Source organism: Anolis sagrei, chromosome 3, assembly GCF_037176765.1.
Source record: "Anolis sagrei isolate rAnoSag1 chromosome 3, rAnoSag1.mat, whole genome shotgun sequence".
Taxonomy (NCBI): domain Eukaryota; kingdom Metazoa; phylum Chordata; class Lepidosauria; order Squamata; family Dactyloidae; genus Anolis; species Anolis sagrei.
The window spans coordinates 199,182,396-199,243,783 of NC_090023.1; the positions used below are offsets into that span (position 1 = coordinate 199,182,396).

The window sequence follows — 61,388 nt, forward strand, 5'->3', positions numbered from 1 at the left end:
TATAGCATTGATTGTTGATTGGTTCAAGTGATTCTGTAAGCAGTGCCTGGTCAACCTTAAAGACCACCTGCTATGAATTGAATCACAAACTGCTTCAAAATGCTATAGGGCTATAGAGAGGAATATATATAAATGTGAGTAAATCAATAGGTACCGCTCCGGTGGGAAGGAAATGGCACTCCATGCAGTCATGCTGGCCACATGACCTTGGAGGTGTCTATGGACAACGCTGGCTCTTAGAAATGGAGATGAGCACCACACCCCAGAGTCAAACATGACTGGACTTAATGTCAGGGGAAAACCTTTACATGTGTGTGTGTATGTGTGTTTTAAGACCTCAAAATGGCATATTAGAAGTGAAATTATCGTATAGGAGATTTCTGTATAAAAGTATTCATAAACAATTTCCAGCATTATACATTCAAACCATCAGCAGGGACCTACTCATTCATTGGTGCTTAAAAAGATAGCCTTATTTTTTGGTCCAATACCCAAAGCATTTAAGTGGAGATAAAAGCATACACAAATAGAAGAATAAGGCAGAATCAATTACAATTACAAATCCATTAGCATATTATTTTCTTATTATCATTCTGTTTTAGTAAGAGGAAGCACTCTGCCAACTACTTTTGTATCAACACATCTAAATTATCCATCATATAGCCGGCCTTATTTCCTTGCCCTTATCATAATGCCTTTGTACCACAACCCTTATTTATGAAGACATTCTGCTTCTAGAAAGACATGCATAATCATAGAGGGATTTTGCCCCCTTAAATGACATGGTTTGGTACATTGGTTACCCTTAAAATTGAACGTAAACCCATTTCAATCAATGCATCATAAAAAATATTAAACATCTACACTACTAATGTACAGGTAGCCTAATTAAAGTGCCAACATTTGCCACACTTACATACCTTAATTTTCCCAACAAAATCCTTATTGAACGACTATTTAAAAAAATAATTGCATTTGCAATTAGAAACACTGAAGTTACATTATCGATTTTCTGCTAAAAACCCTTTTAAGTAAACAAGCACAAACTACATTCATTAAATGTAACTGCTTGGAGCTATGGTGTGAAATTCAATTCAGCCATTATCATGAATTACACTGATTATTGCTGTAATTATTTTCTCTTGGATACAACTGCATTTCTGTTCTTTACTAGGTCTGTTGGACATATAACTAGATAGTGCATTTTATAACTAATAATACTCGACTGTAGTTTTGGCAATTACAATCACTTACACAAATCATTAAGCTGAGATACACTGGGAGCCAGTGCACATTTTGAAGTAAAACATCTCCCTTTTTAACCCTTCAAATAACTAATCTCATTAACAAACAAGGGGAGCAGGGATAAATCTACGCTAGGAGATGTCACTGCTGCTTACAACCCCAGGTATTTTGACATTTATATAGCATTTTTAAAACAAAAAAAGGGAATTCCTCAAAATCAAATATACTTTCCTAAGGAAATTATACATTAAAGGAATACAAAGTTTAAAAATGGAACTTAAAATTGTAAAGAATACACAAAGCTAAAATGGTTTTCTTCAACATTAGCAGGATTTCTACCTTCCATGCAAGTAATAAATAGCTGGTGCTATTTAAGGTGAAGTAGTAGCCTGCTATTATCCCAATTGGATGTGTACATTCTCTCTTTCGGGAGCCCCCATTGGCACAGTGGGTTAAGCCACTGAGCTGCTGAGCTTGTTGACTGAAAGGTAGCAGGTTCGAATTCGGGGTACATCGTGAGCTTCCACTGTCAGCCCCAGCGTCTGCCAACCTAACAGTTTGAAAACATGCAAATGTGAGTAGATCAATAGGTGGGAAGGTAATGGCGCTCCATGTAGTCATGGCAGACACATGACCTTGGAGGTGTCTATGGACAACGCTGGCTCTTTGGCTTTGAAATGGAGATGAGCACCAACCCCCAGAGTCGGACACGACTGGACTTCATGTCAGGGGAAAACCTTTACCTTTACCCCCTATTCTCTCTTTCAGTCTCACCATTTCCACAGCAATATATTTTTCAAAGTGGGGGAACCTCATTTCCTTACATTACCAAAAAGTGGGCCTACACCAGTGGCAACTGTTGGCTCCCATATATGGTACAATATATCTGCTTCAAGTTTTAATCCAAAAAGAATTATCCAAAGTACTGAACTTCTTCCCTATAGGTTCAGCACCACAGAGAGTTCCTTTAAAGCTAGCTAAAACATGAAATGGATTTGTCACCTCACTGACATGGGACACAGTCTCAAATGGGGGTTTTCATCTCCACACATGCAGAATTGGAATATAGCCTAGTAGTCTCAATTTACTACTACTTCAGAAACATGCCTGATGGTGCAGTGGGTTAAACCACTGATCTGCTGAACTTGCTGACCGAAAGGCTGGTGGTTCGAATCCAGGAAGCGGGGTGAGCTCCTGCTCTTAGCCCCAGCTTCTGCCAACATAGCAGTTCAAAAACATGCACATGTGAGTAGATCAATAGGTACCACCTTGGCAGGAAGGTAACGGTGCTCCATGCAGTCATGCCAGCCAAATGACCTAGGAGGCATCTACGGACAATGCCAGCTCTTCAGCTTAGAAATGGAGATGAGCACCCCCCCCCCTCCCCCAGAGTCAGACATGACTAAACTTAATGTCAGGGGAACCCTGTACCTTTAGTTTACTTAAACATTTGCTTTCCTCGTTTTATGATATAAAGTGAGGATCAAACCCAAGGAACAATAGTGTGTCAGAGGAAATGTTTAGTTTTCAAAATATTATCCTTCTCTAATCTCCCTGACGGGGTCATCAAATATGAAATTGATTCCTTTTCCCTATCACCGCCAACTCAAGCTGGTACTAAATTAAGATGAAGAAAGATCTAACAAGCTTAACTGGGAGAATTCAACACACAATAAGGTAATAGATAGTCAAAAATACCTTCTTTACAAGAAAACATTTCCCTAGGCCATGCTAAAAAAAAGCAGGTAACATAACCTCCATTGGGGGAAAAACAAGTAAGGTTTGCCGCATTAGTTCTGCTTAGTGAACCAGAAATACTAATTGCAGGAAGAATGAACTCACCCCCATCCCAAATACTTGAGGGCAGGAAGACACAAAAGATTCATATGACTACTACAAATAATGAGGTATGGTACTGAAAAAACCTGTGTAAAACAATCTTATTGAAAGTTAATAGATTAAGACCATCAATGTGTCATGCCTTTTCAAGGATATCTTGAATAAGATTGATATGTTGATATATAAAATGTAGATGTTTTACAGAAAACGATTATTGGTTGTATTCTCCTTATATATTTGATTGAGTAAATGGGTCAGATTCTTTTCTCTTCTTGGGGTCATTATCACTGGGGTTTTTTTTATTCAAATGATAACTCTTCACTAGTTTCTATCATTCATAGATGTGAGAGTTAGTCTGAAGGGGAAAAAACCTACTGTAAGGAAAGGATGAAGATCTATGTAACTGGCTGGGGAGTTAAGTGTGAGGTTCAGTCTTTCCAATCTAAAGCTTCCTATTCCACCTACTAAGCCACAGGGCACAGAAAGGCTGGAATATACATTAAAAATGCATGGGGGTACAAATAATATCCTATCATCAAAAGTAGGAATGAGTTCATAAGACAGATAGAAACATTTATGTCAATGCTCAGTGCAGAATTCTTGGAGTTAAACTCCATAAGTTACCTGCGGAGAGAATAGGAGGAAAAATTTGTAGTAACTTAAAAGTGCTTTCCCAACGGAAGAGCAAGGAGGAACCGAGGGCCACTCAAATGGCATGGGCCACTTCTTCGACCCCACCCCCTGCCCTGAGATGTGTAGAGCCTAGGACAGCAGAGGAAAGACAAATTATTCACCATTTAAAAAGTGAAAAAATAAAACAAAAATGGAGGCTGTTTTTCAATACATGGATTCTACCAAGGTGCAGAAGATGGCATAGTAACGGATCCCATCTTCCACCACCAAACTGGAGCCCTCTTGTGCACCACAGCCAAATCAATATGACACTCCTTATTTGGGATTGAAGGAGCCGGTCAATGCTTGCCCCAGGAAAGCCATTCTCTCCTCATTCATAAGCCAGCAGGATGTTGTCACCATGCTTTCAGGACGCCTTCTCATATCTGCGGACGAAGGAGTTATGCTCCAAAAGCATAATATTCTAGTTTCGATCCAATAACATGGATCGAAACTAGTTTAGATCTCCTAAAGTGCTAGCTAAGCTATTCATATAAATGGGCTCTTTTTGTTGTGCAGTACATTGAACCAGGCAACATAGCACTCATATTATCTATATAAATAAAAATATAATGTTTGTTTGTGGGATTAACATAACTCAAAAATCACTGGACAAATTTACATGAAATTTGGACACTATAACCCTAACAGACCAACGAGTGACCATCGCTCATAAACCACGCCCCTCCCACCCCAAAAAAAAACCAGTGGAAAGGACTTAAAAACCCAAAAAAGCTAAATGATGAAAAGCTAAATGATGATACAGAAAAAAAGGGAAGGAAGAGGGAGGGAAGGAAGCAGAGAAAGAAAGAAAGAAAGAAAGAAAGAAAGAAAGAAAGAAAGAAAGAAAGAAAGAAGAAAGAAAGGGAGGGAGGGAGGGAGGGAGGGAGGGAGGAAGGAAGGAAGGAAGGAAGGAAGGAAGGAAGGAAGGAAGGAAGGAAGGAAGGAAGGAAGAAAGAAGCATGGAAGCAAAGAGCGAAGGAAGGAAGGAAAGAGATAGGGAAGGAAGAAAAGAGAGAAAAAAGGAACAAAAATAAAAAGGGGGAGGAGAGAAAGAGGTAGAGAAGGAAAGAAGAAAAGGAAGCAAGGAAGGAAGGAAAGAGAGAGCAAAGGAAGGAGGGAAAGAAGGAGAGAAAGAGGAAGGGAAGGTTGGCCACAGCAACATGTGGTGGGTACAGCTAGTTTAGTGATACTTTGAAGACACCTGAAATGATTATTGGATTATTCAGGACAGCATATTGGGAATTCTGTGAACTAAAAAAACTGTGGCTCCATCTATTGTTTCATTTATTCAGTCCTATATCACAGATTGAGGCCCCACTCTCCCTGTTTTGGTGTACCCCCCATATCTGAGGGATCAGTAACTGTGGTTACATTTATCCATGTTGGACAAAATATGTCCTTTCTAGGCATTTTCTCACTCCACCAACATAATCATATGATATTCTTGGGACAGAAGTGCTTCATTTCAATAGGGTCTGCTATTATCCATGGTTTTACCTATCCACACATATTTCTTATAGAGGACATGTGACAGCCCTGATGGCTTTCATTTTACCACACCAAAGACAGAGTTTCTTGCCGGCAACCGATAGCACATTACAAGACTCTAAGTAAAGGTGCTACACTTTTACAACCCTACTTCTTACTATCATGTAAGCAAAGTACCTTTGTACAACAGAGCATGGATAAATGACATTTTGGACTATAACTCCCTGAATCTTCAAAATCTCACTATAATCAGTGCCAAAGAATGGACACTTAAATACTTTCACGACTAAAACAAAAGATTCCCTGAGGGCATTCTTCCCACATCTTTCCAATCTTCTATTCTGGCATGGATGCATTCAGTTAACAGACATTCTATAATCTTGGAACACAGAGTCTTTGTCTCTGTCTCTCTTATTATCTCAGTTTCCTTTTTTTTTTTTTTTTTTTACTCAAAGCACCTAGAGATCTTCCCAAATTCGTTTGCCCCCAACAAGAAATGAAAAAATCTCCTACCATTTTAGAGCTGCTTAGCGTTTTAGAAACATGATGGCTATTAAAGTCTGCGGGAGTCACCCAGCCAAATCCCACAAAGGTCTATGAAACCTCGAAATGCTCCATCAAAACGGTGTTGTTTCGACATAAAATTTATATGATAATATGGGCAGCTGTGCCTTTGGCTGATGCACAGATGGTGAACAGAATGGAAAGTTGGAAAATTTTCAAGAGAGTCTTGGTTTCAGAATAAGTTCTCTTGCTTGCATCCTGAATTCCTCTTCATTCCATATTTACAGGCCCACATATCTACCATAAAGAGCCTTTGATTGTTAATTAATACATATTTTGCAGTATAGCCCAGGAGGTGATCTAGGGCTCTTACTGTGTGCTGGCAGCATCCAACAACATAATGAGAATTGGAAGCACAGATTTTGACACAAAATGCTAACCTTCTACTCCATGTGTTTGTTCTTATTACATGTCCTCACCTCACTGCATGTTTAACAATTTGAGATCGCCACCTTGGGTCTTCCCTTTTCTCACAGTATTGCAGGTGCTCATTTCAAAAGTCATTGCATGGACTATAGCAGTGGTTCCCAACCTGTGGTTTGTGGACCACCAGAACAAAAATATGGTCTACTGCCTCATCATTACTACATCGTTGCCTCGAAACCACACTCAACTAGAGTGACTGGCCTCACAAAACCCTTTTAAAGTGCTAAGGCAACAAAGATGTCGGGAGGGGAGAGGCTGACTACACACAAAAGATTACTACTACCACAGCAGCTCTAGATGATTAAATATAGTTTTCTGGGAGCAAGCAGATGGCAACTACTAGATGGCATATGTTCTGTATCTAGAGCTGATGTGGTCTCTCCAATGCAATTTTCTGAATCAGCACCCCAAATAACCAAACTGAATCTAAAGTTGACCAAAAACCGATTGATAGTAATGTTGAAGAATGATGCCTGTTCAAAGTGGTCCCTGTACAAGTGGTCCCTGGTCAAAAAACGTTTGGGAATCACTGGACTACAGGATGTTTTCCCCATACCAGGAATTTTGCTGTGAGCCCTCCAAAAGTTTGGGATTTCAGTTTCCAAGCCAATGGTGAGTAACTGTGGGAAAGGTAGTCCAAAACGTATGAAGAGTCAAAACGTCTTCAATCCTGTTCTGTACACTGTACACAATTATCAAACCCATATCCTGCTTATTAAATCCCATCTCCCTCTGTGTTTGATTATATGTGCCATTTTGAAATAACAGTATATTATTATTATTTCATCTATATCAAATATTTCCTCCAATTAATTTAAGATCTGGATAGTACTGTTGATAGGCCAGAATATTGAGACCAATAGGCTGAATGTAAAATCCGTCTGGCCCTATTGGAAGAATAAAATATTGAGATCAAACTTGTTCACTGTGGTCTAAATCCAATTGTTAGTGACAACTGGAATAGTCACACTAGAAGATTAGATTTTATTTAAATGTGGCCTAATCATTGAGCAATTGATTCAATGGATCTACTTCATTATGTTTTAATATAAATTATCTACATATATCAGTTAATTTGGATGGTATCATTGTCCTCCAATGAGTTCCAATTTTAGACTCTCAGATGATATTTGACTACAACTACCATCATTCCCTATCATTTCCATGCTGTCTGGAGGTTATGGAAGTTGTCATCACACATCATCTGAACCCAAGCTTAGACTCCACTTAAAGACATACATTTCTCTTCTTGTCCAAGTACTCTATAGCAGTGGTTCTCAACCTGGGGTCACCAGATGTTTTTGGCCTTCAACTCTCAGAACTCCTAACAGCTGGTAAACTGGCTGGGATTTCTGGGAGTTGTAGGCCAAAACACCTGGGGACCCACAGGCTGAGAACCACTGCTCTATAGCAATCTAAAAGGTATTTGAACTATAAGGTATAAATTTATTTTCTTGTCCAAATACTCTATAGTGATCTAAAGGGTCTTTGCTTGTATTAATTTGTTATTTCAGCATTTGCTCCATCCCATCTGTCAGTAAACGAATATATTTAAACACCCATTCCCAATTAATTTTTTCACAAGTTCTTTGCTTTATTCCTCAATTCAATGAAAACCTGACATTTCAAACCATCACAAAAAAGAAAAAAGGCATAAGTAAACCTTTATGAGAGGCTGTTTTATTGAGCATAATACTGAGCTGAAGAAGAAGAAGAGGCAAGAAAAGACAAATTTGATTTTGGAGGAGATAAAAAGAAGAATTGAGGAAGTCTCCATCAAAGAAAAGTAATATGAACCAAATTAAGATTCGACAGAGACAGCTATCAACATTAATGGCAAGACAGAGAGATATGAAGATCACAAGATCAACTAACCAAAACAAACATAAATTTGCAAATAAACCAGGAAAGTGGTTATTATACAAACTGAGAAAGGAAAGGAAAGTGATGTCAGAGTTGTAAGAAGGAAGCAAATTGATAAATAATGTAAATATATAGAAGGAGCTTTGTCGATAGTATGCTTCCTTATATAAATGTCAATAAAATGTTGGTAAGTTGATTACTTATCTCTTTTTTAAGTATAGTTTTTATTGTGCAGAAGTTTTCCATATATACATCAAGAAAGATGTGAGGGATATAAATATTACAAGAGTGAAAACAAGTGAGGAGTATTAGAACAACAGTACAACTCAAAAACACAGTAATACAACACAAAAGAGAAGAAAAAGAAAAAGAAAAGGAAGTTCACGGATCTTCCCAGAGTCCTCTAAAAAGCTATTGTTTATCTTTAACCATATTGAAAATGCAAATTCTTTGGGATCCGCTTTGAGTTCCCCTCGGGGTGAGAAAAGCGGTATATAAATGCTGTAAATAAATAAATAAAGTGTCTTCTTTCTCTTGCAAATAGTACTGCTTCTGCCATTGAACCTTGCTAACAAACATTATCTTTGACAATTCCCTTCTTGGTATTAATGGGGAAATGGGAGTTACCAACCTACAGTACAAAATCAATGACGGCAGATCCAATACCATGTAAGAACCAGTATATCTTATACTCTGACTACCTTTACTGTGGAAACTGATGCATAGAATCACCCATATCGTACTGGTTTGAGAAGGAGGGAGTTTGGAAATAATTTGGGGAAGGGGCCCCCTTACGAACTTCTGGTGTCCTAGTTAACTAGTCTGAAAGTTTTCAGTCCACTATTTTAGCCTGCCATTTCCATAATTCTAGAATAATCTTTTATAATGATTTTAATGGATCATATTTTAATGGGCATTAGCATTAGAAATTATTATACTGCTAATTGCACACTGGGATGTCAAACTCAAATGAGCTAGAGAGCCAAACCTCTACACCTAGGCCAGATTTATAATGTTTCACTAGGCTTGATGGAGAGAGGGGAGATTACTTTTTTTCTCCTCCCCACCCCATTGGAATGTGTTAATTCACTTCTGGAGAACAACTACAGCGCCTAATTTTTATTTTTGGCAGCCTTTGCTGAAAGTGGCTCTGAAAAGACTTTGCTATATGGGGGGGGAAATCCATAGCATTATGGATTGCCCAAGTCATGAGTGTATAGCAGTGTTGAAACACAATGGCCTGGCTCTCAAGTCACTTTGCATCTAAGGAAACTGAGTCCAGAATAAGGACTGGTCTCTTGGAACTGAGGCAGGCCTCACAAGCATAACAAAATCTGTGAGCTGCCTTTAAGGGTAAGCCATCTCAAATTTTAAATAAAACTTAAAAACAAACCATGATAAAAGTTGAGTGGTAGATTATAGGATAACATAGCTCCCAGAGTGAATATGATCAGAAATCACTGAAGACATTTTGTTGTACTTATCATACAGGAGTGAATTTGACAATCAAAGGTCTTTTCTAGCCTATATCGTCTCATCCTTAATATGCTACCCAGGCCTGGTGGGATCAGGCAGCGTGGTGTACTGGTTTGACAGTTAGGCTATGTCTCTGGAGACCAGGGTTCAATTCCCTGGTCAGCCATGGAAATCCACTGAGTGGCCTTGGGCAAGTATTCTCAGGTTTGCTTTATGGTCACCATAAATCAGGACATATCTGAAGGCACACAGCAAGAACTTCCAGCAACTAGAAGTAGAGTCCTCAGCCACCCACTTTAATTCAATAAAACATGAAGAGACTGAGAACTGAGATGGTGGATATGGGGACATTTCTGTGCATGCTCGAATGTCTCTTGGAAATTGATCCAGATCACAAGAGGTGAGGGTGATGAACAGACAGATCCAAATAACTTCCTCCTTTGTCTTTCAAAGCAATGTGACATGCAGATAACTGTTCTTTGCATTTACTTCCTCTTCCTTTACAAAGCTCTCTTGTTATTTATTGCTCTACTTTGTTCTAGAAAGAGGTAACAATATAGTTGTCCCTCTACATTTGCAGATTTGCCTTTTGCAAATTTGATTTAAAATGTTCTCTTTAGAAATCTCTAGATACTCCTTTGCAATTCATTGGGAGTTGACCATAACATCATGCTGGAGAAACTAGATATGTCTAGATAGGTGTTATTTTAAGTTAATGTTATTATTATCAGTTTTTCACTTTTGCAGAGGTCCTGTGCCCCTAACCCCAATGAATGTGGAGGGCTGACTATACTGGTTTCCATCTTCATAATGGTTTTGAGTACACTTGCATACATAGAAGCTACCTTACCTCGCAATCTTGGAAGAAAATAAGATGTAAATCAAATCAGTAAATCAAAGCAGAAGCTTCCATAACTAATGACCTCATCACACGGGCTGCCGGAATTGCATCATGACAAATCCAGCAACCATCATCGGAGTGTGTGGGGAACCATCACTTCATGCCCTGCATCACCAGCCCGACAGGGAGCTGATCCCATGGGGAGAAGCATCAATCACACAGCCTCCCCTCTTTGCTTCCTGCACTAGATGACCCACGGAGCCCTGCCAGAATTTCCTCTGCGTCGTCAGATGGGAGCCAGCAGGCTCCTTGAATCATCTAGGGCTCAACCACCGTATGCCACCAGAAAAAGCCACATCTGAGGAGGTCAGATCATGTTAGGATTATTCTAATGCTAAACCACTAAACTATTTTTTGTAAATACTAATGCCCAGAGTATTTCACAGTCACAAGCTCAATACTAAAGCCTTGCACTCTAGTATTCTAAACATCTACATCCTAAAACTGTGCTTGCACGGCTTATGCAGGCATCCTATTCAGCCTGAATAGGCTTATAGTTGGGGACAGGACACAAGACAGAGGCAAAATATCAAACATACCCCAAAAATGAATTTTATTACTTCAAGGAGTCCTTACTTTTGCAGAGCTGTTTTCTTTCCTTGAAACATTTTTAGATGCCTTCTTTATATTGAAATTAACTTGTACAGAGTGTCACTGAGACCTACATTGAGGTGCTAGACAACCTCCGGCTGCTCAGTACTTTCTGACATGATGTGATTCCACATAAATTGCACTTTAAATTTGGCTTACTTCACCTGCCTTCCACCTATTAGGATTTTAGCATATGTAGTTACCAATGCAAAAGCTAAAAACAGCCTTCATCTCAAAACATGACACCAAACTAATGGTTACAAATGTGTTTTCAAGGAGAGAGGGGGAAAATCTTTAACAAATGTTCCATTCTACTAAGTGTTCAGAGTCTTTGTGTTGGAAGCTGTTTTTGTTTAAATTACCCATAAAGATTTTCCTGTTAAATATGATTATATGTCCATGTTACAGTTAATAGGGCTTTTTAAGTCTCTGCCAAAATAGACCACAGGATTTTGTAATGGGCAGCCACCTCCGAAAATACATGCAAACTCTTTAAAAGGCAATTTAACACATAGTTGGTTTTAGTATTACAATTCTCAGAGATGGATTTTGGTCTGTCACTTTCTTAGCATGCTGTTTGCTTGGGATTTCTCCTTCTCCTGCCTCCTGTTTAATATTAATCCATGATGCTACATTAAATTTAGAAGTTCCACATGTTGAGCCATCCTATTTTCCAGTATCTTCAAACCAAAGCAAACTACACCAATATATAGCAAAACTGTTTATGAAGATTGTGTTGAAATTTCAGGCTGACGATTCTGTTTTCATTCTTTAAGATAGTTGCTTACAGTCGGTACTAAGGACCCTCTTAAGAGTAGAGAAAGTACTTAATTAAAGAACTTGCATATGGTGGAGAGAGGGAATTTACCAACTAAGGCAACATCATAATCAAGATAAATGAGTCAAGACAAGCAGAAGTGAAGTCAAAGTGAAAATATTGGTCCAGAGTTGTAGTTTTACAAAGTCTTAACCTTCTATGCCAAATAATGCTAGTGCTTCACCAAACTACAATGCCTGTTATTCCATAGCATTGAGCCGTGGCAGTTAAAGTGGTATGAAACTGCATTCATTTGTCATTGTAAATTTACCCCTAGTCACTGATATAAGTAGAGTTGTATTTTTCCACTACCAACAGGCATAAGAAAAAGACTATCCCAAGGCTAACATTTGTGAAATAGGAACAACTGTGGGAGGTTAATATTGCAAGAACTTTGCCTCTTTTTAAAAATATTTGAGAATATGGTGTTAACTTTTTTAAAAAATGGGAGCTAGCATGTTGTCATACATGGTCCAAAAACTCCACATATACATAACATTAATAGGGTCAAGCTTTAGCACAGCTGGTTAATCACCAGCAGCAATAGATCACACCAAACAAAAGGTTGGCAGTTCAAAGCCTGGGTCAGGGTGAGCATCCAACCTTCAGCACAGCTCACTATCTGCCTAAGTAGTTCAAAAACAGCTGTGAGCTGTGAGTAGCTCACTACTTAAGCAGGGAGGTATTTTACGGCACCATAGGAAAAAAAAATACCAGACAATGCTAGCAATCAAAGAAAAGAAGAAGTCTGTGATCAAGGAGTCTTTGTCATAAAGGATGGAGTGACTGCACCCCCCTGTGGCCAGAATCAAGCATAAGCTCCAGGATGCCAAAGTTGGGGAAAATGCCAACATATACCTCTATCTGTTGTCTATTCTGTCTGTTTAATGGCATTGAATGTTTGCCATGTATGTGTTCTGTGATCTGCCCTGAATCTCCTTCCGGGGGAGACGGGCAGAATATAAATGCTTTAAATAAATAAATAATAAGAAGTTGAATCTAAATTAGCTTTATTGTATCATCAGCCACATCCTGAATATACAAATCAAGCCACTATGCAAATGTTCAGGAGTGGAAGAACAAATATTCAGTTATCATTTGGCACATTTGCAGTTATATATTCGATATGCTTTTTTCAATTGTTATGTGTTTTAGTTCACTGGGTTAGTTCAGCCATACTTAGTCATAGAGAAGACCATTGAAGTCAGGTTGATTTGAATTATTCATGCCTAGTTTATCTCCAATTTAAATCGTCGTAAGGTACACAAAAGGAGCACAGCAGCACCTTCGAGACTAACTGAGAAAAAGAAATTTCCAGCCTAAGCTTTCAGCATTACATTCTACCCCATCAGATGTTGTATCTGATGAAATGGACTGTAGGTCATAGAATCTTATGATGAATTTTTTTAGTCAGTGCCCAAAATGTTACTGTATTTTCTTATATCAATCTCAAAAACAGACCAGCATGTCTAGGTCTTGAGTACACAGTCCTCTTCCACTGGCTACTACTACAACTGATTTCCAGGTACAATTCATAGTGCTATTTATAACCTATAAAGCCCTGTATGACCTATGTCCCACCAGGGCTTCATAGGTCATAAATAACACTGTGAATTGGGTATTGTTGAAAGAGTCTAAATTGATATATTTTTTATTGACATGTTTCTAACTCTATTTTGCTTACATTTGAATTTTCTGTTACCTGCCTCGGCAGCAAGGCAAAACTGAAAGTTAATAAATATTGGTATATCTTGCTAGTAACTATAAGGGCTTGAATCAATTTGATGTCTATTCAAATGTTTAACCAATCAAGTTGTAAATTTCATTTATAATGCTTGTTCATAGCATAGGTCAACATATTAGTGTGGTTAAATTTTAGGCTGCCAGATGGATATGGTTTGCATGTAAAAGTGGGACACATTTGGAAATAAATAAACTGGTTACCAGCAATTGGCATTTGCAGGACCAGTCCAAGACATTACACTATCTGAGGCAAAGGAAAACACAGTATTGGTGGGAACATCTTTTGAATCCATCACAAATGATACAGTAGGCTGGTTTAGGGAACCAGGAAAGGTAGGTGAACACCTAGAATGAACACGAGGAACAATTCATGAGATGGTTGACCTGCTGCTGAGGATATGGCTTCTTCCCAATTGGAGTGCTGAACTTCATTTCTACTTGTTTTAAATTGTGACTTTAATTTAATCCTCATGTTGTTCTGTGTTTTAATTGTATCCTTGCATTTCATATGAGCTTCCTGGAGTCCAATTTTGAGGAAAGGACAGACTAGAAATCTAATAAATAAAATTTAGAAAGTACACCACCCTGAGTCACTTTCGGGTAGAAAAGAGTAGGATAAAAAATGCTGTAAATAAATAAATAAATAGACAGCAGCATAGTGACTGCTATTGGGCAAATACAAATGTATTGTCATTGTACAGGGTACAATTAAATTATATCCACTAGTCGCTATGTGAAATGTAAACATGAGAGATGTAAATGTTCAAAACAAATCAAATCATTTATTTTGGTCATTGACCAGCACAGGAAATAGAAGTCACATTTTCATACAAACTTGGCATGTTTGGTACATTAAAATATAAATATAACTACTGAAGCACAATATGGGTGAGGGAGTGGAAGGGGAAACAGGGTAAAAACATATAATGTACAGATCCATCACCAAATTGTAGATTCAGGGAAGATGATTACTGGACACACAGTTAACTTTTGGGAGTAGTCATTCCCTGACGATTTTGTATGCTGCTGCACAGAACTTTGCAACATTGTAGGTTGTAGCTGAATTAGTATCTGCAAGTAGCAGAGAGGTATAAAATTGTCCTGAGTGGCCTGGGCGCTTGTCTATCAGAGGTAAGATAAGCCTGTAAGTGTTCTCATTCTCTCTGCAATGCTAGAAATTTCTAGTACCACAGAGATTCAAAGAGAGAAAATAGTTCACAACATGAACACTTATATTCACTGTGTTTGGAGACAGAATTTTTATTTCTGGGCAATGCCGCCATTTTGCTCTCCATCTTAGGTACATTACTTGGGGTAGACATCTCATGCTGAATAATGGTAAATCCAATACAGAATACCATACAAGTGCTCCTCAACTAGCTTTATCAGCTTCTATTTGGTGATTTCCGCATCAATACCAGATCAAAAGTTCAAACATGGTAGCATACTATGCATCACTGCTACATGCAAGCTGATACTTGCACTTCAGGATCACAACATCTAACCTGATTTTTTAAAAAGTATACCTCTTTTCCACACTCTCCATTTCTTAAATCAGCCAGATGGAAGAAGAGTTCTGGAGATCTCGTGGTGTTTTGTTTAGTCCTAATAAAACTATTGCCTAACCATGGGCTTTGTTTTTCTCCTAGGCCGACATAGTTTTGTTTCATATTTTGTTTTTCTACTTTGTTTTAAACAGCTAGATAAAGATTTGCTACTATTCATAGTATTTTTGAAAATATTTTGGCTTGATGTGAAGCACCATATATGTAACATTAAAGTTCTTATGTGCTTCTCCTTGGAGAAAAAAAGTAGTGTCTTGAAAAAGATTTCAAATAGAGGAGGTGTTTTTCTACCTCCATTTCCTACAAGATCAAAACACATAAAAGGAAGGAACTGTATCCTAAGCAACCTTAATCTTCTTGTGGCGTTTTTACAACAGGGCAGAAAGTTATCATTGTTTTGATTTAAAGCCACTGGCAAACCATCAGATTGATGTGAAATTTTAAGAAATTGTCCAGAAGGGATGGTAATATAATGTAAGAAGTAGATCCCATGGGCATTTAAAATATTTTCTCTAATCAGAAAGTTAAGGATGTTAAGGTTGCATAGCTAAGCACAGATTTGCATGAAGAACACACACCAAATATGGAGAGAAATGCTCAGATACCTAAGATGTGTGAGGCAATATCAGGTGTGCCATATTTGTTTGCTTAACTAGTTACATCTTGCTTTTTACCATTCTAATAGTCAACCCAGGTGATAAATAATAGCAACTGTGTAGCCAAAACCAGAGAGTAAGATACATGAAGAATCCATATGTTCTGGAAAGTACCACAGTTACAAAATACAAAAACAAATCCTGAAAGTATTAAAAGCAATACACTTCTTATCTTGATTTTTGATTACAAAACCCTATGGCATAGTTTTGAGAGCTCTCCAGATTATGCAATTGTAGCCTAGAAAGGACAAGCTAAAGCACAGAGAAACAACAAACTGAAGTAGGTTGTTGTAGGTTTTTTTGGCTATATGGCCATGGTCTAGAGGCATTTTCTCCTGACGTTTCACCTGCATCTATGGCAAGCATCCTCAGAGGTAGTGAGGTCTGTTGGAACTAGGAAAAAGGGTTTATATATCTGTGGAATGACCAGGGTGAGACAAAGGACTCTTGTCTGCTGGAGCTAGGTGTGAATGTTTCAACTGACCACCTTGATTAGCATTTGATGGCCTGGCAGTGCCTAGAGCAAACTTTTGTTGAGGTGATTAGATGTCCTTGTTTGTTTCCTCTCTGTTGTTGTGCTGTTGTAATTTTAGAGTTTTTTAATACTGGTAGCCAGATTTTGTTCATTTTCATGGTTTCCTCCTTTCTGTTGAAATTGTCCACATGCTTGTGGATTTCAATGGCTTCTCTGTATAGTCTGACGTGGTGGTTGTGTGAGTGGTCCAGCATTTCTGTGTTCTCAAATAAAATGCTGTGTCCATGTTGGTTCATCAGGTGCTCTGCAGACATCAGAAGAGCTGCAAGACCGAGAACAAGCCACAAGAATAAAGACAAAGATCCGCCCAGAGGAAAAGTGTTCTTGCTATACATCAAGGGAACCACTGACCACATAGGGAAGCTGATGAGGAAACACAACATACAAACTATCTACAGACCCACCAAGAAAATCGAACAAATGCTACGTTCAGCAAAGGACAAGAGGGATCCTCTCACTTCTGCAGGAGTCTACCGTGTACCATGCAGCTGTGGACAAGTCTACATAGGGATCACCAAACGCAGCTTTGCCCAAACACGAATCAAGGAACATGAAAGGCACTGTAGACTACTTCAGCCAGAGAAGTCAGCCATAGCAGAGCACCAACCAGATGCCAAAGGTTTTAAGAAATTGACCTACTTTGTAATTATTTCCTTCTTTTGTTCTTTAGAATTTCAAACATTTCTAGAAACATAGAACAAATAAACAAGGAAAGTTTCATTTAATACTGTGTACAAATTAAAGATTTAAATGCACTTAACATTTGCTCCGTTCTGTCTTTCATTTTAAAATTAAATAATAATAATAAATTTTATAATCTTGGGATTTCGAAAGGACATGTGAATACATATGTGCGCACACGTCTCGACATAGATTTTTTTTCATAATATCTGGTTGAATTCATTCAAATTAAAATATATTGTATACTTTATCAAAATATTTCTGCATTGCAAACATCATACAAATAAAATCAAGATTTCCCCACAAGCCACCCCTAAATCACACTAGTTTAATATTTTTTTAAGGAAGAAAGACATGCCTCTGTTTATTTTTAACTGCATCCTCATTATATTTCTCCTACTTTGTGCTGAACTTCTAATTCATCTCCATTTTGGAGTACAATTTTTCAAACTGAACAACATTCTTAGCCTGATAAGACAGACAGACTGTCTGCACTAAAGCTATTTAATTTGAGCTGGTTGCCCCTTTTGAAAAATGATGTCGACAGAAGATAAGGAGACAGGCACTTCAAATTTGTTCCTTCAGAACCAGTTGCTTGTTATGAAGCTTATTTAAGGCAATTCAAAGCTGTTCACTTTTAAAAGCCAATTGTCCATCTTGAAGATTGTTTGTAACTGAAATACAGACCAAAATGGTTTATAACAGCATCAGAGCTTCCACGGGGATGAATGTCATTTGGTAACTTTACTATATGTGCAAATTCTTGGGTTCCATTTGTTATCTGTTGACTTCTGACTTTTGACTTTTGTCAATAGCAGTGGGTGAGTGAAGTCCTTCAAATCCTGTTCCAAAACAACTTTCTTTTACTTCTCTAATCATAGCATCTTGATTTGTGATCACTGTGTATGTGTGTGTGTACACACACATACACTGTTATAGAACTCCAGTATGCTGATGACAATGTCATCTGTGTGCATACAGAAGAAGATCTACAAGCCACTCTCAATACCTTTGCAAAAGCATACACGAAGCTTGGCCTGTCACTGAAAATCGAGAAAACCAAAGTGCTATTCCAGCAGTCACCAGCTATTCCCTCTCCAATGCCAGAGATACAGCTTAATGGTGTAACATTAGGAAAATGTGGACCATTTCCGCTACCTTGGCAGCCACCTCTCCACCAAAGTCAACATCGACGCCGAAATACAACACCGCCTGAGCTCTGCAAGTGCAGCATTTTCCCGAATGAAGCAGAGAGTGTTTGAGGACCGGGACATCCGTAGGGATACTAAGGTGCTTGTCTATAAAGCTATTGTCCTCCCAACCCTGCTATATGCCTGTGAAACGTGGACTGTCTACAGACGTCACATGCAGCTCCTGGAACGATTCCATCAGCGCTGCCTCCGGAAAATCCTGCAAATCTCCTGGGAAGACAAGCGGACAAACGTCAGTGTGCTGGAAGAAGCAAAGACCACCAGCATTGAAGCGATGGTCCTCCAAAATCAATTCCGCTGGGCCGGCCACGTTGTCCAGATGCCTGACCACCGTCTCCCAAAGCAGTTGCTCTACTCTGAACTTAAGAACGGAAAACGGAACGTTGGTGGACAGGAAAAGAGATTTAAAGATGGGCTCAAAGCCAACCTTAAAAAATCTGGCATAGACACTGAGAACTGGGAAGCCCTGGCCCTTGAGCGCTCCAGCTGGAGGTCAGCTGTGACCAGCAGTGCTGCAGAATTCGAGGAGGCACGAGTGGAGGGTGAAAGAGAGAAATGTGCCAGGAGGAAGGCGCGTCAAGCCAACCCCAACCGGGACCGCCTTCCACCTGGAAACCAATGTCCTCACTGCGGAAGAAGATGCAGAGCAAGAATAGGGCTCCACAGCCACATACGGACCCACAAGGAAACCCATGATGGAAGACCATCTTACTCGTCTAACGAGGGATCGCCTAAGTAAGTAAGTGTGTGTACATTTTATACAAATGTGTTAAAATTCTTGTTTATGAGTCTCTCCAAAATTGAACAGTGTTGCTCCATTTCTTAAATCCCCTTACTTAGTAAAAGTGACAAAATGTTCAGTATAAGAATTTAGAGAAATCATTTATTGGATTTCTATATACTCCCAGATATTCCACATGTTTCTGATTTCCTGTGGACTTTTGCATTTTTATCTCCTGCATTTATATCTGCTGTACTAATGAAGTTTGGTTGAGGTTACTATAACCAGGTCCAGATTTCCAATCTTCTCCCGCTCGTTAATATCAAAGACCCATAAACATCAATTTGTATTGTAAATAGAATAGGAAAGTGTTTAGCTTAGATGTGCTTGGGAAATTATGGGTTTTTTTGAAACCTTGGATAAGTATGACTTAGGGCTCATCTACACTGATCATTTAATGCAGCTCCAAACTGATTCAAAACTGTATGCCACCAATTTATGCTGCAGCTCAGATTAAAAGGGATACAGTGCATTAAAGAAAGTCACAGGAAAGTCTGAGTTAAGCCCTTTAATGTGTGGCAGTAGATCCCAATATATCTCAGGATGAAATTGACTCTGCAAAATGCAAAGCACTATGTAGATACCCACTCATACTGAAGCATTTTGTTGGATTTGGAACAAGAGGGAGAGGTTGCCAAAAAATGCTCCAAGGGAATGACTGGCTAGTAGGAGGCTAATTGATCCCCTGGGAGAGATACATTATTACCTCCACTCCTGTCATTTCCCTTTTCCAATGCCTCTGGAGCACTGGTGCGCATCTCTCCTGAAATTGGAAAAAAACCTGCAAAGCAGTTTGAGGCTGGGTTCCATGGTTAATAGAATCACCTTCCTGGCCTCACACAAGTTCTAGACTGGTCAATCTATTAACCACTGCAGCAAAACCAGTTGCTCCCAAACTGATGGAAAAAGGCACTATATTGTCAGTGTCTGATGATGTTCCTTGATTAAAGGGTCCTCCATGGAAAATAAACTATTACTAATGCAATTTGCTTACTTGAAATAATTTTTTTTCTTTTAAGTTCTCTTCTCTCCACACTCTTTCACATGTTCATGTATAGACTAGGATTTTCACCTCCCAAAGCTTTGCAAGTCAGAAATGCAAAGTACAACTATACCCTCAGCAACATCCCACTGTGTCATAGAGATGTTAATATTTGGATAATGGGGCTAGTATAGATGATGCCAGTAAGGTAATGCTCAAGATTCTGCAAGGAAGACTCCAGCAATACATGGAGCGAGAGTTGCCAGATGTTCAAGCCGGGTTTAGAAAAGGCAGAGGAACGAGAGACCAGATTGCCAATATCCGCTGGATAATGGAGAAAGGCAGGGAGTTTCAGAAAAACATCTACTTCTGCTTCATTGACTATTCTAAAGCCTTTGACTGTGTGGATCATAATAAATTGTGGCAAGTTCTTGGTGGGATGGGCATACCAAGCCACCTTGTCTCTCTCCTGAGGAATCTGTACAAGGACCAAGAAGCAACAGTCAGAACTGACCATGGAACAACAGACTGGTTCAAGATTGGGAAAGGTGTACGGCAAGGCTGCATACTCTCACCCAACCTTTTTAACTTGTATGCAGAACACATCATGCGATGTGCGGGGCTTGATGAATGCAAGGCTGGAGTGAAAATTGCTGGAAGAAACATTAACAACCTCAGATATGCAGATGACACCACTCTGATGGCCGAAAGCGAGGAGGAGCTGAGGAGCCTTCTAATAAAGGTGAAAGAAGAAAGCGCAAAAGCCGGGTTGCAGCTAAACATCAAAAAAACCAAGATTATGGCAACAAGAATGATTGACAACTGGGAAATAGAGGGAGAAAATGTGGAGGCCGTGACAGACTTTGTATTTCTAGGCGCAAAGATTACTGCAGATGCAGACTGTAGCCAGGAAATCAGAAGACGCTTACTTCTTGGGAGGAGAGCAATGTCCAGTCTCGATAAAATAGTGAAGAGTAGAGACATCAGACTGGCAACAAAGATCCGCCTAGTCAAAGCCATGGTATTCCCTGTAGTCACCTACGGATGTGAGAGCTGGACCTTAGGGAAGGCTGAGCGAAGGAAGATCGATGCTTTTGAACTATGGTGCTGGAGGAAAGTTCTGAGAGTGCCTTGGACTGCGAGAAGATCCAACCAGTCCATCCTCCAGGAAATAAAGCCCGGCTGCTCACTGGAGGGAAGGATACTAGAGACAAAGTTGAAGTACTTTGGCCACATCATGAGGAGACAGGAAAGCCTAGAGAAGACAATTATGCTGGGGAAAGTGGAAGGCAAAAGGAAGAGGGGCCGACCAAGGGCAAGATGGATGGATGGCATCCTTGAAGTGACTGGACTGACCTTGAAGGAGCTGGGGGTGGTGACGGCCGACAGGGAGCTCTGGCGCGGGCTGGTCCATGAGGTCACGAAGAGTCAGAGATGACTGAACGAATGAACAACAACATAGATGATTTCTAGATACCCTTTGTTTAGGAGCAGATTACACTGTTCTACAAATTTTCAGTTTTTCTCAGTTGCGGAAATGAAATGTGCCATTTCTTAATAAATTTAACATGCTGAATTCAAATATAATAATTAAATGTGTTAATTGGCTCTGGTTTCAATTTTCAGCTATTTCAATTTTCTCCACAATAGGTAATTCATTAATATTATGATAATGCGCCTAACCTTACTGCATGTATATAAACCGTGAATATTTACTAAATTTTAGTCAAATTATATTGCCAATAGTTTATACATGAGAAATATTTATTTAATTAGTCTATTGTTTATGTTTGTGCAGCAAGAAACTATATTAGTAGGCCTAATGCAGTTGAAAAGTCTGAAAGTTTAAATGTCGCTTTAATCGTGACTTTAGTTTATATCCTGTTTGCTTCTCTTGACTTTTCTTTTGTATTCAAGGAAAGGATTGTCTCTTACAATGCTCCAGCAGTAGTCTGATAGCATTGACGGAGTCCATTTGCCTTGATATTTTTTTTCCATAGTGCTTTATTTACACACGTGTGAGGCATAACTACGGTAAAAAGAACAATGTAAAACAATGTTTAACGATACTGTCTCAGTCTTCAACTGACTGACCCTCACCGTTCAAAAGTCTGACCTTATATAGAGCTTTCTGGCTTTTGCACACGGCACTAATACTGCATCATCAAACTTTCTAGAATATTCTAGAATCTTCCATAGTGTAAGTCGCAACATGCATTTTTTCAACCATACATGATCACATGATTGCTTATATCATAAAAACTAGAGCCAATATACATTTTTAAATGTCATTTTCGTTTTCAGCACCCCAAAATCATAAAAGAACAGCTATTTTCAGGCCTGCAACTTTTTCTCCGTTGAACAGTGTTATTATAACATAGAAAGCCAGTGTGGTGTAATTGTTTGAATGTTGGACTATGACTCTGGTAAGCCGGTTTCGAATACCTGCTCAGTTTGCCTTAGGGTCGCCAAAAGTCCAAAACTTTGTGCAGGCACACAACAACAATAATCATATGTTTGTATCTTGACACATCTTTTCCTATGAGCTTTGATTAGACAGGTGTTTCAAGCCAAAATACTTGCAACTTTTGAAATAAATGTTTCCAGAAATGTCTCATTCCTCTCCTCTTTTCCATTGGCCACCCCAAGACTGTGGAATGACCTGCCAGAAGAGCTCTGACAATTAAATCAGCTGTTGGAATTCAAGACACAAATGAAGACCATCTCTTTCAGCAGGCCTACTCAATCAATTTTAACTTGTGAATTTAACCTGCATTTTATCAGTAATTGTAATCTGCATTTTACCTGTGTATATTTATTGTATGCATTTTAATAGTGTTCTGTTTTATCATATTGTATCCCATTTTGACCCGTAAGGACAGGTGAGTAATACATTGTTATTGCTATTATTTTGCTATCGTTTCCCTGAAATCAAATCCTTTTAGGCAGAGGTGTGTCATACGTCTTCTTTATAAGAAGCAATATGCAGAAATGATTATAGAAATAAAATTCAGATACTAACTGACTGCATTACATTATCTGACCCGCTAAATCTATATTAGGACAGAAAGAGTCTGTTTGTTTTTCTGTACAAACCTTTATGATTGATCATAGAATAAACAGACCCAAACCAAAAAACACAGTAAGTTTTGGACCTGATCCCTCAAGTACCTTTCAAACCAACAGTTTGAGTAAAAATTGTTTGGTTCTTAGCATATTTATGAAACGTTTTGATATTACCTAATACTTAGTGCCATGTACACATACCTGATATTGTTAATACTTTTGTACTCATCATAGGCTTTCACTTGTGGCTGAGTATGATTGCCTTCCACGTGTAAGTATTGGCGGTGGGTTCGTAGTTGATTGTAGACACCTATTCTTGATCCACATGTTCTTTCACAGTGTGGACATTGGTTTCCCAATGGGTTAGTTTGATGTGCCTTCCTTTTGATATGTTTCTCCCTTTCACCCTCCATTCATACCTCTTCAAAATCCACAGCACTATTGGTAACAGCTGACCTCCAATTATAACGCTTGGGGGCTAGGGCTTCCCAGTTCTCAGTGTCAATGCCACACTTTTTAAAACTAGCTTTAAACCTATCTTTAAATTTCTTTTGCTGTCCACCAACATTCAGTTTTCCATTCCTGAGCTGAGGCTATAGTAACTGCTTTGGGAGATAGTGATCAGGCATTCGGACAATGTGGCCAGTCCAGCAAAGTTGATGGCAAAAGGATCATCACTTCAATGCTGGTGGTCTTTTCTTCTTCCAGCACCCTGACATTTGCAGGATTTTTAAGAGGCAATACTGATGGAATCATTCCTGAAATTGAGAGTGACATTTGTAGACAGTCCACGTTTCACATGCATATAACAGGGTTGGAAGGACAATAGCTTTAAAAACAAGCATCTTGGTATGTCTACGAATGTCCCGATCCTCAAACACATTCTGCTTCATTCAAAAAAAATGCTGCACTCGCAGAGCTCAGACGGTGTTGTATTTTGGTGTTAATGTTGACTTCTGCCATGGTAGCAGAAATGGTTCACATTTTCTAATGTTACACAATTAAGCTGTATTTTTGGCATTGCAGAGGAATTGGTTGATGCCTGCTGAAAGAACACTTTGGTTTTCCTGATGTTCAGTGAGAGGCCAAGCTTCTCTATATTTATGCAAAGGTGTTTAGTGTGGCTTATAGGTCTTCTTCTGAATGAGCACATACTACATTATCATATTGGAGGTCAAATAGCTTGCCATCTTTCTGATAAATGATTTCTACACTGGTGGGAAGCTTCCCATCAACAAGCTGCACTTTTATGCTAGCTTGAATCGAAAGTCCAATTTTGTTTTTATTTTGGAAAACTACTAAATCAGATAAATTTAACATAGAATAATTGTAAGCCAAACTTTAGGGATACTAAAAATTAAGCATCTTCATCATTCATATCATAAGTGAAGTTGTTGTCATCAAACAATTTCCTTGTGCATTAATACGAGACTTTTTAAAAACAAATTATTCTCACCATATTCCTTGAACATTATTATTTGACATAGCACTAACCCTAGCAGTTCTCAGGCAAGTGTTCCAAGATACTGCTTGACTATAGCACTCATATGTCCCATCCATTATGAACAATTATGAGAATGGTAGAATTTTTTAAGGACTCAACTTTGGTAACTAATATGCATTCAGTCAGAAGATGTATTAGATGCCTATGAATGCAACTGTGTCATTGTTGATTGAGTCACAGAAAATTGCTGTGCAGTGCTGCCAAATCTGAGATATATGTGGTCATGGCATGAAAGCAGTTTCCACCAGGGTTCACAAGGAAATAATGGACAGCATATAATCTATACATAATATGGCCACAATCTCAGGACACAGATATGGAGATTGTTCCCAACTCCATCTGGGCAGTCTGTTGGTAGTGGACATTCCCAGTTCATAAACTTTCCTTGATGATGATGATGATGATGATGATGATGATGATGATGATGTTTTGGAACACAATACACCAGACATCACGATTGTGAAAAAGAAAAAAAGTTTGGATTATCAACGTTGCAATACCAGATGACAGCGCATTGAAGAAAAACAACAGGAATAACTCAGCCACTATCAGGATCTCAAAATCGAACTGCAAAGGCTCTGGCATAAACCAGTCCAGGTGGTCTCGGTGCTCATTGGCACACTGGGTGACATGCCAAAAGATCCCAGCCGGCATTTGGAAACAATAAACATTGACAAAATCATGATCTGTCAACTGCAAAAGGCCACCTTACTTGGATCTGCACGCATCATTTGAAAATACATCACACAGTCCTGGACGCTTGGGAAGTGTTCGACTTGTGATTTTGTTATACGAAATCCTGCATATAGATCTCGTTTGCTGTGACATACTGTGTTTTTGTGTCAGTAAAATAATAATAATAATAATAACAATAACAATAACAATAACAATAATAACTTTATTTATACCCCGCCACCATCTCCCCAAGGGGACTCAGGGCAGCTTACATGAGGCCAAGCCCAACAGTACAGCAAATATACAACATAAAATACAAACAGTAAAATATAATGAAAATAAAATAAATACAAAAACAACATAAATGAACATACCAAACAATATAAAATCACAGTCATTGGGCAGGACGAATTGCAAGGCTTAAAAGTTTAAAAGTTTATTCTGAGAAGCATCTTACCTTTGGAGTTCCTCCACCCATTTTGTGGGAGAAGAAGGTTTCAGATTCTCGTTTATGGATTTCCCACAATGTGCAAAGACCAGGTAGGTCAAAGGCTACCATTTTCTGCAACCAGGAGTATGCCCCCAATACAGAAGAGAAATCCTACAAAGTTAGTTGCCATAGCAACCACCAGACCATATTACAACCCCGAGCAGCACCCAGAATGGCCATTACAGACATCAGTAGGCCTTTATATGGCTAAGGTAAGGGTCTTCGTTGATTTGTCATATATCCTTGGCCTTCCTTATGACAAAGTCTATCTTTTTAAAAGCAGTATAATTGAAGCCCTGGATAAAAGCCAAATCGATCGACATAAAAGTCCAACCTTGTACTTGCTGATGTCAGTAAGAGGAAATTGAAGAGAGCAACTTTGGTCCATGATCTTTCCGGTTCAGATGCCTGCTATTAATTTGGACAGCCATTATTTGATTCAAAAGAAAGGCAACAGGAGCAAGTTAAACAGACAAAGATATATTAACTTATCCTTAAAGTGGGAGACATACCAGAAACTGATAACCTAAATTAGATTGAGGCAGCTCTATCTCTAAGTGGGATCTATCTTTCAGAGCAAGGAAGTGAATTTATGAGAAAGAAATGAATTAAGAAAGGAAACAGTCCAAGCATTCATTCCAACCAATAATCAGAATTTTTATCCATTTTTTTTCTTTAGAGATCTCCTCCTCCTCACTTTCGTTACCATGGTATTCAAGGAAAGCTAAAATTGTACAGAAGTTGTTTTAGAAGTATTTCCCTTGAAGTACTGAGGATACCTAACTAATTAGCCAAACGACCTTTGCATCATTTTCATCTAGCATCTTCCTACATAAATATTTCATGAATTACATGTAATCATTAGTAACATCAACTTGAGTGAATTAATTACTGCCAATTTCTATTAATAAAATGCATCTTGTAATAAATAATGTTGGTTTATTATGGAGTATTAGTCTCATGGGCATTCACATATGTCAGTTGCCTTCTACTTGAGGCTAGGAGAAAAGTAATCAAATAAGTGTAATTATTGTACTAAATATATCACCGTTTGTTTAAAATGTCAATGAGATGGGATAAAGGCATTTATAACACTCGAGACTAAATATTACAATGCAGATTAGTGTGGGTGTGCAACAACAAAAAGTGGAAATGAAATACAGTATCAGACTACAAAAACTGATGTCTGCATTGATTCAGACATGTCAAGACATGGATCGAGGATGAAATACAATTCAATGTAATTAACTGCATTGACTCTGGACCCAAACTAGTGGTCTCAAGATCTGAGTCCAACCCAAAAGTGGACACAAAAGCAAGAGAGCTTGGAAAGTTACTTTGAAAATAACTAAGTAAAGTTATCATTCTAATGGTGGAAAACAGTTACCATTATAATTACATTTCTAAAAAGCAACACTTTTTTTATTAGTTCAGTCACTTCTGACTCTTTGTGAACCCATGGACCAGCCCACGTCAGAGCTCCTTGTTGGCTGTTGCCACCCACAGCTCCTTCAAGGTCAAGCCAGTCACTTCAAGGATACCATCCATCCATTTTGCCCTTGGTCGGCCCCTCTTCCTTTTTCCTTCCTTTTTCCCCAGCATCATTGTCTTCCCCAAGCTATCCTGTCTTCTCATTATGTGGCCAAAGTATTTCATCTTTGCCTTTAATATCCTTCCCTCCAGTGATCAGTTGGGCTTTATTTCTTGTAGTATGGACTGGCTTGATCTTCTTTTGGTCCAAGGCACTCTCAGAATTTTGCTCCAACACCACAGTTCAAAAGCATCTATCTTCCTTTGCTCAGCCTTCCTTACTGTCCAGCTCTCACATCCATAGGTTACTACGAGGAATACTATTGTTTTGACTATGCCTATCTTCATTGCCAGTATGATGTCTCTACTCTTACCTATTTTATCGAGATTGATAATTGCTTTCCTCCCAAGTAGTAAATGTCTTCTGATTTCCTGGCTGTAGTCTGCATCTGCAGTAATCTTCGCACCTAGAAATATGAAGTCTGTCTTCAAGTTTTCTCCCTCTGTTTGTCAGTTATCAATCAGTCTGGGTTTTTTGATGTTTAACTGCAACCCAGCATTTGCGCTTTCTTCTTTAACCTTGGTTATAAGGTTCTTCAGTTCCTCCTCGCTTTCAACCATCAAAGTGGTATCATCTGCATATAAGGTTGTTAATGTTTCTTCCAGCAATTTTAACACTTTACAACTTCTTTAATACTTGAAACAGATACTTGGAAAAAAGACAATGGCTGGAATTCACAATTGTCAAAAGTCGGTCAACAATACTAGGCAACAATATGTATTAGTATGCAACAAATAATTGTATAAAGAATAAAAACAACTCTACATCTTGTCCATTTGCATGTCTCATTTGATCATATAGATTAGCAAATGATGGATAAGTGCCTAGAGTAGTGTATGTGTGTAGACATGTAGCTAAAATTCATAGGAATTAGGCTTTCTAGCTTTCTGTTGATTTTTGTGCAGCTATATTTATCCTTTGTAGATAAATAAATATTTTTATACTACCCACAGCAACTTTCCTGGCTTTCTTTGTTTTGGGTTGTTGTAGGTTTTATTATGCTGTATGGCCATGTTCTAGAAGCATTCTCCCCTAATGTTTCACCTGCATCTATGGCAGGCATACTCAGAGGTTGTGAGGTCTGTTGGAAACTAGGAAAATTGGATTTATATAATCTGTGGAAAGTCCAGGGTGGGAGAAAGAACTCTTGTCTGTTGGAGCTAGGTGTGTATGCCATGCAGCTGTGGACAAGTCTACATAGGAACCACCAAATGCAGCGCCCAAACCAGAGTCAAGGAACATGAAAGGCACTGCAGACTAACTCAACCAGTGAAGTCAGCCATAGCAGAGCACCTGATGAACCAACCTGGACATAGCATATTATTTGAAAACACAGAAATGCTGGACTACTCTAACAACTACCATGTCACACTACACAGATAAGCTACTGAAATCCACAAGCATGTGGACAATTTCAACAGAAAGGGAGAAACCATGAAAATGAATAAAATCTGGCTACCAGTATTTTTAAAAAAACTCTAAAATTATAACAGTAAATAAAGAACAAAACTCAAACACAGGGGAACTCCAGACAAGAAACAATCAGGAACAGCTAATCACCTCTAAACAAAGAATACCCCCAGGCACTAATAGGCCACACCTAAAAACTGTCAGGCCATTAAATTCTGATCAAGGTGGCCAATTGAAACATTGATACATAGCTTCAACAGACAAAATTCTTTCTGCCACCCTGGACTTTCCACAGATATATAAACCCAATTTTCCTAGTTTCCAACAGACCTCACAACCTCTGAGGATGCCTGCCATAGATGCAGGTGAAACATCAGGAGAGAATGCTTCTAGAACATGGCCATACACCCTGAAAAAGCTACAACAACCCAGTGATTCCAGACATGAAAGCCTTCAACAATACATTTTCTTTGTTTTGCTGGCTGTAACATTCAAACTACTGTTCAAATTTCTCATCAAGTAGTTAAGAGACTAAGGAGTCAGCTGTTCACTATTTGTGGTAAGATATAGTCTATTTCTCTTTAAAACTGCCATTTCTAAATACACATCCAAATAGTGTCATTTAATGCTTCCTAAAATTATAGCGATTACTTCTAATTTTGCATTCAGATTTCTTCGTCCAAAGCCTATGCATTTGTAGTTTTTAGCAAGCACAGTAATGCCTTCATTTTTGGTGTTGTGCAAGTGGCTGTCCTGGGAGGTAAGCTTTATGCCAACCGTAATGTCACTGTATGCACAAGTCTGCTTCTGCTGCTGTCAGCAGCTTAAATCTCTTGTGTGGTGGTAAATAATTCACCTGCATGCATAGTATGACATGCACATGCATATGACTCTAACAGAATGTCAGCTATAATGGTCTAAATCACTTTGTTACACAAGCAGTTTTTAGATACAATTTAAAGAATATAGAAATACATCAAGTACCCCATGGTTGCAGAAGCTTCTTACTTTCAAAGGGAAAGATCAGTGTACTTGGAGAATAATTTACAGCGTGTATTTTTGTAGATAGATTTAAAGCATTGCTCAATACCACTTGCTCTTCTGCCTGTGGTCACTCTCCCTTGAGAGGAATCTGTTGAAAGCCAAATAGTGACAGAAGAAATAGCTGAAGCCAGAGATGAAGTGCTATCTTTTTTCTTTTTCCTCTCAACCGCACCCCTTTCACACTTTTCCCTAATTTTTTCCCCATGTCCCATGGCTACCCAGGAAGAACATAGTACATTAGACTCTCAGGCCTCTTCTACACTACCGCTTCCCACAGGATGGTAACACATCCAGGCATCCTTTGGGCAACATCCTTGCAAACATCTAGTTCTCTCACACCAGAAGCGGCTTGTAGTATATTCTCAATTTGCTTCTGACACAATTTTAAAAATTGCTCATGTGTTTTAATTGTTTTATAGTTTGAAAGTATGTTTTTATTGTTATGCTCATCTGCGGCATTGAATCTTGCCGGAATTTGTAAGCTGCCTTGAGTCCCCTGTGAAGTGAGAAAAGAGGGGTATAAATGAAGTAAATAATAAATAAATAAATAAATAAATAAATAAATAAATAGGAAGCATTAAACTAACAGATTTGGGAGTGTTCGTAAAGCATTACAGGGAGCTTTCCTTGCCTAATTAACTCCTTGTTGCACTCAATGTATCTGACCATTCATGTGCCTCTCTCTTTGGGGATGCAGGGCTGCCCTAAATAGAGCAATGGATTCATCTGTGTAAATGATGAAATGTAGAATGATATTCTGTTGGTGACTTACATCAGCATAAACTCCACCTTATATTTTCATAAAGTCTTGGGGGAATCATTGTGGAGAATGAAATTTTTGACTGACCTTATTTTAGCTGTTGCAGCCCTTCTCTACCACCAGTTTACTAGATGAAGACCAGAAGAACAACTATGTTCCTATAGCTCATTGGTTCTTAACCTGTGGGCTGCAGACTGGGAGATGAAAATCTAGTCCGTGAGTCTTCTTCTTCTTCATTTATTTTATTTTATTTATTTTATTTCCGCTTCTTTCATGTCGCCTGCCACTCCTTCCCTGTTGCTGACCATGGCATATGTTCTGTATCAGAAACTAGAGCCAATGTGGTCTATCCAATGCAATTTACTGAATAAGCACCCCAAACCGAATCTAAAGTTGACCAAAAAACTGATTCTTAACCCTTTTGGTACTAATGTTGGAAAGTGATCCCTGGTCAAAGAAGTCTCTGGTCAAGTGGTCCCTGGTTAAAAAAAAAGGTTGGGAATCATTTTGTATCTAAATGTGAAGCACTAATGCAGTTATTCTCAACCTGTGGATCCCCAGGTGTTTTGGCCTACAACTCCCAGAAATTCCAGCCAGTTTACCAATTGTAAGGATTTCTGGGAGTTGAAGGCCAAAAAATCTAGGGACCCATTGGTTGAGAACCACTGCACTATTGCATCCAGCTATAATAACAATATAGTCGGATGCTACTCTCCACTGCCTTGCTGTCCAGTGGCCAAAAAATTGGCACTGAGGTGCGTTGGAGAGAGCATTTTGCAGTTTTCCCTGTGCAATACTTTCCAGTCTATCTCCTGATACTAGATCTCTGCCACCAACTCCAGACCAAAAACCTTGACTTCCTATTAGGCATGGGCAATCCATGGTTCTAAATGGTTCTAAAGTACTTACAAAACTAGGGGGCGCTGGTGTGTTGCTTCTACAGTGTTGCTAAAGTTCTGGTGGTGAAAATTTCAGAACACTAACAAAAAAATTAAAATTTTGTTATAAATTGCAGTTCCTAATTGGTTCTGTCATAAAAATCACCAATAAGGAGCCCCCGGTGGTACAGTGGGTTAAACCACTGAGCTGCTAAATTTGTTCACCAAAAGGTCACAGGTTCAAATCTAGAGAGCGGCATGAGCTTCCACTGTCAGCCCCAGCATCTGCCAACCTAGCAGTTCGAAAGCATGCAAATGTGAGTAGATCAATGAGCACCACTTCGGCAGGAAGGTAATGGTGCTCCATGCAGTCATGTAGGTCACGTGACCTTGGAGGTGTCTATGGACAATGCTGGCTCTTTGGCTTAGAAATGGAGATGAGTACCAACCCCCAGAGTTGGACACGACTGCACTTAATGTCAGGGGAAAACCTTTACCTAACGAAATAATAAAGAAATTTTGAAAGTTTTGTTATAGTTCTGAAATTTTCACCACCAGAACTTTAGCAACACTGTAGAAGCAAAGCACCCCCTAGTTTTGTAAGTACTTTAGAACCATGGACTGCCCATGCCTACTTCCTTTTTTGAAAATAACATTTCATTATGATCTTCCAATGGAAGACAACATGTAGAAATGTGCTGATCCAAGAGGATGAAAAGACTAGATGAGTCTCATAATTTGATAATGTTCTTATGGACAGCAAAAGTAATTTCCGAAGCATGTTTTAAGGGGAAGGGGATTTCATAAATTAAGAAGGAAAGCTACCAAATCATGCAATTAAAACCACCGATTTCTTTGTTTGCAGTTTTCAACAATTCTCCCGCTATCTAATGAGTTAACATAACAACAACAAAAAAGAAATATGTTCTCCATGTAATAGTGTTTTTGTATATTTCACCATCTCGTTTGAATGTAAGGATTTTTAAAAAGATCATTAATAAAATAAAACTCAGCAGGTATAAGGAAGGTTAAAAGAAAGTGCTGCTTAACTTTACAAAGATAATTAGCTGACAGGACAAAAGAAAAAACCGCTAATAAGAAAATTTGGCTTGGTCGTCATCCAAGGAAATTAAACCCATGTTGCTACCACGCAGCCAACAAATACTGAAGATTGGCAGAAAAACATCTATTTTATTATAAATAATAGCCTGGCAGTCTCAGAAAGACATCAGTAGATGAATAAAGAAGGGGCTGAGGGTGGGAGAATATAGAATCTCAACCCTTTTTCCAAAATAGTGCTAATGCTTCTCTGAAACTTAATTTTATAATTTACTGGCAGTCAAGATGGCAGGAAATAAAATAATTTGCTATATTCTGCACAACAAACCCCACTTTCCTGGGAAGGCTAATTATCCCTTTAAAAAAAAGACGACATCTCATATTAAGCTAAAGTCTCATCAAGAAGAGAAAGAGTGCCTCATTACATGTAATTACCAGGGAATTAGAAACATCATTTAACTAAATGAGCGAATAATGCTCAGGATATTGAAGAAACTTGCCTGCACTTCTGCAGAGCACTCTAAGTCCCATTACAAAAATTGCACCTCTTTAATGGAATAATTTTAGGCCTTGTCTGCCTTGCTTTAAAAATAAAGAGCCTGCGAGAGGCAGAAAGAGGCTGAAACTACCATAAACAACTGTTGAAAAGAGCTGCTGAGTAGGAGCAGTCTCTACTGGATACCATGATTTAAAATGACTCATAACCTAACATAATCATGAAAATTAAACCTTAGGACTTGGGAAGGAGGTGGAGGAGTATTACCATTTTTACTATATATATATATATATATATATATATATATATATATATAATGTACTTACCGGAAGATGCAATGTGTTTGTGATTCTATATTGCGAATGATGAGAAAAAGATTTTTGAGGTTAAAAGTAACTCTTTTTGCATTTGCTTAAAAAGAGGCTGTTGTATGAGAAAGTGTGTTGAAATGGCCACTGCATATCTGAAAAATGACTGCTACTATTCTATAAAGTTAATTTATCACAGGTTCTAACTCCTCTAGCTGCTTTAATATAGTTGCTTAGGATTTCCAGCTCAGCAGCATCCAATTTTTTGAAATTTCGGAACCATGCCACAATATGAGGATTAGGTTCCTTGTGGTGTTGAAGTTGGTCATCAGGCAAGAATGGGCAAGTGGGGCAGAACTGCTTCTGGGTCAGCTAACTGTGGAAATAAATATGAGAACAACCTGAGTAGATGGGGCCAGAATTGAAGCACAGGCTAGCTTTTCAGGTAATGTGGTCACTCAGAGCTGTGGAGAGAAAGCATGTGTGTACAGTATGAACCCATATCCATCCATTTCTGGACAGTGTGGATACATAAAACCGCAGATGATAGTGGACTCTACTGAAGCATTTGTGGTTCAGGAATACATTGAAGCATCTAAGAAATTCCTAGATAATATATATTTTGTTGGAAATAGATAAATGAAATTGTAAATATCAGTTCTATAGATATGAGGATTGTACCATATATAAGGGTGCTTCATGCAGTCATGCCAGCCACATGACCTTGGAGGCGACTACGGACGCAAGCTCTTTGACTTAGAAATGGAGATGAGCACCACCCCCCAAAGTCGATTATGACTAGATTTAATGTCAAGGGGAAACCTGTACCTTTTTACCATATATGTAGGGGAGAGGGGTGTCCATGTAGGCTTACCTATGCGAACATATCTTCCTTTATAAGCCAGTTAGAGCAGAAAATACCATATGTGCGAATTCCACAGGTGATCACTCTGAGAAAATTGGTTACAGGTCAACAACCCATACTTCTCCCTTGTGGTACCTGTGAAAATCGCACATATGGTATTTAGCAGACAGCTAGGGAGGTCCTGCTCTCGGTTCCTCCACCCTCACAGGCATGACTGGTAGGGATGAGAGACAGGGCCTTCTTGGTGGTGGCCTCATGGCTGTGGAACTCCCTCCCAAGCAAGATCAGATTGACCCCTTCCCTCCTGATATTTAGGAAGCTACTTAGAATGTGGCTTTTCAAGTAAGCATTCGGGGAGTGAGATAAAGTTTTCAAGATAGACTATTAGTCTATGTTTAAGGTTTGTCTGTGTCCAATGTTTTTAGTTTAATTGTTTTTAATAAATTGTTATATGCTATTTTAGTTATGTGATGTATTTTATATTTTGTAAGGCATTGAATTTTGCCATTTACTGTGTTATGAACCACTTTGAGCCCCCCCACCCCCACCCCAGGGGTTGAGAAAAGCGGTACATAAATAATTTTTTTAAAAAAATGTATCTAGTCACTGCAGCAATTGCCACTACTTACACTAAGACTTACATCACTTATGGCATTGTCCATACTATAAGTAAAATGTGAAAAAAAAATTGTTGAAGTCTTTCATGATCGGAATCACTGGGTTGCTTCTGGAACATGGCCATACAACCTGGAAAACTCACAGCAACACAACATATGAAAAATTTTGTGAAGTCCTATTTTGCTGCTACTAGTACTGGTGATGGGACTTGTGGAAGAGTCATTGCCACCAGATAATGAGGGTTCATACATATGAACACACACAGTTTGCCAGAAATTGTACAACAATGCTCACAATTTATGAACATCTTTGTATATAAAATTAAACTTTTTCTTCTACAGGCTCTTGTCCTAATATTTGACTACCTGCAGCAATTTCCTGAGACTTTGGCCAACACGCTGAGACCTGGCAACCCTACCACCAATAAAATTCCCTGCCTTCCTTTGGAAACTCAGAAGACAACTAAGGGTGGATCTAGACAGCCCCTTTATTGCGGTAAATCTGTAATAAAAAGGGGGCTGTCCCAACAATATTTTGGACAATCCTGAATTAATTCGCCACAAATCAGGGAAACCCTGGTGAATTAATTCGATAATGGGTTTATTCCATGCCTTCTTAGATAAACCCACTTCTTCTGGACTGCAGTCCAGACACCATTCCCACAGTTTTCTGGACTAAATTAGTCTGGAAAACTGTGGGAATCCCAAGCTCCTCCCCCAAAGCCCTCAAACCCCTCCATTACAGTGTTGTCGGAGCTCTCTCGGCGCATAGAAATGATGAACAAGGAGAGCAGAGGGAAAGGAAAATATGATAAAACGAGCCTGTTGTCACTTTACACTTCTTGTTAACATAGGTCTTGAACACAGAGAGCAATTCTGTGTCTGCTTCACTCTCTACTTCTTTTAGAAGTTCACTTGGCCTTGAACTGATAACTAGTAAAGCAGGTCCAGATATTTTCCGCTGTGTTTACATTGCCACTTTAGCTTTATAATTCCATGTTTGACCCTCAGTTCTTCCCTTTTGACTTTGGTAGCATAGCATCTCTGCCAAGAATTACAGGTGCATCCTGTTCTGGGGTCATTCCAGCTTTGAATACTGTCTTCGTTTCCACTCCATGGAAGGAATACTTTGGTTATAGAAATCTCATCAAACCTACCTTTGACATCTATTGTTTTGAGAAATATAAGAAGGATTTTTTTCTAGAATTACCAGATCCTCTTTAATGAAAGTAATTTTTGTCTCTGTGCCAAAGTGTCCACGAGTTTTCAGAATTTTTAGAAAAAGACTATGCCTGCCCCTTGAAATTATAAACCCAATGGTAAAAAGCTTTTTAAAGATATATATCTTTTTTAAAGTATCACTTAGTCCTAAGCCCATTACCTGCTTAATTAAGTTTTGGGTGTTTAAAATTGCTAATCACATCTTTTGGGAGATTGTACATTTTAATCACAATTACATGATGAATATTTTATGATATATATCTTTTGCGTATAATTAGGAATAAAATTTTAATCCCAAAAAGATGTTTAATAATTTATACTTCTTTGGGGTTGATTAAGGACATTACAGGGCTAAGGGAAATGAATTAATTATGGCCAACTCAGAAACTTTAAGCACACACTTGTTTCGTAAACTCAGAATTCTCATTTTCAACACTCAGACTTTTGAATATGAGAGATGCGTAGTCTTTGAGAAGACAAATGCCTCAGTTCACTTAAAGCAGTGGTTCTCAACCTTCCTCATGCCACAACCCTTTAATATGGTTCCTCGAGTTGTGGTGATCCCCCACCATAACATTATTTTTGTTGCTACTTCATAACTGTAATTTTGTTATTGTTATGAATCGTAATGTAAATATCTGACATGCAGGATATCACTGGACCAAATTGGGCACAAGCACCCAATATGCCCAAATTTGAATACTGGTGGGGTTTGTGGGTGAATTGATTTTATCATTTGGGAATTGTAGTTGCTGGGATTTAAAGTTCACCTACAATCAAAGAGCATTCTGAACTCCACCAATAATGGAATTGAACTCCCATAACTAACAGAAAATTTATAATTCACCTACAATCAAAGAGCATTCTGAACCCCACCAATGATAGAATTGGGCCAAACTTCCCACACAGAACCCCCATGACAGAAAAATATTGTGTTTTCTGATGGTCTTTAGTGACCTCTCTGACATCCCCTCATTACACCCCCCCCCCCCCCCCAAGTACTGGTTGTTGTTTGCAACCATTCAGTGTGTTTCTGTACTGAAAGAACTTTACCAGCTTCAAGCCTATTTATAAACATAAATATTTATAAACATAAACAGCCCCTTATGATTTAGGAGTCAGGTACCAGGAAGGACTGGTGCAACATCAATCTGTGTATTTAATAGTTTCTGCTCAGGTGCCACAATCATCATGTTAGGCAGCTGGTGACCAGGGAGAACTTCCTGTGTGGCAGTACCTTATTTGCAAAATTCCCTCTTCGGAGAAATTCAACCAACATCAATTCATCCAGCAGCCAGTCAAAGTATTATTAATTTTCCCACATTTTTAATATGTTATAATGCTGATTTTGATACACTGTTATATAATACATTTTATTGTTGTAAGCCACATTTAGTCAGGGAACTACACCAATCATAATTCAAGCTCTCCTTGCTTTTTTAAAAACTGCTGAAAACCCACCTGTGTACTTTGGCTTATGGGGAGGAGGAGACTAATGTGCTTATACTCGCACTTAAACCTTGTCTAGAGATTGGAACTGACTTCAGCCCACTGGTTGTTGCACAACATGTCATCTTTTTATACATTTTTAGCTATTGTTTTAGTTGTTTTTATTTAGTGGTAATTTTTATTATTTTACTTACTTACTTACTCAGGTGATCCGAGTAAGATTGTCCTCCAAGTTCGGTGTCCTGGTGATGGGTACATAGCTGACTGTGGAGCCCTCCATTTGTGCCTCTTCCATTCTACAGCACTGCTGGTCACAGCTGACCTCCAGCTGAAGCGCTCAAGGGCCAGGGCTTCCCAGTTCTCGGTGTCTAGGCCAGAGTTTTTAAGGTTGGATTTGAGCCCATCTTTAAAACTCTTTTCCTGCCCACCAACATTCTGTTTTCCGTTCTTTTTATTAACTGGTATATCTATATAGGTTATTTAAATTTTTACTGACGGTTACTTTATCTGTTTTTAAGTTTAGAGTTCGGTTGCTTTTATATTGTTTAGTATGGTTTATCCTGGTGTGATTTGTTTGAATGTTTTTCCCCTCTTGGCATTGAATGTTTGCCATACATATTTGAAACTGCCCTGAGTCTCCTCAGGGAGATAGGGTGGTCTATAAATAAATGATAATAATCATCATTTATATCGCATCGCTTCCTAGAATCATAGAGTTAGAAGAGACCTCGAGGGCCATCCAGTCCAACCCCTGGGCAAGAAGCAGGAAAATTGCATTCAAAGCAACTCCAACAGATGGCTATCCAATCTCTGCTTAAGAGCCTCCAAAGAAGGTGCCTCCACCACACTCCACGGCAGAGTTCCACTGCTAAACAGCTCTCAGAATTAGTAAGTTCTTCCTAATGTTCACGTGGAATCTCCTTTCCTGCAGTTTGAAGATACTGTTATGCGTTCTAGTCTCCAGGACAGCAGAAAACAAGCTTGCTCCCTCCTCCCTGTGACTTCCCCTCACATATTTATACATGGCCATCATGTTTCAGGCTTCTTCTGCAGGCTAAACATACCCAGCTCTTCAAGCCACTCCTCGTAGGTTTTTTCCTCCAGGCCATTGATCATTTGAGTTGCCCTCCTCTGGACACATTCCAGTTTGCCAACATCTCCCTTCAACTGTGGTGCCCATAATTGGACACAATATTCCAGGTGTGATCTGACCAAGGCAGAATAGAGGGGTAGCATGACTTTTCTGGATCTAGACACTATACTCCTATTTATGCAGGCCAAAATCCCATTGGCTTTTTTTGCAGCCGCATAACGTTGGTTCATGTTTAACTTGACCACAAGGACTCCAAAAGCTTTTCCACATGTACTGCTCTTGAGTCAGGCAGCTCCCTACTCAATTTGCTTTGCTAGGAGTAACACACTGTAGTCAACAGCATCCATTTAGACCATGGGCAAGGTGGCAGTTTTCCGTGTCTTGAAATTATGCCTTGAAAGAAAGAAAAAGCTGACTTTCTCTGACAGCCATGGACAATATTCTTACAATTCACATCACGTAGTATACTGCAGAATTTAATGCATCCTGCCCCATTTTGTTTTTGCATTTCTGTAGATGTGTTTTACACTGCTTTCAATGTGTGTTTCAGAACTGTAATGTGATTGTTTTTCATAATTTTTTTTTATTCGCAGTTGTCAATTTTTATCTTGAGTCTGTTTTAAGGGAAAGATTGGATATTAAACATGGCTGCAATGGCTTAAGTGATAGCCATTTGACAGAATAATATAAAAACATTAACATTAATCTAAACATTTGGCAATACTACCAGGGGACTCCAATCTAAATACATTTATTTTAGAAAAATCTAAGTATTCACACATGCAGTACTTCCTTTCCCAAATGCACACACATGCCTTTTCTCTGCTGGACAGACTGTAAGCAGTGCAATTTTCTGAAGCTTCACAAAGTGCAATGTGCAGCGCAGCCATTTAGTCAGAAATGCTGCAGTCAAGATTCTCTTCTTAATGATGTTTTTTCCTGGTGTCTTTGATTTGTGGAGGACTACCTCCTCGCCCTTCCTTTATAGTATCAAATAGAAGTATCTCAGAAATTGAAAAAAGGAACAGCAGCTTTCATCTTTTAAAATATGTAGAAAAATGCAGAGTTACAATTCACGCAGAATTCTTTTCCCGCTCTGCAGAGTCACCCCATTTCTGCAGCAGCCGACAACCAGTGAAGAGGAATGGCTGCTTTTCATGCAGTATTGGGTTTCTTCCCCAAAACTAAGATATTGGAAATCATTTAGTAAAAAGAAAAATATCCAATAATTTTCAATTTTTTATAATCTGGACAATCATTGTGCCACTGCTTTTAGTGCTAAAATTAGTGAAAATACAAATTTTAGTGCTATCCAGGCATCACATGCATTTCTGTGAGTCAAAGCACTTGCACCATAAGAGCCTCATCTGAAAGTATGTGCATATCAATGTTTGCTCAAAAAATCCTTGTATTTGTTTATTTATTTTTTAAAACATTCCAAGATCCTTTAAATCTGAGTCTAGTTTGGCACAAATTTCAACTACCATATTTCTTCAATTCTAAGACGCCATCGATGGTAAGATGCACACTAATTTCAGTACCACTAATAGAATATATATTAAAAAGCACCCACAAATCTAAGGTGCACCCTATCTTTAGAGATGTTCATATGGGAGAAGGGGGGCAGTGTGTCTTAGAATCAAAGAAATTGGGTTCTTAGAATACTGCTCTTAGGGCAATCCTAGGCATACTTATTTAAAAATAAATTCCAGTATATTCAGTGAGACTGACTAAGTGAATATACTATAGAGATTATTTTCACAAATTGAGTAAGACAGTATTTACATCTCATGTCAAAACTATAGCACCGTTGTCTTTAAGGGCACAGGTGCCATTTGGCTTTTAATACTATAGCATCATAATCCCTTCCTGAGAGACATCTCGTGACTTTTTACTCCTGCATGCAGCCAAGGATGATAGATGAGTCTATTAGGATGATGGCTCTGACTCCATGTTTCTCTGGAAGGCCCTCAACCAATGACTTAAGGAGCTTTTTAGAACTCAATTACACTGATCAGGAGTCTGTATATCCTCTTTGTCCAGCCATTTCTCACACGGGAGAAGGAAAGCTCATTGCATATGATTTCTTCTGGCTCCCAAACCTTTGCCTTTTATCTATATTTCTAGAGAAGAGCTAATAAAAGGAAGATTAATTGCCTCCTCATAGAAGGAATGCCTCTGTCTTTACAGCATATGTTCCTGTCTCAAGTCGCTAACACAATTGTTGTATTGCTTCATTCTGTTTATCATTCTGTCTCGTGCCAGACTGTCTTACTGTATTACCTATGCAGCTCCCTGTTTGTTTAGTATCACCAATATTCTCGCAACTACAGTCTGTAAATTGTGCCCACGTGAATGTTGAGAGAGAAAACCGTAGCTATTGAAATTTGCCTTAATTGTTCAGATAACATTTCATATTATATATAGATCAATACCCATTCTGCATTCTACGATTTTTAAAAAAAAATACAATTGTTTCCAATATATATGCCATTCGGACTTTGTAAGGGTCTGCTTTATTACTTAAATCTATTTAAATGTATTGCACATACACGACTGCCTTCTTTCTTTCCTTCACAATCTGTATTTCCTTAGTTTCTCCACCAACTCTTACTTAGCTTTTCCTTTATGCCTCTAGTGCAGTGGTCCTCACCCTGTGGGTCCCCAGGTGTTTTGGCCTAAAACTCCCAGAATTCAAATCCAGTTTACCAGGTGTTAGGATTTTTGCAAGTCGAAGGCCAAAACACTCCTGGGACCCACAGGTTGAGAACCACTGCTCTAGTGCAAGATGATATAAAGCCATATATTAGTATATTGTAATAACTAATCAAACTAATTCTGTACCTTAGTAGAGTATAGTACAGAGAGATTGGCAGAGTTTCATGACCCTTTTCTAAATCTGCAAATTGTGACAATAGTGAATTACTGGAGAAATAGGATGAATTAATTTTATATTGAATAGATCATGCCTGACAAAACATGAGATTAAGGTGTTGTTTTCACCATGAAAGCTGACACTGAAAATGTACAACACATTGCTGTCCTAGTAACAATATTTGTTTTCAAAATATTATTTATTCAAACGGTTAAACAATTATTAAATCTGTACAAAATTTCAACTACAAAATGCAAGGTTGCAAAGGAATAAGCTTTTTTTACAAAACAGTTCATTCATGGGAAGAAAACATTGGTTCCAGCATAGGCTAAAATAATGATATAGAGAGCAAGGGTGGGGAACATGTGGTCCTCCAGATGTTGTTGACTGCATCCCCCACTGCTGGTTAGGGCTGAAAGAACATTGTTGTTCAACAGTTTCTGGATCAACATACATTCCTCACCTGTGATAAATGTACACTAAACTATTACACCAACAATAAATTTAGTGAAAACATCATACTGAAACAGATCTTCCTTTAATCCAGGGATTTATTTTAAACAAGTCTTGTCAGTAGAGACATCGTTTGAGAGGGAAAGATAGTGCCGCATTTTGGTAAGTGATTAGGTAGACCTGGAAATAAAGAAATACATTTCAAACAAAGGTTTATATTTCTGGAACATTCCAAAAGAATCTACAACAAGGTGTCCAACAAGTAATTTTCATATACTTGATGATCTTTATACATTACGGAGATGTTTACTCTTTTCTAGCATTTCCAAATTTGTCAAGAGTAAAAAAAAACGTAATTATAACAATTTACAACATGACACATGATTGCTTCCATTGATTACTACAAGAATTTCAGCATCTGGTAGAAGACTGGCATAAGCAACATGTCCAAAAAGCATATTAATGTTTCAGAAATCCATTTAAAGCCAGAAACAAGTCCAAAAAGATGCCTGTCTAAATGCATTGCAATTACGTTACAATTAGTTTGTAAATACACAGATATGCTCTGCCTTGTCTCAGCTCATTACCAACTCAAACAATTTGCCCTTCTGGGATCAATTGTTTGCTAATAAATAATTGTTTGCAACCACAAAATGATATTAAGTACTATTCTTATTAGTTTTGCTCCTACATCCTGTAATAAGATTCTGAACTAACGAATTCCCAAGAGTCTAACCTTAACCTTGCTGTATTTAACAGCCCAGGAAATGATGAACCATCTGCTTCAGAAAATAATGGACAGCCAAGAGGAAATATTGTTTAATTGTAGATTAACCTCCTCAGAAAGCAGAACGAAGCATCTCCATAATTAGCAAACACAACACAAGGACAGAAACAGCTGAAGTCAAAATGATACGGTCAGGTCTTCAATCCACTGATGGCCATTTTCCATGTTACAGTTCTCATTAATGCAAGCTATTTGCAGGAGCACACCATTAAAAATGTAATATTAGAAATGTATCCAAGTTTTTAAAAAAAATACAAAGAATTTTCATGACCAAATGTTTACATGTTTAACTCATACCAGCCCAAAAGGTTCACGTTTTCCAAAAAAGCACAAAGGGAAATGACGGACTAAAAATCTGAAATATAAACTGAAGCTCCAGGAAGGACTAACATCAAATATGTATTATGTTGTTTTGAGTTACGATACTATGAGTTACGATATTATGAGTTACAATACTATTGTAACTTCCTGGCCCAGAAGGAGGCCCAGGCCTGGAAGGAAGCTCAGGTTAGAGTTAGGGTATTTTTGTTGTTTAATTTAAGATTTCAGATTATGTTATAACTTGCAAATATAAGAGAAGTTATTAAAATATATGTATTAGTTTGTAAGAATTTGAAATACTGAAATTCCTTATATAACAGGTCAAAAAGTTCAGAGTACCTGGATAATTAATTTTCCCTCATTGGAAGTCAAATATACAACTCAAAGCCTAAAGTGAATGTGATCTGATTTTATTAGAATACTGCTTGAGAAGATAAAGGGGGTGCCTTGTCTTAAAAGGCAATTGCTACTCTTAAGAGGGTTCCAGAATCACATATCTCCTTTTATTGACATGAAATATGGTGGGAAGATCTGAGGGAATCACAAAAACAAAAGCAGATCAACTTGTTATATGGTTCTACAACACTTTGAGTTAAGAAACAAGGTGATACCACTCAAAAGATGCACACAGTACTGTTTATAACTTGGGTAAAAAAAGTATAATTCAGGGACCACTCTTTGGCAACCCATGAAGCTTCCCAGTGAAGTCCTCTGAACCTTACCCTAATCTAAATTTTGCTGGTAGCATTTTTGGTCTAAAATCACCCCAAAATGCACCCAAAGTTCCACTGAATGCAAGCATCCATGTCAAAAGAAACTCCCTCCCAAACCCTACCCTCTCTGAAATATCTTTCCTGTTACTCCATTTCTCATTGAAGAAGATGAGAACTAGAAGTGAATCATTTCATGTCACTATTTTGGAAAAAAAGGGAAAATAAGTTACTTTCGCACACTGAGATGATTCTGCCCATGGAGGGTTGGGGAATGGAAAACTGACTTCACCTTCTGCCTTAAATTCCTATTCTGTGAGTACGGTATTTCTTAAAGTTAAATTTACAGAAAATAATTATAAAATATTGTCCACATAGATTGAATGCAATCTAAGAGTTACTGGACACATGCTGGCACTGTGGAACATTGCCAATGGATTTCTGACAAATGTGCTAAACCTATCCCTTAGGCAGGAAATGTTTTGAAGGATGTAAGTGATATTGCACTCCTATACATACTTTTCTGGAACTAGGTATTCTGGATTTAATACAGTTGGCTTTATGAACACTAGATTTTTACTACTGAATATAACTTTTGAAAAAGATATTTAAGAAAACTTTCTCCCCTAGAGAATAGAAGCAACTAATAAGCAATCTGTTATAGGCCAGCTTCCATCCTGTACCAAACAAGTCATGGAAAACAAATAAAATAATAATCTGCACGTGAGGATACGACCTTTGAAAGTACCAAGGTAGTGGGATTCAACATTTTTTCCCTAAAAGTACTATTCATAAGGAATTAGCAGAAGCCCAGCTAACAGAAAAGGAATTCTGCAGCTAGGGAAGGAACATGGTCAAGCCCTAAAATTATTTAGTTCATAAACCCTCCGAAGCACATTCGTCATAAGTGTGGTGCTCTGTAATGCTCTGGCACAGTAGGGTTGTGATAGGATCTCCTCTGCCAGGACTTATTGAAGAAATCCCATCACAACCAACTCTAACATGTTGTTCCTCTGCATTCTAATTATTTATTTGTGTTTTTTACTCAATACTTTAAGCAGCCATAGGTAAAGGCTCTTTAGAAATGAGAAATACATATTTTGAAATGTTTATGAACAAACTATTCTGCACGCAAAGGCCCTGAATATCTGTACCATTTTGTCTGATGTGCTACTCAAATGACTACACTTGCAAAATGGATACGAGGAGCATTAACCACTGCTTTCCGTGGTGTCTAAAAAAGGAATACCATTATGCAAACACTGCATGACACAAAAATCACATTTTAATAAGCAGTATTACACCAGGTGTTGAGATTATACATTCTTCCTCCAACAATTGTCTTGCAGAGGAAGTTCAATCTACACAAATTTTACATAAGCTACTTTTACAAGTATGAAAAGAAACACCCAACATACATTCATACATACGGTAAAGAAGGGCAGTTCAGACAAAAGTTTGAATTGGAGACAACATGGATGTATCTCCCTTTCTCTCCTACACAATAAAAGGATTTTCCATTGCAATGTTTTTGTCCTTACCATTTTACTAATATGCACATATATAATGTAATAAAAGACCAGGTTTTTTTTTCTTTAGATACAACTCTACTAACATATTTGCTCCACCTCTCATATGCTACTAGTAAACAGGCTGACAGGGTGGCAGTGGGAACAGCTAATACACAAAGCTTCTAAACACAATGGGCACATAGATTTTCTTGCTACTTCAATACAATGTAGTGGCAAAACTGAATGTATGTGTGACTAAAGGAAAGGATTTACAAGTCGTCTAGCTTTAGCCTCGATTCTTTAGCTCTGGGCAACAAAAAACCATTTTCCCTTTGCCAGGAAATGTAACATAACATTGATAATCAAAGAGCTACACATCGCTTTAAAATTCTTTTCTTGCAATTTAAATGATTCCTATATCCAGGTTAGCCATTGCATATTTTTGCACATAGCTGAGACCTACATGCACAGACTGCCAATAGTTTGAAATCTTAAGGATCCAATATAATTAGACTTGCCCATAGGAGTTATTCAGAATTCTTCAACTTAATTTTAAAGCAATGAGCTAGTAATAGCACTATGGCTTCATATAATAGTGCCTATTCAAGAAGAATGAGAGTTTGACATTCTTCTGCTTCAAAACAAGAAGACAATTTTATCCACCAGTCGTCTATCAACCTACGGATATTGAAAGCTTGGGGGGAACAAGATAAAATCAACTCCAGTCCTACTGTCAAACAGCGCTATCTACCATGAATCAATAATGCTATTCATGAATTAGGAAAATTAATAAATCCTGGAATTAACGATACAAAACCTTAAATACAGGCAAAGCATACTCACTTGGGTTTTGTTTCAGCATCTGTCACTTGGCGAATGTAGATACCATCTTCAGGATGTTCAATGTCATCCATTTCATACATATACGATGACGCTATTGCCAGAGTGGTTCCATCATTGCTAAAGGCTAACGATGCTATACTGGTAGGATAACGGTGGAACTGGCAGAGTCTCTTTTTATTAAATGGATCCCAAATATTGACAAATCCATCAGAACCACCTACAAATAGATTTATAAAGATTAGGATATAACATCACTTTTTCTGTAATTTCTTACCATTAAGTCTGGACAGAGACCACAGTAAAATCCAAAGCATTTTCTTCACAGAACAGACCACATAATGCAGGATAAGAATTTGGATATTTTGTCTAAATTACTACAGAATCTTGCAAACTCAACTTAGCAGAGTTACTAATATGAAAGCCAACTACAAAGAAGAAATAAAGTAGAAACTTCATGTTTCAGACCATAATTAAATTATAAATGTGGGGTTATTTAAAAAGAACTTGTTAAAAGAGAAATGTTCCTTTCACATGAAGTTGAAAAATGGAACTGAAGAATCAGATCAGATGTCAGTTAATGGCAACAATAAGACAATTATTTTTGTATATTACCTGTAGCAAATGTGTTATGGACATTGTGGAAAGAAATGGCATTAACTGGATATATCTGTTCAATATTATTCTCCTTCAGTCTATGGCATTTGAAAGCGTATTTTTTCTTCTGCACTTCCAGACTTGGATCCAAATATTCAACTGCAACACGGCCTTCTATAGAGCTTAGCACATAGCCCTACAGGACATAAAAATTATTGCTAAGGCTAAATCATACTTTTTTTTCCTTAAATATCTGCAATTATACAACATGGATAAATCACACACAACAATTACATATCTCACACATTAACTTACTGAGATGCACAAATGCACTGTAGTCCTGGCGATTCATATAAATTAAATGTCTTTAGAGAAGATTCTAAAATGAATTGTACTTTATTAATTGTACTCTAATATTCCCTCCTTACACAGAAACATGTATTCTAATTCTGAGATTACAACTCATTTATGAAAACAAAGAGTATGCATACAAGGCCTTTTAAAGAGAGAAAAGACATCCAAAATGATTCTTACTGTGAGACATTTTTGCTTGTAAACAATATCAGTAGAAATGTGGGTTCAATTAATAATTCCTCTGCATGAATTCTACATCTTACTATTCTACAACTCACTATTTACTATCAGGAAAAGTGTGTAAAGTTTTTGTTTTCATTTTCCTCCACCTCAGGAAGAGCATAAAATTAGACATTACATTGTACCTCAGGGAAGGGAATGATGAAACAAAGACTCTCTTATTCGGATCTTAATTCTCTTTGCACCTTTGATAAGTTCAGGAAGAGAGCCATGCCAGGCCCAGAAAGGACTCCCAAGGAAACAATTTTATGTAAGAACTATAATAGCATTTCACAAAACATGAGTTTTCCTGGAACCTAGCATCTATGCTAATCTAGTGTTCCTGCATAATTCAAAACTCTCTGTAAGTTTCATAATTAACACAATAATAAAGTTACTATAAATTTTCAACCATATTAGCAGCTCAAAATATCGTGAAAACACATAATATATAGGTTTATTCTGTCAACAACAAAAAACCCAAAATAAACTTCTGATCAAGTAAGACTAAATCTCAAGATAAATACAACAGAGATCATTTTCCCCTCAAATGGCATTAAAATGAAATTCTGCAGCACAATTTGGATACCTGTTTGTTAGGAAATGCTCTGATACATCGGGTCTGGTATTTTAAGCTTGATTCTCTTCTCTGTTGAACATAACCCATATTCCTTAAGTCCCACACCAGAACTCTCCGACCAGCTGTTCCCACTATCAGTCTGTCACCAGACACAGACAACGTATACACCTTGGGAAAAATACAGAGAACAATTAATCAAAAGTGTACTTGCATCCACTTCTGGTTAGTTTGGGGGGAGGGGGGCAATAATCTATACGATTCCTAGGGGATTCTTAGGAAGGAAATCCCCCCCCCCCTCAAAGCAGCCCACCCCTGCATGATCACATCACAAGGGAAATGCAGAAAACTGTTTGATTTAATTCTCCATAAAATACAAAAAAAGGCTGCCATTAGGCTTATGGCCGTTAACTGTTTGGCATCACATTTATAATTGTGGCTCCATGACTGCAAATGCCCTCAAACCCATCTTAAAATTAAGGCAGCCATGCTGAGAGACACCATTCTGCAAAACTAGTGAGTAGGACCCTGAAGAATTATGGCTCCAGCCCCCTCCAACTGGCAAGTGATGGCGCGAAAAAGAGTGCACTAACGTTTGTCACATCATTGCTCAGTGCTGGAAAGGAGCTGGAGCTTTGTCCTTCAGTACACCTGCTTGAATTGTAAGTTTGGCTTTGGATCACACAATGGAGCATAGCCACATCATAGCTACATGTCCAGTGCAGAATCTTAACCTAAATTTCATAAAGCACTCTACATGAGACAAACTAAGAAATTAATCATTATCAGACAATAAACTTTCATAGTAGTAATTATCTCTTAAAACCTGGTTATTTCTCTCAAATTATGCCACCTTTTACAAAAGGTTCAACTTCTAATAATTCTATACCATTACAAATGACTCATAGTTAAGAATGTGAGTGAGACAACAGGAAGTGAGAGAAATCTGCCCCTAAGAAGGAAAATCCACTCTTGAAAGTGTTACCATGGGGAAATAGCATCTCCGCTAAAGCTCTATCTCCAATCCTTGTTTCCACAACAAGCCGAATTTTTCTAAATCCAATCATCACAGGGACAGACAGTGCAGTGAAATCTTCTGAACCAGGGCACAGACAACAACAACAACAACAACAACAAAAAAAACACTACAGGGGTGTTAACCCTTCCCTATGCCATTCAAAGCCAAGTTTGGATAGCATAGTTATTTTTTATTATTATTATTATTATTATTATTATTATTATTATTTCTACCTACAGCACCTATCTTTTTCGTCACTTGGAGACTGCCAATACAAAATAGAGCAGAAATTAGAACTGAGAACAAATCGGAAACGGAGACTCTACATCTTTTCCTGCTCCTAACCAAACATGGGTTGCTTCTGTATCAGAATTAGGCCAATAGCAAAGATAACAAAAATTAAATTGGTTCTGATTTTTGAGCTTACTGATACTTGTTAAACTGGGGTGGAAACACTTATGCCTGTAATTTCACATTCATGAAATCTTTTCCTGATTAATGCACTGACTGGTTCAGTTAATAATCGGAAAGATATGAATCTTTAATTGATCAAAATGTATTTCACAATCAAGTTATTCTGACAGCAAAAACTCATGACTGCTGAGAAGTTCCATTCTATCCAGAAAATTTAAACTTAGCACATAGGTGTATAATTGCAACCTAAACTTAAGTACAAACCTTTTCAGGCTGAGAAAATGTTCCTGCATTACAAGGTGTTCTGGGATCCCATAATTTGACTGTTTGGTCCCAACTTCCTGTCACCATTACATTCACCTCTGGACAATATTCCACACACCTGATAGCAGCATCATGGGTGCCGACAAGATTTTCTGTTAAAATGAAAAGGGGATTAATACACATAGCTATGCTAGTCTTATTGGTAATCAAATTTAATGAAAAGAACAGCAATATCCGTACAGCAGTAACAGGGCCTGTGTGTCACTCACTAATGTATGTGCACGCTGGGGCATCTTTCAAAGGACGCTTGATCCTCTAATCTTTGCAATAGATATACGCTTCTAAAGTGTTAAATGTAGACTAATAGATATCAACTCAGTATTTCAAAGAAGCTTAAGGAGAGAGTTGGTACCCATGCAGAGACTTTCAAGCAAACAAAAGAGATTTGTGCACCTAACTCTGCTGGACTCCTCTGAAAATGCTAGCCATGAATGACATCCTATAAAGATCTAATAATTGGCGAATGTGGCATGACCATATTAGTTCATGTCTTTTCCTCTTATGAGTAATCAGCCACTTTCAACAAAAGACTGTCAATAAAACATCCATTCCACATCATCATTCATTTTATCTATGTACCATGTAGTATTAAACTGTTTTAGAAGCTTTTAAAGTGACATTGAATACTTATCCCATAATACCTTACTTTCTTTCTTCAACTTCGGAAACAAATTACTAGACTTTTAATCCTCTACTGGTTATTTTAAATAGCTTTTTCCTCCACAGTAATAGCCCAATTCTCCAATATCTTTAAAGAAACCCATAGTCTGAAAAATTCTTAAACCCTTGACAATATCACAGCCATCAAACCTCATCCTATAAGGAAATCTAAGCAGCTCTTCTGGCAAGCTACTAGATTGCTAATACCCAAACCTTGAAAATGGACAAGGAGTACATATGCAACTAGAACAGGGCCTTTAGAAAAGGTGATAAATGCTTATATGGAGGAGAGCTGTAACCTGTAGCTTCTAAATCAGCCTCAAGAACTGCATCACACAGAACACACCAGTCATTATATAACTTATTTATCTACTATTTCCCAGTACCAGCTACAACATACAATTTTGATCTTTGAAGCAAATCTGTGGATGAGGAAAAGATAGCATGCTAGCACACTTTTATATTATCCATTTAAGAAACAGATTTCTCTCACACAACCACCAAGAACTTTTTAAAATCTGAATATTTTGCAAACTTTTATAGGGAAAAAAATGTTTGGCTATGTGTCTTATTTCCTCTTAAGTTCCACATTAAATCTTTTTGAACTCAAAGAACCCTGAAAAGCAATTTAAAAGATTGGGATTAATGCTAAAGAATATTCCAGATACTAGGGGACATACTGAGATGGTATGAATTTAGTGCTCCTGATAGTTTGAAAGCAGAATTACGCCCACCTTCCTGAATAAAGTCAAGATTATAAAACCCTAGGAATCTAAATTGCCTACAAATACATTTCTAGAAAAAGAAGCATAAATGACGCTGTCACAAGTAAACAAACAGTTGTATGCTACACATCACACAAACAATATTGATAACGTTCACCCTCTCCTGTTAAATAAAAGGATTGTTTATAAATAACAATTCATTGCGTGTGCTTTTATAAATTTAGATAGAAAGAAAGCCAGATTCTTATTACCAAGTACTAACCTTTTCCTCTTTAGCAAACTAAAAATGTGTACTGACTAAAAAACCATTAAATGCACAAAATAAAACAAAGAGGAGCACATCATGGCAATAAATGGAACCACAAAGATTGCTCAGACAAAACCATATGGCATAGTAAATATCAACCTCTGCAACTGTAGGAAAAAGAAAACATTTATTTGTTTTTACTTTAATATTATGTCTACCAATATCTGAAGAAATGTAGCCAACCATATCTTTCTATTTTCTGCTCAATATTTTTCTGCTTCCTGTTCCAGCACAATCTTATACAGACTTATTCTATTAATAGGGCTTACTCCCAGGATGTGGGTGTAGGCTTGCAGCCTTGTTATTGAAGAACAGTGTGTTTTATCCTATTTCAACAGACTTTATTACATCTCAAAATTAGTTTACCTTGATCAGTGTTCAAATCATGCATTTTTAACTGTCGATCTAAACCTCCACTCCAGGCATGTGTTGGATCCTTCAAAGGAAGAAAATGTTTATTTCATGTATCTGTTACTGAACTAACAATATTTAATTAAAATATGCTTTTAAAAATATTTCTTCTGCAATGTTCTTTCAATAATTTGTTAGAAGTCTGGCGAACTCCATTTGCTCTATTGGTCTTCCTGAAGACAAAACTCACTGGGAAGAAAGAACGGATTTTGTAGCTAAATGAAACGGCACACAGTTTCCTTTTCTAGGTAACCAGTGGTCTACTAACGTGTCTATAAATTTTATTTATCACTAGCACACGTCTTTCCCAGTATGTAAAAGAAAAAAATGGGGAAGAGGGTTGGCATTGCTCACCTACTGGTTATCAGAAACTTTCTCCCCATTTCCCTTTAAACCCAAAAACAAGCAACACATATGACAGCACTGGGGCTGAACATCTCTTGGAATACTCAAAAGTTATCTACAGAATAAATTATTCCCCCCACTGCGCATGTTGCTTGAGCTACTTCACTAAAGTGAGGACTTTTTCTAAATACTAGGCCACAGTATGACAAAAGATCCAAAAATAAAATTGTCTAGTGTGTTTTCAATGCCTGAAAAATAATTAATCTAGATGAGATCCTGAGGCACAGAAATAATATAGAGGCTACATGGTTACATATGAAGTTAATATAATAATCAAAAAACAATGTCCCTGATTTCCCATATTTCTTTATAGATTTTCACTCACAGTTGTTTTTAGGAAGGACTGCCAATTAAGTTCTTAAATTCTGACAAGCCACCTGTCTTACTAACCCCTAGATTTTAACTAAACATTTAATTATTATTTTAATTGACTTTTTTGGCTGGTAGGTCCCTAAAGGGAGGAATACAGTAAAAAGTATAAAAACAGAAATGATAGACATATTTTTAAAGAAGCAAGCCACACAGATTTAAAAGGCAGCGCTCTGTCAAAATAATAGTTTTTGACTGGCTGTCAACAATATATTAAGGATGGTATACGCCTCACTTTTTTTGGGAGGCAGCATCACAGTTGAGGTGCTGTCACAAAAAAAGCCCAGACACTAATCAAAATTGTTGTTGTGTACCTTCAAGTCATTTCAAACCCAAGATGAACCTAGAATGGTTTATCTTTGCCTTCCTCAAAGGCTGAGGCTTCCTAAACTCATCCAGTAGATTACCATGGCTGAGAGTGGTTCAAATTACGTTCAAATTACTGCACCACACTGGCAAATACAACTAGAAATAGACCCATTAAATGAGTTGATGAACACTCAAATCAACAGAAATGTAAATCGCATTAATTCAATGGAACCACATTAGCTGGAACTAACAACTGGATTTAGATTCCTTATCTTATGTAGCCGCTAACCTAGTCTGTTAGAATGGTTGGAAAAACAGTAAGAACTCTATGAAATTCTTAGACTCTAACAAGAGACAGAATTCCAGCTATTCTAAGCTGCTGATACTTTGGACTTTGTGCAACAGGAACCCTATTTGCTGTGCATTTTCAAGTTGTTTCTGATTTTTGGCAACCTGAAGGCAAAACTTTCAGAAAGTCTCAAATTCTAGGCAGTGACATTAAGAAAGAGACAAACTTTCAGGTAACTTGTATGTTTAAGATAGATGTCTCAGATATCCCCCCCCCCCCCAAGTTGTTAAGAGCTTCGAAGGCCAAAATCAGTATCTTCAACTCAGAAACAAACCGGAAAACAGTTCACTTAGTTCAGGCGCAGTGATACATACTTTAGCTACTGCATTTTACACTAGTTATAATTTCTTAACTCTCCCATTGGGCAGATGCATAGAACATAGTACACTAATCTAACAGAGAGACATAGATCTCTGAGGACAAATTTGCCTTTCCCCACCAAGGGGGCACAGATGAAATCATATAAGCCTTCAATAGCAACAACAGATCCAAGACTATACCTAAACTGCATACCTGTTGATTTACATACAGTATAAATGCATCCATACAAAGCCATACCCCTGGTTCTCCATTGGCTTTTTTGATGACCAGTAGAAGTCACTTTGGGTCTCATATCGGGAGAAAGATTGGATATAAAATAAATAGTTCTTCTGCCTTGCCTGAATTAACCTTAATTGTTATCTCTCACATGGAATCCCTCACTATATCCAGACAGTGATTTAAGATTTCCACCACTTCCAATTTACTGATAAAACCAAACTCCCAAATTCTAAATCTCTTCCCTCATAAGAAATTGAGCAAATGTTTAAAAATATAAGATGCAACGCTGATTTTGGAGGAACCCTATAAATGAGAACTTACGAGACCAAAGAGTCTCCCAGGAAGTTTTAGCCAGACAGAACCAGAGCAAAACAGTGCATCCAAGTCCCATATGAAAGAAACTGGTAAATTCCAATTAAAGACAAAGGTCTCATAAGAATTTTCTTTTAGTAGAACAGGTACACTACCCTCTTTTTAAAAATTGTTTACAACAACTACAACTGCATTAGCCAGCTCCTCTGGCAACTCTTATCAGCCAACCTCTACAAGTAGTTGGCTTTACTTCTTCAAGAAATCTGTGGATATAATCTAGTTGAACAAACAGAATCTTATAAATCTAAACTAAACCAATCATTCTCTCAGTTCCTTAAGAAAATGTAAAATTAATGCACATCAGAACAGATACAACCAAACAAATCTGTTGTTTTTGCTTATTACCAAAAATCTGAACTAAATGTTCTTAAAAGGAAACTAAAGTAGCAATAGCATTTATTTATTTATTTATTTATTTACTTACTTCGCTTATATACCGCAATTCTCAGCCCAAGGGCGACTCATTGCGGTGTACAACATAGAAAAACAGGTGCAAAATACAAAACATAGTGTAAACTAATCCACAATTCATTATTATCAAAAAAAATCTCATCAAAACATCATTATTTCCCTTTCTCATACTAAATAAAACAAAACACTACTTTCACAACAAATTCAAGACGCATCTGTATGCTCCAATAATTCAACAAAGGTAAGGATCCAGAAAGACTCATAATCAACTAGGAGTTGAGGTCATCTTAAGCAACAACCCCCTGCTAGAATAAATCCAAATTGTTTCATGGAATCCAGCCTAAAGCTTTATCTAACAGGTGAATCAACTGTATTTTCTATTTCCACTTCATACTTATAGGAGTCAAAGCCACCAAATGGTAAAAAAAAAAACTTACATAGAAGGCACAGTCAAGTACAGCTCCTGTATGTTGATACTTGAGCCTCATGCTGTTGGCAGGAACATCAAACAATCGAACAGAAGTGTCCCAAGATGAAACAAGCAAAAATTGAGATGTGTTCGGACTGAATTTCACTGATGAGATTCCATCTTCCGGTGGTTGGTTCAACTTAAATTCATTTGACCCAGTCATCTAAATAAGGGTTGTACAAAAGTTAATTCTAGATTTGGAAAGTATTGTCTGAACAGATATTTCTAAATAGGCAAATTTATAAAAGACTAAATTACATCAATATTTTTATCACAAAAGTTCTTTGGATTTTTTTCTAATAAACTTCAACTCCCAGAAATCCCAGCGCGTTTACCAACTGTTAGGAATTGTGGGAGCTGAAATTCAAAACATCTGGAGGAGCAGTTTGAGAAACTCTGTTAGAGGACCCTTCCACACAGCCATATAAACCCTGAGTACCAAGGCAGATAATCCACAATATCTGCTTTGAATTGGACTATCTGAGTCCACACCACCATATAATCCAGTTCAAAGTGGATTTTATACAGCTGAGTTATACAAAGTGTCTTAAATTATACAGGGTGAGGCAGCATAACTTCCTTTTTTTAAATGTGCACCATTCAGTCGGTTGAAGACGTAGCGGAGCGCTAGTGGTCTCGTTCGAGAGGCGGGAGTATAAAGTTTTGTCCTGACACAGTTCAGTCGCCATCATGCGTTGGAACAGTAAGGAGCGTACTGTTGCCGTTGAGGCCTACTTTTTGAGCGGATTTGGAGTAGCTGGCCCGTTCTCCAGATTTGGCCCATTGTGATTTTTTTCTATGGGATTTTTTGAAATCTCATGTTTATGTGAACCGTCCAAGGACCCTACAAGATTTGAAGACCAACATCCAGGAAGAAATTGCCAACATAAGGCCTGCTATGCTGGCAAGCGTCATGACAAACGCCAGAAATCGGTTTACTCAGTGTATGGAGAATGGAGAATGGGGGACGTCACCTATCTAATTTGATCTTCAAAACTACGTAAAACAAAACTTTAGATATGTGCTTACATTATAAAAAAAATCTGATTCAGAATTTTATTAAGTTTTGAAAAAGGAAGTTATGCTGCCTCACCCTGTATGTGGCTTATTATGTAATATGTGACTTTTTGTTGATGTTTGAATTCTGCAACAACAGCCTTGGGACTCAAAGGCATCTTACTATTAAAAGTAAAGAAGTATCCATGGGAGATACATTCTTGAACTTTGGGTGTATACATAAAACTGCAGATAATAGCAAACTGTACTGAAATAAAGGACTTTGGGTTTGAGAATACCACATAATCTGGATGATCTAGAAAATGCTGAGAAGTGACATATTTTGTCAGATGTGGAGAAATGACATTAATCTATAGATATGGAGCTCACACTGCACAACAGACTCCATTGGTGGAGCTCACAGAACTTTGTTGTTGCTTTGGATATATATATAGAGGGGAGCGAGCGCTTTGGATAACATATACATCCTATACACGTAGTTCCTGAAGACAATTTTATATATGATCTTTTAAATACTTTTGTGCATGAAACAAAGTTTAGGATCTTTGAACCATCAGAAAGTGAAGGTGTCATGATCTGTAAAATGAACGCAGCCTGACACCACTTTAATTGGTTTCAACTGGTGAGTACTGTTGATGTTGTCAAGCTTCTGGGGCGAGCAGGGAAGGCTTCTTGATCCCTGTCCATCTTGGCTGGTTGTCCAGGGAAAAGATGCAGTCCGAACTCAAATACAAAAAATTATTAATGCATCTCTCAGAGAGGGAAACTTCCCATCCCGTTTAAAAGAAGCAGTAGTTACACAACTACTGGAAAAGCCCTCCCTAGATCCCCTGGACCCTATCAATTACAGACCAGTGTCCAACCTTCCTTTTTTGGGCAAGGTGATTGAGAAGGCAGTTGCCCTCCAACTCCAGACAGTCTTGGATGACACACACTTTCTTGACCTATTTCAAACCAGGATACGGAGTTGAGACTGCTATGGTCACTTTAGTGGATGATCTCCATCTCAACACTCACATGGGGAGTATGTCCTTGTTGGTGATTCTAGACCTCTCAGTAAGCTTTGATATTATCGACCATGGTATCATTCTGGAATGCCTGGAGGAGCTGGGAATCGGAGGAAATGTGCTGCAGTTTTTCCGGTCCTACCTCTCAAGCAGGTTCCAGATGGTGGTGCTTGGGAATAGCTGCTCCTCCAAAAAGAAGTTATGTGGTGTCCCACAAGGTGCCATTCCATCCCCAATGCTCTTTAATATTCACATGAGGCCATGGGGTGAGATCATCCATAGACATGGGGCGGGATGTTATCAGTATGCTGATGACACCCAAATATATTTCTCCATGCCTTCAAAAACAGATTCAGCTAAGGATAGTGTGTCCCCTCTGAATGAATGCCTGGAGGAAATAATGGGCTGGATGAGGACAAACAAATTGAAATTGAATCCAGACAAAACTGAGGTGTTTGCCATCAAGGGTTCTAATCTGGGGGGGGGGGGGGGGGAGGTGTGTCAACCAGTTCTGGATGGGGTTACACTCCCTCTGAAAGACTGTGTTCTCAGCTTGGGAGTGCTCCTGGATCTGTCTCTCCAAATGTCAGCCCAGGTAGATGCAACAGCCAGGAGTGCTTACTGTCAACTTCAGCCCCATTGAGATTAAAACTGCCCCTTCCCTGTTATATTTCAAGAACCGGTTGAAGACCTACCTGTTCAAGCAAGCTTTTGATGAATGAATTCAATTGCTAATGATAACACAGGTTGATTTGCACTGAGCTTAGCAAAATATAGTATTTAATTGATGAGTTTCCAAAATAGTTTAATTGGTTTTGAATGTTTTTAATGCTTAATATTTATTTGTATCTCATTTCTGGGTGTTATTAGGCTTTGCATGATTTTGGTCTTGTATTTTATGTTAAATATGCTTTCATCTGTATTGTATTATGTTGTGAGCTGCTTTGGGTTCTGTTAGGGCAGTAGTTCTCAACCTGTGATTCCCCTGATGTTTTGGCTTTCAACTCCCAGAAATCCTAACAGCTGATAAACTGGCTGGGATTTCTGGTAGTTGTAGGCCAAAACATCTGGGGACCCACAGATTGAGAACCACTGCTTAGGGAGAAAAGCAGGCTATAAATTATTATTATTATTATTATTATTATTATTATCTACCCCTTCAAGGAGTCCACAGCATTGAACCATGGCAGTTAAAGTCATATCTGACTGAGTTAACTGTACAGTGAGTAGATGCACCCAAAATGGGAAGCAAAGTAGGGGGAGAGGGAAGGAAGAGAGAGAATGGGTGTGGCCTGGAAAGGACCAGTATAAATAGCAATCCAAGCTGCCCTTAAGGGCCTTTCCACATAGCCATATAACCCAGAATATCAAGGCAGAAGAACACACATTATTTCGTTTGAAGTGAGGGCCCTTCCATATAGCCCTATATCCCAGGATATCAATGCAGAAAATCCCACGTTATCTATGTGTGGACTCCGATAACCCAGTTCAAAGCTGATATTGTTGGATTTTCTACCTTGATAATCTGGGATATAGGGCTGTGTGAAAGGGCCCCCATTTATGTAGCAGTATGGACTCAGATAACTCAGTTCAAATCAGATATTGTGGGATTTTCTGCCTTGATATTCTGGGATAGAGGGCTGTGTGGAAGGGCCCCAGTTATATAGTAGTGTGGACTCAGACAACCCAGTTCAAATCAGACATTGGGAGATTTTCTGCCTTGATATTCTGGGACAGAAGGCTGTGTGGAAGGGCCCCCATTTATGTAGCAGTATGGACTCAGATAACCCAATTCAAATTAGATATTGTGGGATTTTCTGCCTTGATATTCTGGGACAGAGGGCTGTGTGGAAGGGCCCCCAGTTATATAGTAGTGTGGACTCAGATAACACAGTTCAAATCAGATATCGAGGGATCTTCTGTCTTGATATTCTGGGACAGAGGGCTGTGTGGAAGGGCCTCCATTTATGTGGCAGTATGGACTCAGATAACCCAATTCCAATCAGATACTGTGGGATTTTCTGCCTTGATATATATGGCTGTGTGTCAGGGCCCTAAGAAACAAGGCTGAGAAGGCACCTCGTGCTTGCCTTCACAGGCCTGGAAAAGCCCGGAGCCGCAAAGCAAAGCTTTCCCACTTCCCTCACAAAAGGAAATAACATCAAAAGGTGGGGAAATAGAGGGGTTCTTAAGAACCATTACCTTGTCCTCCAGGGTTTCAAAATTACAGGCCTTCCTCACTCGTTCGCTCGCCTCGCCACGGCCTTCTTCCTCGACCAACGGAGCGCGCGCAACCAACTCCCACCAGCCTCGGAACGCCGCGAGAGGGGATTGGTTGGTTTGAAATGACTCGCGCACGCGCGGACCGGCACGCTCCACCACCGTCACCCAAAGTACACTACATCGCCCAGCATGCAACGGGACTCCGTATTTCTCCTCTACTGAGCTTGAAACAGGCTTTTGGACTTCAACTCCCAGAAACCTCAGCCGCCTTGGCCAGTGACTGGGAATTCTGGGAGTTGAAGTCCAAAAACATGAGACTGGGAAACACTGGAGTCCCTTCCACACAGCTGAATAAAATCCCACATTATCTGCTTTGAACTGGAATATATGTCAGTGTGGAGTCAGATAACCCAGTTGAAAGCAGATATTATGGGATTTTCTGTCTTGATATTCTGGGATATAGGGCTGTTTGGAAGGGCACTCAGGCCCCTTCCACACAGCTGAATAAAATCCCACATTATCTGCTTTGACCTGGAATGTATGGCAATGTGGACTCAGCCCTATATCTCAAATCCAATATCACAGGAGAGGAAATAAGTCACTTCATTTTCCTTAAGACCCTTGCAAATAGTCATCTAAGGACCCTTCCACACAGCCCTATATCCCAGAAATATCAAGGAGAAAATCCCACAATACCTACTTTGAACTGGTTTATCTGAGTCCACACTGCCATATATTCCAGTTCAAAGCAGAAATTTGTAAGATTGTGTTTAGATGTGTGGAAGGGACCTTAATCTCAATTTTTTAAAGAAATTCTATGTGTATTGTTATGAACTTTATTCTATCAAGCATAATATCAATAATATAAAAAATATTTACAGATTGTTATCATTAATATACTGCATAAGGCTGGATTTACACTACCATATGATCCAGATTATCAAATCATATAATCTGGATTTTATATGGTAGTGTAGAGCCAGCCCTAGATGGATGCAGTTGTTTCTGGAGAGCCTTCTACACTGTCCTATATCCCAGGATATGATCCCAGATTATCTGCTTTAAACTGGATTATATGAGTCTATACTGCCAGATAATCTGGGATAAGAAGATGTTTTAATGAATGTTTTACTTATTGTTTTAATTGTTATTATATTGCTTTGTTATATGTAATGGCATCGCTGCCAAATGTAAGCTGTCCTGAGTCCTCCTTCGGGAGTTGAGAATGAATGTGATAGAAATACCAGAAAGAAATAAAATAAGATGATCTGGGATCAGATTCTGGGATATAGGGGCAATGTGGAAGGGGGCTGGATATCACTGACCCCTTTTTACACTGACCTTATACTGGAAATAGCAACTTTCTACAAACCTCTTATACTGGTTATTTGTTAGGTATATTATTCAGATTGCTTACTATTTTGTATATATATGTACTAGTTGTGCCCTGCCACGCGTTGCTGTGGCCTATAGTAAAACTTATCAAAGTTGAGGTAGATATCTGGACTATTATGAAAGAGAGGTACCTACCTATTCCTTCCCCCTTTTCCTCCCCCTTTCTCTCCTTTCTTCCTTCTCTACCTCTTTCTTTCTTTCTTTCTTTCTTTCACTACTTGGTTTCCTTCTCTCTTTCCTTCATTCCCTCGCCCTTTCTTCCTTTGCCTTTCTTCCCTCCCTGTTTGCTTCCTTCTTTCACTTTTTATTTCCTTTTATTTTACCACCATCATAACAATAACAATAATGCAATGCATTGCCTCTGGGACCTGACACCTCTCCCATTCCCCCTAAAAGGGTCTCATAGGAACAATAGCATAATAATAATAATAATAATAATAATAATAATAATAGAAATAACAACCTTTACCCGCCACGTGTTGCTGTGGCCAATCTTCCCTCTTTCTCTCCTTCTTTCCCTCCTTCCTTCCCTCCCATCTTTCCTTCTCTTCTTTCTCTATCTCTTTCCTTCCTTCCCCCTTTTTCTTTCTTTTCTGCTGTCTCTCTTTTCTTTCCTTCCATCTTTCCTTTTATTTCCTTTTCTTCTTCCTTCTTTCTCTAACTTTCCTTCCTTCCCCCTTTTTCTTTACCTCCCTTTCTCTTTCATCCTTCTTTCCTTCCTTCCTGTCTTGCCTAGATTTTGACAGGGCAGGAAGGACGGGGTGGGGTTTGGAGGTGGCGTGAAGTAAAAGGAGGTAAGATTGGGGTGGGGAAGTGATGGAGCATGGGGTTGCGTGTGTGCGTGCGGCGGCGGG

General features: G+C 38.3%; 1 protein-coding gene across 2 annotated transcripts; it reads right to left on the bottom strand.

Moving 5' to 3' along the window:
* Nucleotides 1-41,620: 41,620 nt before the first annotated feature.
* BUB3 (BUB3 mitotic checkpoint protein) lies at nucleotides 41,621-59,246 on the bottom strand. 2 transcript variants are annotated; one of them, XM_060768578.2, is made up of 8 exons: nucleotides 59,119-59,245; nucleotides 54,861-55,055; nucleotides 51,624-51,693; nucleotides 49,506-49,657; nucleotides 47,822-47,980; nucleotides 46,678-46,855; nucleotides 46,066-46,282; nucleotides 41,621-42,073 (listed from the first exon to the last, which is right to left on the bottom strand). In XM_060768578.2, the coding sequence occupies exons 2-8, from the start codon at nucleotides 55,053-55,055 to the stop codon at nucleotides 42,064-42,066; spliced, it is 981 nt and encodes a 326-aa protein (XP_060624561.1). In that variant the 5' UTR covers nucleotides 59,119-59,245; the 3' UTR covers nucleotides 41,621-42,063. The 2 variants fall into 2 exon arrangements, with proteins under 2 accessions (XP_060624561.1, XP_060624562.1); XM_060768579.2 differs by lacking the exon at nucleotides 41,621-42,073 and having other exon boundaries at nucleotides 46,062-46,282; nucleotides 59,119-59,246.
* Between the last annotated feature and the right edge of the window lie 2,142 nt (nucleotides 59,247-61,388).

Excerpts from the sequence above, each read along its gene's own strand:
- BUB3 (XM_060768578.2), bottom strand. The coding sequence starts at position 55,055 with ATGACTGGGTCAAATGAATTTAAGTTGAACCAACCACCGGAAGATGGA. Across the intron at positions 47,981-49,505 it reads CATTTTCTCAGCCTGAAAAG|GTGTATACGTTGTCTGTGTC; the intron begins GTTTGTACTTAA and ends ATTTTTCCCAAG. Across the intron at positions 46,283-46,677 it reads CCATAACACATTTGCTACAG|GTGGTTCTGATGGATTTGTC; the intron begins GTAATATACAAA and ends ATCTATTTGTAG.